This window comes from Leptidea sinapis, chromosome 4, assembly GCF_905404315.1.
Source record: "Leptidea sinapis chromosome 4, ilLepSina1.1, whole genome shotgun sequence".
NCBI classification, from domain to species: Eukaryota; Metazoa; Arthropoda; class Insecta; order Lepidoptera; family Pieridae; genus Leptidea; species Leptidea sinapis.
Genome location: NC_066268.1, coordinates 11,323,500 through 11,395,588, shown reverse-complemented (window position 1 = coordinate 11,395,588; position 72,089 = coordinate 11,323,500). Strand labels below are relative to the sequence as shown.

The following is a 72,089-nucleotide window of genomic DNA, read 5'->3' as shown; positions in this document are numbered from 1 at the left end:
TTTAGGGATATTTTTCGTCAGCAGGGGTTGCGATATTAGGGACTGAATTTTAAATATTGTTATGAATTTCCTGTTGCAAGAAATTGACCAATCTTTCTTTTGGACTTATACGGTCTCGTCTTGTGTCCTGTTTTTGGTGTCTGGAGCCATCCTCGTATACGGCACGTCCGACTTCCTTGCGCTTGTAGTGGTAACTGATTCAGTAACTAAATTTAGGACATTATGATCAGAAGCTCCTAATTTGTAAGTTGGCTCTGAATTTAGACGACTAAATTCAGTGAAGTGTAATAAGCGCTTAAATTTGCGCAGCAGCCTCTACAGAGTGGCTATCCAGTAAGGACTCACGAGCGACCGCAATAATAATCACTATCAGGTCCTATTTGTTTTCTACACTAAGTAGGTTTAGCTATGTCGTGGTCTTCCAGTGCAACACAATGACAAGGCATCACAGCGACAACGAAACAAATAAACAGAACGAAGAGCAACACAATGACAACGAAAGAATATTGATTTAAAATTACGATTACATACATAATCTTAATATATATAAATAACGTGTCACGTTGTTTGTCCGCGATGGACTCCTAAAGTAATGAACGGATTTTACGGAGGTTACTTCATGGAGTGCAGTTTAGTCCAACTTGAGAGATAGGATTGTTTTTATTTTCGATTTGGGGCCCAAAATTATTTTTGTTTCCAATATTTGTTTTGTATGGACATATTTTCTATTCTATGAGAGAATTTATTGATGCACGGTTTGACAGTTCGGCTGTAAACAATTTCACTATAGTTAACAACAGGGAGCAATGACGTTCTATACACAATATCACTAACCTATACAAATACCACTGAACAGGCTGTTCCATATCTTTAACAGCAATTTTTTGTGCCTATTTGAAGCGCCACTCGCGAGCGTCCAGAGAACTAATTTTGACGTATAATGTGCGAAGGAACGATACTCTGAAGTATTTTACATTTTGAATTAATTGTTTTCCGTTTTGTTTATACTTCAAGTATCATCGTAATAAAGTATACATTTTTTTTGTAAATCGTTTCCCACTATGTATGTTGTCCACTAGGTTGTCATAACTAGTTTTAGTACCGCAGACTCTCTCTACGGAGTTCGATTCAGGCAGGCAACGCGAGCACACGTGCCGCGTTATCTGTCCTCCTTCGAATATTTTATTACCTGTGTTATCGCACTATCTGCTCAGGCCACCTGGGCTAGCTATTGTTGTCGCGCGCCATTGTTCGGGACTCTTTGAGTCTCGCACCTGTTACGTTCCTTCGCGGAACGTAGCTTAGTGATTATAAGTGTTAATTACCCGGTTTTACGATCGTGTTAGTTAGCACCTGTGCTGTGTTTCGTGATTCTGCACGCTTATCGTGTGTGTTGTGAGTGTTGCAGATCGTGCCGTGTGTGTCTTCTCCGTGGGGGCCTGCACAGCGTACATCGGGGTTCCGGCCCAGCCAGTCTACATCCAGCAAAGCTAAGTCTTAGGCTTAATTATTATTATTAATTTCTTTTAATTTTTGTATATTTCATTATTATTAATAGTATTTTATTAATGTGCAAGTGTACAACAAAAGTATAGTTGTCCACTTTATCATTATATTCCCCCTCTGCCTGACTCGGGCAGCGGGGGTTGTCACCCGCTTAACTTATAATAACAACCATGGCTTCACCAATGGTTCCCGACGAGGGCTTCTTCAGCGCTCTCTTAGATAGATTATTCACGGAGAAGATCGCTCCGTTAATGAAGGAATCTATAAATGAGACAGTGGATGCCGCTATTAAAGCGAAATCCAAAAAATACAAATCGACAACTGACGTTTCGAGTTCCGACGGGGAATCCGAAATGGAGATAGGCAATGCGTCCGACGCAAGCTCCGTGGCCTCGGTCAAACCGAGGAAAGTGATCACCCGATCAGCCCGTCCGCCTGTCCTTCAGGCGTACTTTGACTCGCAGGCGACCCCTAAGGTCCCCGCGGTCAGTCCTGACCGCACGGTAGCCCCTCAGGCTTCCAGTGCTTCACCGGCCCGGCCGGAAACCGCTCTACCGTCGAGAGCGGAGAGTGTCGCGTCGGATGCTGACGGCTTCATCACCGTCAGTCGCAAGAAGAAGCGCGGTCGTGAATCGCCTTCTCTGGATAGCACACCCGCGAAGAAAGCCGCGGCCACGACTGGCTCCGCTCCTGCGTCCGCGCCCGCGCCCGCTAAAGCCCGCGTACCGCCTCCGACCAAGCGCCCGCCTCCTATTTTTATAGGGGACCGAGGCCGATGGTTAACCGTCAAAAACAGGATCCCGAAGACGCTCTCCTTCCAGGCGAGGGCGTACCAATCTCTAATCAAACTAGAGACCAGAGAGGTAGCGGACCACCGCGCCCTGACATCTCTTCTTAGAGAGCTGAGTGTGGGTTTCCACACGTACGCCCTGCCTGAGGAGAAGCGTCTGAGGGTCGTTATTAGAAACGTCCCCAAAGAGCTAGACGAGGCCGACATTCTGTCGGACCTCAAAGAACAGGGTTACCCTGCACACGAGGTGCACCGTATGCGCGGAACCAACAATAAACAACCATTTAACATGGTTCTCGTAGTCCTCGACCTCACGCAAGAGGGAAAGGAAATCTTCAACATAAAATCGGTTTGTTCCCTTCAGGGCATCCGTACCGAAGCTCCTCGCAACCGCGGGGGGCCCGGTCAGTGCCACAGATGCCAACTATACGGGCACTCGGCACGAAATTGCGAACACACCCCGAGGTGTGTGAAGTGCCTCGGGAAACACGGCACGCCAGAGTGCCCTCGACCAGCGCAATGCGCGGAGCCCCCGGCCTGCGTCTTGTGCGGGGAGAAGGGGCACCCCGCGAGCTATCGCGGGTGTCCCAAGGCACCCAAACACAAGCGTCACCCAGGGCGCCGCCAGCCGCAAGGCAGAGCAGAGAAGGTGGAGTTCACTCCAACCTTCAAACCTGCGCCGCCTCCGAAGGTAAACGCCTGGGCGAGGTCTCCTCCGGCTGCCACAGAGGCCACTCTCGCGGCCCCCGCGCCCCTCCGGCCTCCGCTAGCGTCCCGCCCGGCGGCGTCGGTCCCGCGACCGAGGCCACCGGCGCCCGCGTCCGCGGCAACAGGTAGCAAAGGCGGCAGCACCTTTGCGTTCATGTTCGAACTGTCAGAGATGTTCGACATTGACGAAATAACAGCCCTGGCCAGCAGGCTCGATGCTGTCCGGGAAGACCCGCCGTCGCTCCTGCAAGTTATGGCAGACAACGGCAAAATATTCCGTGCCCTCACCGATATAGGGCTTAAGTATAAAAACAACATTCGCGATGCCTAATTACGTAAGCGGACGGGTAAAACCACATACGCTCCGTATAGCGTATTTTAACGCCCAAGGCCTTAAGCCTCAACTAGACTTGGTGAAGGAGTTCGCTCACGAACATCAATTAGACCTATTCTTAGTGCAAGAGACACTTTTAAAACCACGTATACGCGATCCGCGTATCGCTAATTATAACTTAGTTAGGAATGATCGCACCACCCGTATGGGCGGCACCCTCATTTATTTTAAAAGGTCTCTACACTGTATACCTATAGATCCTCCGGTCCTCACTAACATCGAGGCCTCTGCCATCCGGGTCAGTATGGCGAATCACCAGCCGATCACTGTTATTTCAGCTTATCTTCCGCCGAACAAACAAATATTAGACACAGATATAGAAGCATTACTCGGCCACGGGGCCGCAGTCATAGTGGGCGGCGATCTTAACGCCAAACACTCCAGCTGGAACAGTAGAGCCACAAATAGAAACGGAATTTTATTAGACTCTCTCACAGACACGCGGAACTTTTCAGTAATAGCACCCGACGAACCAACACGTTATCCGGATAACGTCGCGCACCGACCCGACATTCTAGACGTTGCGTTACTCAAAAACGTAACGCTCAATGTAAATTCAATCGAGGTTCTTCACGAATTAGAGTCAGACCACCGGCCCGTCGTCCTAAATCTAGGCCCACCGGTTAACTTTCAACCACCGACGAAAACAGTGATCGACTGGCAACGGCTGGAAAAGGATCTCGAGTCTATCAAGTCCGACGACCTTGACCGTATACCGGACGTCATCGACTCGGTCGACACGGCTCACAGTGCTATCTCTCATGTGACGTCACACATACAGAGTAGGATCAAGGCCTGCTCCAGGCAGGTTCCGACGATGCAACCGCATCGCCTAAACCTGCCTCCAGAGGTCAGGAACTTACTCACACAGAAGCACAGAGCCACTAGACTTTACGACAGGTATCCGTCGGTCGAGAATAGGCGCCACCTCCGCTACCTACAGCGGGTGGTACGGGAACGTATCGCGGAACTCCGCGGCGAACGTTGGGACCGCTTGCTCGGCAACCTTAAGCCATCACATGTGGCTTTCTGGAAGCTGCCTCGCGCGTTCAAACAGGAGCCGCCCACTGTCATGCCTCCTTTGGACAGACCGGGACTGCAGCCGGCGCTCGATGACGATGAGAAGGCTGAATGCCTCGCCGATAGTCTCGAGAGTCAGTGCTCTCCAAATGCAGCAGCCGACCCGACACACGTTGACGAAGTTGATCGTGAAGTTGAACGTCGCTCCGCTCTGAGCCCTTCAGGCGACGTAATAAAACCCACCTCTTACGAAGAGGTGAAACTAATCATTAAGGAGCTTCACTCCAAGAAGGCCCCGGGGCCCGACACTATAAACAATAGGGTTCTTAAAATCCTACCCTCGACTCTTATTACTTTATTGGTTACCATTTTTAATATTCTATTGTCTAATAGCGCGTTCCCCGAACAATGGAAGGATTCCATTGTTATCGGTATCCCAAAACCCAATAAACCTAAAGCTAATCCGAGTAGCTATAGGCCTATTAGTTTAATTAACTCGATCGGGAAACTTTACGAAAGATTAATTCTCGCGCGTCTTAATCATTACATCGCGGAGCTTAACCTGATACCCGACATACAGTTCGGATTCAGAACCGCTCACTCGTGTCCCCAGCAGGCTCACCGACTCACCGAGTACATTCTCATACGGCGTCAATTTCACGCTACCACGGCAGCCGTGTTTTTCGATGTCGCGAAGGCCTTCGACAAGGTATGGCACAACGGCTTAGTATTCAAGCTGTATCAACTGGGAGTGCCAGACAGGCTCGTGCGCATCATTCGAGCCTACCTTACCGATCGCTCCTTCCGATATCGAGTAGAGGGCACCCTATCCTCACCCAGACCCATCAGGTCTGGCGTGCCACAGGGCTCGGTCCTCTCTCCCACTCTTTTCTCGCTCTTCACGAGCGACATTCCCAAGTTTCCGAGTGTCCAGCTCGCTCAGTACGCTGACGACACGGCACTCTACTTCGGCTCCAACCGCTCAACCTTGAGCAAGAACATTAAAGTGCTTCAAGCCGCCGTCGATGAACTAGGCAACTGGTTCAGAAAATGGCGGATTGAAGTGAACCCCACCAAGAGTGCAGCGGTACTCTTCGGTAACGCGAATAGCATCCGCGCTAAAAAACAATCGACTGACGTTATTAAACTGTATGAAACACCCATACCGTGGGTGAAGGATTACAAATACTTAGGAGTCACGTTCAACAGCAATATGAACTTCAAGAAACATATTGATACGGTATGCAATAGAGCCCGATTTGTCCTCAGTCGCCTTTATCCACTTGTGTGTGGGCGAAGCAAACTTCCGCTCAAACACAAAGTGACGCTGTACAAAACCATCGTACGGCCGATACTGTCATACGCAAGCGTCGTTTTCGCGCACACCCGACCGAGCTACTTACGCCGTTTGCAAGTAGTTCAAAATAAATTCACGCGCATGGCAACCGGAGCCCCGTGGTTCATCCGAAACGTTGACCTTCACCGCGACCTAGAGCTTCCGACAATAGCTCAACACTTTAAAGAGATCTCGCGACGCTTCTTTGACAAGGCGCCTAACCATCCCAACATCTTGGTTAGGAAGGCATGCGGGTACACCCCCCTTCACCATAGTCTCAACCCAATAAGACGTCCCAGACACGTAACGGTAGACCCGGATGACGACATCACCATCGCGAACGCGACACCCACACAAACACCGACACAGACACGCACACACCGCCTTCGCAGGCGTAGGCGCGGTCAACCACCGCAAACCACTGGCACTCGTCATTCTGACGATGGCCAGCGGCCCGCACCCTAGATACACCACACATTCTTTTGATACCCGACGAGACGTTAGTCCTCGTCCTGTAATCGCTTCACTACACTCACTCACACACGGAATGACTGACGGACTGACATACTCCACTTACACAATCACAAACACACTCAACAAACAGACACAAACACAAACATACATGCACACAAACATTTACACTACGTACATACATACAAACACACATACTTGCAATCATAAACACATACATACACACTTACATACATTACACAAAACATCACCACACTCGCCGGCGAGTGTGCTCTTATCACCTTTTCATCTTCCATCTTCATTTTCATTCTCTCTCCTTCCCACAAGCACACAGCCGGTCTGAGGTTCGAGTCTCCTTAGGAGACGCCCCGCGACTGTTGTTGCATAGTCTTTGCGGCCTCCACGGCCCACGTCCTACTTCGCTGTGAAAGCCAGAGCTGCTAACAGCACAGAGGAGGTTTTAGTCGGTATGGGGTGTCCGCTTACGCGGACACTCGAGTCCGACATATTACGCCCCGTTCCGGGGCGTAAATACGTAACAGTATTTCCTCCTCTCAAAAAAAAAAAAAAAAAAAAAAAAAAAAAAAAAGACTCTCTCTACATAGACAATAGCACCAAAATGGCGAATATCAAACAGGCACAAATGCACTTTGACAGCCGCCAGTCCAGTGTTATATAGAGGTCAGTGCATAATATAGAACGTCATTGCCAGGGAGCCTTTTTCACAAAATAATTCTTGGTGTTATGAAATATTAGGTACAGCTTTATGTAAATAACACAACCCTAATGTCGTCAGAAGAGGTAAGAGTCACCAGTGGTAATTACAATATTACATTTATAATTATATAAGTTACAAAGTTAATAAGTTACAAAGGTCTTATTACTAAATGCCTTTTAAGGTGACTACCGCATGCTTAAATATGTGTGAAATCTTAATATATATATTTCTTTTGTACGTTTGTTGTAACTGAACTCCTCCTTAACGGCTGGACCGATTTTGATGATTTTTTCGTGTGTTCCAGTGAATTTGAGATTGGTGTGTGTCTTCAGGTGGATTCGAGAATGGTTTAGATTCACAATTGAACTAATTCCTAAACGGCTGGACCGATTTTTCAAATTTAAGACGTGTGTACAGGACAACGTCTGTCGGGTCCACTAGTAGTTATATAGAATAATTATAAATTATAAAACAACTTATAATGTAATGAAATAAGGAAATTAAGAAAATCTACGAAACAAGTCATGATATAGGTACTAAACAAATCAAGAGTATACATTAATTATTTACAATAATGAAGTTAATAGCGCTGTGCGATCTGAATTACACCTTATTGTTTGGCCGCAAGAGCACTATTTCTTTAATTGATATTGCGGAGTGAGACTTCTGTACTTGTACTATTACATATTCTTTGGTTTGGTGAGAAGTGACGAATGTCACTTTAAAATAACAAATAAGTAGTATTTTATATACTAATAATACTTTTCATATTTTTTTCTTTCCACTCGAAATTGGCGAAAAAATTTGCGCCCGACTGGAGCAGCCATAAAATCATTTGTTCAATTCTTGAAGGTCCATAAGTCGTAGTTAGGGTCCGGGAAAACTGTAGCCGGTAATAGATTCCAAACAGATGCTGCGCAAGTTTTTGGGCGCGGTTTTTGAACTTCGAATTTGTTTCATAATTTCGGGTTGTGAAAATCGACTACTGGTGTCGGTAGAAGATGATAGATGCCGTTATAGTACTTTTGCTACTCTTTAGCATCCACGCTGAAGACATCGCGGGCAGCTTATTTATATTCTGGACTCCACTGGGACGAAATGACAAATAAAAAAATATCTGACATTATAATTGGACATAGTTCCTGAAAAACGTTCCAAGCCACAAACATCAGATTTTAAGGAATTCGTGTTTAAAGTTTAATAAATATTGGTGTATTCCATACATGTGGGTTGGGCTACTAAGTCATGATGTCATTTAAAGACAGTAGGGCTGCCATATTTTTTCAGTCCGTTAATATGAATAACGTGACCAGTTTTGTGTACTTAATTCAATTTCGACATGATTGTGGTTCGGAACGTTTTTCTGGAATTACTTCCAATTATTACAATAATTGTTGTAAAGCTTTCTTAATTCTTTGTTGCTCTCCATTGAATTAATTACACTAGCAATTGTTTTGTTGTATGAGATTTCATCGGTCATCGTAATTATTATAGTTATTTTCCTCTACAGTTATCAAAGATCAGCTAAGAAAACTACAGAATATCTAAATTATCATTACAGTATGGGAAACATATAACTTTGATTGCGAAAGCTAAAAAATGAAAGGTTTATTTAATTTATTTTAGGTCCTTGCGTTATTTCTTATCAAACCTTTTATTGGCTCATGTATCATTCAATTTCCAATTACAAGGTGTACTCAACGAAAGCACTGTAGGTACACAGAGTATATGACAATTACATGTTTGGAAGGACATTAAAACACATGCCAAAACTTTAACACGCTGTTTTCGTTGGGTTTTGTTAAATATTTACCCCCTAATTCATAATAGTCTGCTAACTTAAGGCATTGCTAATTCTCACTCTGTCTTCTTCTATTGACCTAAGTCCGAATGAGAAAAAACACTCCTAAGCGGCTGTTTAAAGTTAGCGGACCATTCTGAATAAGGGGGTTAGTTTATGCATGCAACAGGCAACAAAGAGTCTTCATCGGCAAAATATCTTTTGTCCACTTTTAAACTTAACATTCTCTTTCGTACGTTAGTTTTCTTTCGCTCACGTTCATTGTTTATCTTTCTACATTTTTCAAACTCAAATTCAAATATTTGTATTCTGTATATTATAATGTAGCTGGTGTAATAACTGCAATGACACTATACTCTCGAAAAATTCAACTCGGTAACAAATCTATTGGCTGAATGGTTTCGCGGAGACGGCAAAGGCCAACAATATAATATGGTTCGATCTCTCTAGTCGGACTCGGCGTCAGTCGGTTGTAAATTTCAATGGTGTTCGACTGCAGCAAGTAAAAGCAAAATCCTTGCATGTTTCTTAACAATATCAAAGTTTGTCTTGGACATCGTCTTTCCACATCGAAAATCTATTTGGTAGATTAGCCCGCAGTTGTCTCGCGTTTTATAGATTATCCTCGACACCATAGATAATACACTAAATACCAGACTTGACACTGTCAAAGAAAGCGCTACGTACCTGTCACTTTGCGACCTTTCAGTTGTAGTTACAATATGGTATCGAATTTTGGGGACGCGCCGCGGTTTGTGACCAAGTTTGTCGCCTACCATTGCCTACAAGGGCGAAGCGTTCGCATACTGCTGCTACAAGACGTATACCAGCGGAAAAATGTGTCAGGCTTTTCCGTGTCATTAAACATATTGTCTATTTAAGAAAAGAGGCGACATGGCCTAGTCTACCTCTAGTCTAGCTTCAAATTGCCTAAATGTGGTTCCGCATAGCGTGGAAAAAGCTTCTCGCACAATACATGTCCTCAAGAATATAATAAATTTCCGCGATTAAAATTTTAACGCTTTCTAATATAAACTCAGCCCATTCATAGAGCGCTCGTTTTTACTCATATAATGAATATATTGGGATCACCCTATGTTAAGTTATAATCGTTTATGTAATTGTATGACGTGTAAAAGTAATTATGAATAAAAACTTGAACTTTAACTTTCTGCACGGCCATTTAAACTTTTATTTTGCTTATAATCTTTCACATTTTTAATGAGAAGTGACTGAGTATTGCTTGTGGAGAAAAAAGTGTTGGTGATAGAAACTGAAATATCATAAAAAAAACCTTTTTTTTATGGAATAGGAGGACAAACGAGCGTACGGGTCACCTGGTGTTAAGTGATCACCGCCGCCCACATTCTCTTGCAACACCAGAGGAATCACAAGAGCGTTGCCGGCCTTTAAGGAAGGTGTACGCGCTTTTTTTGAAGGTACCCATGTCGTATCGTCCCGGAAACACCGCACAAGGAAGCTCATTCCACAGCTTCGTAGTACGAGGAAGAAAGCTCCTTGAAAACCGCACTGTGGAGGACCGCCACACATCCAGATGGTGGGGATGATATCCTAACTTGTGGCGTGTCGTGCGAAGGTGGAACCTTCTATTAAGTAGGCTTTTTGTATCATTTATTATTAGATTATAGTTAAATTTTGAGTCTTTTTTTACTAATAACATTATTCTCATTGAGATTACTGTATTATTCAAATACAAATTTGAGATTTTTCCAGAAACAATAACTCTTTATTTCTCCATTCTTCTTTTATTCACGGGAACAATAAGCATTTTAATCTTAATATAATTTTTTCATCATCATCATCAGCCGTCCACTGCTGCACAAAGGCCTCCCCCAAAGATCTCAACGGCGATCACTCCTGCGCTGCCCTCATCCAACGTATTCCGGCGATCTTGACCAGATTGTCGGTCCACCTTGTGGGGGACCTACCAAGACTGCGTTATATTTTTTTACTTTAATATTAAAAGAGGCTAATTAACCACAGTCATCTGAATTCCGTTAAGTCATTATTGACTGAGAAGTAGGTTTATAATTGGTAAATATCAATACAGCTTATGGATGTCCCGGTTTCTATAGAAGGCTATAAGAATTGGTATACTGAATAGATTATTATATGAATTTAACAAAGATGTTTTAAGAATTTCAATAAAATTTCTTGGGGTCTGTATATACCTAAAACCACAGTCTACAACAATAGAATGCGCGAGCTTTGCATAGGCTATTTCAATGGTACGTTCAAGAAAGAGGCTCACAATATCTTTACGTACTTTGAATTTAAATGACTTAGTTATAAATATTATAATATAGCCGCCACGAGTAGCATTTTCTGCTAAGGCAATGTACTGTCAATGTTCCAACGCGCTATAAATAACAAAATTTAATCCATTGCTATCAACATCAGTATTTCCGACTCACGATTGATCACATGTCTCCAAACATGTACTGACGGGAATGTGGTGTTAAAAGAAGGAATGTAGCTCACCTTTTGTAATAAAAAAAACATAAACAGAATTATTGAAGTACTGAGCAGGCTATCTCATAAGGCTGCTATAAACATTCCATCTATAGAATCCAGACTGTATCTTATAAATCAAACTTTATTCAATATGTCAATTCTAATTTCCAAATCCATTATTTAGTTATAAAAACGCTCTTCTGTCTTAAGAATTTCAAACTAAAAATATAAATAAGCTATCAATAGACAGATTTAAAAAGAGATCACACATCATTTATAAATACCAAATCCAGAAAATGGATTAATATATCTACTGTCAATTTAGGACCAATTAAATATAAAAACGGCCGATACAAAGAAAATAATATACTCCTTAGTCCATTGATGTCGTGAATAAGGAAGCTGCCTGTGAAATTAGTGGCCTGAAATATTACACCAAGAAAAATAATATACAACGATAACTTGCAATGAGCGATTCTCTCCTAGCACAGATTATCTAAATCTACCATGAGAGTTTCATATGTGATTGTAAATGACTGTGTACAAATGAAGCAATTTTGATTTTAGAGTTTGAATGTAAGCAAGAAAAATAAAAATATCCTTGAATCGAAGCCATCTAAACTTATCCTCCTTAAACACCAATTGGATGCGATTTCGATGCCGCTCAAAATTTTGGAACCAATCATGAATCTGCATTTGAACAACTTTATCTGCTGTTTGTGGAAAATGTTGGGGAGAATACAGTCTTGAAGACGAGGCGTTTCATTATAATACTATTAGAAATTATTTTCAAAATCAAAATCCAAGTGATCAGAAGAATGAATGAAATATGCAAATTTTGTGAAGCTAAAAAATTCAAAGAAGAAACGCCAAGTATATGCTGTTCAAGTGATATAATTAAAGTACCAGAATTAAAACCACTGCCACCAGAATTTCAAGAACTTATGAAAGGAGAAACACAAAATTCTAAAGAATTCTTACAACAATTTAGAAATCACAATGCCTACTTTCAAGTACTTCATTTGGAGCAGCTGCAGAAATAAAAGAAAAAGGATTTAATTCAGTATTTAAATTACAGGGACAAGTATATTACAGAATTGGATCAATAATGTCACTCCCAAATAATACTCAGAAGTTTTTACAAGTTTATTTTGTAGGAAATGAAGAAGACTAACTGGAAGACTTTCAAGTTTTACAGAATTCCGTCGAGATGTATTTCTTCATTTACAGCGCTTTCTACATAAAAATGATGAGTTATTAAAGATAATATTGAAGATTGCAATGGGAAGAATGGCTTCGAGTGGTTATTAAATAATAATTCGAGCAGATCAAAAGGCCATTTGGTGAACATGAACGACGATTTGATGCACCTCAAATAAATGAAATAGCCGTAGTTATATATATATAGTAGACAATGAAAGTTATAGGGATATTGTGGTACAACGAGGAAGTAAAAATTTGGAACAAATCGCTGAAATTGGGAAGACGGAATACACGAGAATGCAAAACTGTAAACGTTGTAACTATACAAGAATGTATTTAATTAAACAAAATGTATAATATCAGTTAATGTAAGATGGTTTAAGATGATTTAAGATGTCTACTTAGTAGTAAGATAGTAAAAATAAGTAAAATCAATAAATTAATAAGAAAAAAGAAAATGTTTCTTTTATAGATAAAATATGTGATGTAAGTTGCTATAGATTATTTACATTAACAAATAACTATTTAATTAAACATGACCCAGCGAAGCATAAGAGTTAGTATATATACATAAATAAACGCGTGTGTCCCTATATTTCACTTTAAAGCCGAAACTGCACTTCTCGGTTGCATAGTTTTTGTATGTCGTAATACGTACAAGGGCGTAGAAGATCATTAATCTGAAATCATTTTGATTATTCTATATTATCTAGAGATTTATATATATCTAGAGACTTCTGGAATTATTTGGAAGGTTTTCAAATGTAAACGTGTATTCTAATCAAATGAAAATGTTTTAGAAAATTTTAGAATGATCTAGATTTATTTATATGAAAATATTGTGAAGTAATTTGTGATAGATTATTAACATTAACGAATAACTATACAATTGAAAATGACCCAGCGAAGCGGGTATTCACTGCTAGTTTTTTATGTATACATAGAACGAGAATGCGTTTTTTAGCATATACCGTGCTAATAAAATTTATAATGATATTAGATAGCAACCTACTGTCCTTACCATAGCAGTAAAGATGTTTTCATTGAACGTAATGTACTATATTATGATGCACTGACGGAGTTAAGGCGGTTAGTAAGTCAATAGCATAGCACGCGTCGTGCAACTGTATATTTATATTATTATTTTGTATTTTTACCGACGACAATGGTCTTTGAACAGTTTCTGAAGTGTGTAGGCGCGTACGTCTTCTGTCTGTATATCATAGATTCAATGTGGAGTGTCGTGGAACTCATTAAATCTTATTTAATGCAGTATTTCAATAGAGGAGATCGTCCTCTGTGGGAGAAGTATGGACAATGGGCTGGTGAGTTTAAGGGTGACTTCTTGTACTACTCTTAGATAAAGAACGTAGATTGCAAAAGAACGGATCGATTTTTTTTATTTAATATTTGATATGGTTATTTTAAAGATGTAATGAAGATGCTTCTTAGTAATAAAATACTAACGTTGTTATTTTGTTACATTTTCAATATAAATTTTATAAATCGATACATAATTATCTGCATTTTCGCCCGGTGGAAGCTGAGTAACCCAAATATAGATGCATTTTATGATTTTTCCCACAAATAATTTTTGTACAAACAACCCGGCTTTTGGAGTAAAATAAAAATGAAAAAACATGTAAAGTACGAAACAAAGCAAATAGGTAGCCATTTTTAACGATCATACCAATGATGTATTTTATATATGGACACGACATACACGAACAATCCCACTGCTCGACATAATATGCTGACGATCTTCAAATATTAAGGCTGACGACATAACTTGAGGATATCAATTTCCATCAACAAGATCCAAAGAGATTGACTGATTGGTGCAAATCGAACAATATGTCTTTGAAATTTAAAGGCATAAAGTCTAAACTCTTTACAATGCAACTCACACGTAATAAAGTGACCACAGTTAATACGTAGGTATACTCAAAAGTCTAAATGCTCATTGCCTATAGAATTTTACTGAATTTAAGGACCTCGCAATATGTTTTGATAAATAATTTAAATTTAAAAAACATTTAGACAACACAGTCAATCAAGCATTCAGAGTACTTGGTTTAATTATTACGAATACCAAATCATTTAAATTCTCCATCGACCAAAATAAAATATCTAAACTCTAACGCTCCATCTTAGAAAACTGCAGTATAGTTTGAAGTCCATAGTTATGATATATTTACTTAGCGTATTGAGAGTGTGCAAAGACGCTTTATGTATCATATTATGTCTTATTGATTTCTTAGCAAAGAGCTCTCAAGCTACAACCACATTACGGTTAGAAAGATAGTATTAGATCTTTTACTTTTACACAATATTTTTAACGGTAACATAGATTCACCATACTTTCTGCCAAAATTCCAAATAAATGTTCCTCTAAAGCTAATAAGAAAAAATGCCATTTCTTTGTCTGTAGTACTTAGTATCTTGGACTAATCTGATTCAAAACGCAAGAATTTCTAGGCTCTCTAGGTCATATAACTCACTGGCCAAATCTCAGAATATTGATTTATATTTGCCGTTTGCTCAGTAAAAAACGTAATTACTAAATTTACACAAGTGATTTAGATACTTTGTTTTCACATTTCATTTTTATTTTTCAATCTTATGTTAAATAATTGTTGATTTTAATTTTTAAATTGCTAAGCTTTCTAAAAACGTAGTTAAAATGTGCATGTAAAGAGTGTACACTAATAAATATTTGGATAATCAATTAATGCACAGAAATACAAGTTCAAGTACAAAGGTAATACGCCAAATCAAATATCAGAAATCTAAAATGAAAAAGGTTATCGGTTGGATGAACGTCATATAAAGGAAGTAAAATAATCATTCATAGTTTTATACTTTAAATTAAAGTCCCCATTTAAAAATTAATTACATGATGCGTAATGTCGTAAAAAACCATAAAAATAAATTACTCTACAATTTTTATCTTTTTTACAATCTTGATGCAATGAGACTTCTGCATACGACTTTTGGTCATTGTCCTCTGCTATTTTGTACTTGTTCTATTTTTTTGTACTATTTTGTTCTTTAGATTCATTCTATCAGTGAGATATTTTTACAAGATGTCGCCAAGCGAACATTATATTGTGTTTTGGTTTGACGTGTGCTGTTGATAGTGAAATTACCAGGCTGATGAGACTCTGAACATCTTGTATCTCCAGGAACTCTCGAACATAAGTTGCCTGCAACTTTGTTAATACCGTCCTCCTATCTCCTGTATTAACCTCCGCTATTTCTTTTTTTGGAGATAGGGTACCAAATTACCACAGTTTTGTTCCATTTCTCGTGTCCCTTATGTCCCCTTAGGTGTGTCCTGTCCATCTCCATTTGTTCTTGCAAATTGTGTATGTGACGTTTTGTTCTTTTTTCTGATAACAGTATTCCGTAGTATATCTGACAAGTCATCATAATGTGCAGCATATTATTATTATTGTTGCGTGTCATCCGTAAAAAAAATACCCTCATGCGCGCAAAAAAGGTTCATTTCTAAAAATAATTCTATTTGATAGTACTACCATAGGTTTTAATGCAGGCGTTCAATCCACACATACACTTTGGCTCAATGTGAAATTTTTTTCTCAAAAATGAAGTTTTGTGAATCCTTGTTACGACATCCCTCACGCAACCATGACTCACACCTTTATGGCCTTTGACTGAGGATGTGTTGGTACCTCTATCTATCTACAGTACGATATATAAACACAAACCTGACTGACGGCTCCATACCCACATTGTGCAAGGCACTCACTGCTATTTTGAGTTGTTTTACACCTTATTCCATTATTGTGATTTAATATAATCCTCGAAAAAAATGTGTGAAATGGCAAGAAATTATCAGTTTCTACACATAAGCTGTGCTTAACTATGAGTTACAATACAATTAATTATTATCGCCTTGTTAATTTAAAAATAAATTGCAAATAGGGCCTGAGGCGCGGAGAATGTACATAGTATCCATCTCCATCTTCGCGTCTTAAGCTTTCCAATGCGGAAATGCAAATAAAATGCAAGTAAAAATAATAAAGTATTTTTAATTTCTTGACTTACATTATAAAAAAATGCAACCTTATAATTTCTTCCTTTACATAAATCTCCATAAACATGAGATGACGAATCAAATTAACGTTGTTGATATGACGGGTCAAGAACGAACAAGTAAGAAGGGCATTAGTATCGCCAGCTGTGCCACAACCTAGACCGAATATCTCATACTTAGTAACATAGTAACATTCATGTTTCATGTTTACATAAATAGAACATTCGTTTTATAGTTTTTATAATCACAATCAAAGCGTATTAATTTTTATATACCTACTGCAGAATTATTCAATACTTACGAACAAGAAGCAGCATGGGCATCTACCACATGCTCTTCTACCCAAAATTTATTCTCGATCTAATAAAGCGAAAGTGCCAAGCAATAAAAGTATGGAATACAAAGTATCCACCAGATAAAACAAAGTTCAACAAGCTCGCCTCACAGCTAAATGGCACTCTTTGGCTCCATAAAAACAATGATATAAAATTATATTAACAATTTCTTGACGCCACACAAACAACAGACTACTCTTTGGAAAGCGACTAATAAGCTAAAAAGACCAATCTCCTTTAAAACATGATAGTAGTAACTGGGCGAAAAGCAACCAAGATAAAAGCGAGACTTTTGCAAAACATTTATCTCAAGTATGTACTGCACATGAAGGCTACAGTCCAACAAGAGAAGAAACAATATCAACACTTCTAAATATACCAACTGGATCTGACTAATAAGAAATTTACAAAAATGGAAGTAATGACGGCTATAAGAAAATTTAAAGTGCATAAAACCCCAGAATATGACCTCATCACGGCAAAAATAGTAAATGAATTACCATCCAAAGGAATAACTTTCTTAACTAAACTATTTAACTCTGTCCTATGAAGAAACTTTGTTCTCCCTCAATAAAAGGCATAAAGGCATTTATTTTCTCAAAATTGATTCCTTTAGAATTCTTTTTGATGTCATTTCTTATACTACTAGATACTACTACCGCTTCGGAAACAAATGGCGCTCTGAGAGAGAAGAAGCGGCGCAAGAAACTCTCCCAGCATTCTTTTTTTTGCGCTCTTTTCAATAAAAATATACAATATTATACAGTCGCTATAAAATAATCACAATCTAGTCCCAGGCTGTCCAATCATTTAGATATTCAGCAGTGGAGTAATAGGATTTACGACAGAGCCATTTTTTTTATAAAACATTTAAATTTATTTATAGATAATGCCTGAACAGTGGCTGGGACTTTATTGTAGAAGTGTATACATTTACCCTTAAAGCTATTATGTATCTTATCAATAGAAGGTATATAGAAATAGAAGATATAGAAATAAAAATAAGAAGAAGTTTATAGAAATGTTTATTTAATCAAAACAAATCTTATAACTATATTTACAATAATGGTAGATGCTCTTGGACGCCACGGGTTATCCTGCCTAAAATCGGCAGGCCGTATCAGTCGTCACGCCAGCATTAATGAAGTCATCCGCAGGGCATTTGCCGCTCTTAATATACCAGCTGTTTTAGAGCCAAATGGTATTACCCGCCGCGATGGCAAGCGTCCTGATGGAATGACGCTGGTGGCTTGGGCACGGGGAAGGGCGCAGGTGTGGGACGCTACTTGCGTCGACACTCTGGCTCCTTCTCATGTCCATGTTACGTCAGTTGGTGCTGGGGCTGCTGCTTCGACTGCCGAAGACAGCAAGCGTCGCAAATATGTTGGTCTCAGTGAGTCATACATCTTTGTGCCGTTTGGTGTCGAGACACTTGGCCCGTGGGGCCCAGAGGCGCGGAGAATGTTCAAAATACTATCTTCGCGCCTCAATAAGGCTACTGGAAACCCAAGCGCTGGCAGCTATTTCGGTCAACGGATCAGCCTTGCTATCCAACGGGGTAATGCTGCCAGTATTCTTGGTACGCTTCCACGTAATGATAGTTTTAATTTTATGTAGTCGTAGTATTGTAAATATAGTTATAAGTTTATAGAAATAGTATACAGAAATAATTCTCTCGAAGCCAGGTAAGGGTCTCACCGACGTACCGTACTCATATCAGTCTTCTACCTCCTCTCTTTTAAATTCTCGAACTCTTTATAAGCTCATGTTAAATTGTCAGAAAACAACTCAATCCCTGAGCACCAGTTTTGATTTAGGCAACGTCATGGTATGATAGAACAAGTAAATAGGATAGTGGAACAAATAAACAACGCTTTAGAACAGAAACTGTATATATCATCAGTGTTTTTGGATATTTCACAAGCCTTTTACAGAGTGTGGCACGATGGACTCCTCTATAAGGTACCTTTAACTTACCCATTAACAATTTTATGTTTCTAAAATCATACATCGAGGAAAAGCATTTCAACGTCAATCATATTGACAGTACCTATTACTAACCTCATTAATATCTAAGCAGGAGTCCTTCAGGGTAGCATCACGGGTCCCATAATATATATGATATAAACATATGATCTTCGGAAAGCAGATAAGTAGATACTCTTCTTAGCAGTCTATGCAACACCCTCTGGAGCGTCTCAAAATTACAAACTATTAGAACAATGATTAATTGTATGTATTTTCTTTCCTATATTATATGTGCGTGTTCTCATTGCAGGATATATATCTAAATGACAAAGTTCGAATTGATTACGCTGTTTACTATAGCCCACAATTAGTATTTTACATTCACAATATAAAGAATCTTTAAAACACAAACACTCTTCATACTCACATGAAACTTACACCTGACCGACCTTACGTAATGGTAATGTACATCCGACTGGTGCGTTGCTCACTCAGCCGGGTCTGGTGCTATTTGCCCGTTCAGCAAATTACAAAAGTGTGGGACACACCGTATCGCCACAGACGCACCTGCATGGCTGAATGGCGAATGAAACGAAGTCCGTGCATGAGACCTTGACACTGAGGCGCGAAAGCTGCCCCAAGGTAGAACATAATCAAGTAAAGATCCCTTAGTCCAATAGTAATTGTAATGGGCAGGGCGTATCAACTACCATCAGCTTAACGTCCTGCTCGTCTCATCCCATCTTATCATAAAAAAAGGTATTTCTAAGTCAAAAAATATAGGTTCTGGTTAAGTAATCAGTTACTTGTTAACCAGTTTTCGCAGTATAACCGAAAGAAAGTAACGGCCGTAATTTTTTAGTATAGATTTTTATGAAATTTAAAATAGATTAAATGAAAAACGGACTTAAAGACGGCAAGAGAAATAGGAGTAGAAGTTAACAGGTCAAAGAACACGCAGCGTGCAGAAGCCTTAATGCTCCACTAAGTATTCGGTTAATAATGGTTATTTTTATCAATCTATAATATATTATATATATAATAAAAATGGTCTTTGTTTGAGGCTCAATCACGCCTAAACCACTGATCGTATCGACATGAAACTACCACCATTCGATGCAAAATTTATCCTACATGGTTTATGGCTACTTATTTTTTTATCGTACCTATTTATAATGAGATGAATAAAATTTAATTTATTTCCTTTTAAAATTCGCCCAGAAAAGCAGGCGGGAACGGCTAGTATACTGTAAATGTGAATGTGAAGTTAAGAAGTTTCTATTGTTAATATTTTCTTTGTATAAAATTTTTGAAAGTCAGCTTTTTCATATATACTATCTTTCTTGTGCTTCATTGATATGGTTTTTTAATAATTCTAAGAATAAACTAACGGTCTCATCATGAGTAAATTACTGTTGCAGTGGTAACGGGGTGCACGGACGGTATCGGCAAGTACTATGCGTTGGAGCTCGCTAAGAAGAACATCAACATTGTGCTGGTCAGCCGGAACCCTGTCAAGCTGCAGCATGTCGCTCAGGAAATTGGTTTGTAAAGATACCCCGTGACATCTCATCTACATTCAAGAAATCAATTGTAACAAAATATGTTATGTCTAATATTTTAATAAATGTAGTCGTAATTTAATTTTAGTCGTAATACAATTTTTTAAAGCTTAAACGTTATTGATTTTTATTAAATCTGTCAATATTAGAGAGAGATGACTCATCAACTGTTTAGCATTTAATTTTGTCGTCTGCTATTTTTACTGTCACTCTGGGTCGTGTTGATTTACTAAAAGAATGTAGACAATTTATGCGTCAGTACAACTTCGTAGGAATCTCAAATGCATCTTGACATTTGGTATTAAAGTTACATTACACATACCCATCCCTTTAGTTAATTGTTAATTGTTGAGATAACGTTGAGATGGTCTCTTGTTACTATTTTTTTGTCTTGAATCAAATCGATACTTATACTTCATACTACTTCTTTTTTTGCCAAGTCTTTGCCGCTAAAACCTTAGACAAAAGCTATAACAACAATGGCAATTGTCAATATCAGATATAACACAATATTCCTTTCGTACATAGTTAGACGCATAAAAATACTTTAGTTACGAATATTAAATAATGTACCCCAAAAAGTGATTATAAACTTTATTTCGAATTAAAATATACAATTATAATAATTATTATTTAAAAATAAAAAAATATTTATGGAGCGAGACGTGCAAGAGGCTCAGAGAGATTATAACAGATACCATTCATGCATGTTTGCACTAGTTCAGTAGACGCAATCCGTAAAATATCAAACTTCGAATATTACCTAAGCGAACGCATGCATCTCTAAAGTAAACAGTCAAGTCTACCATTTCTGATCCTCTAGTCAAATGTTTGATTGTTTGATCATAGAGAGCATTTTGTATCATTTTCTCTATTACTTAAGTGTGACGCCACTAGCATAGTCGACATTAGAGAAAAGTAATTTGAAAATCTCAGCGTTTAATCCGCTTTCAAGACTTGAATAGTCTTAACGAATGCGCCTTCAGCACTCTCTGAAAAACCTATGAAACCTTTCTTTTCAAACTGTTTACTACTTTTCTTTGCATTGTAACTAACTCTTTCTTCCTCCGCACAATCGCGAGGAATAATTATACTGTTATGTAAATTGTTGAACTCACTTTCAAGTAATCATTTATTGATTCATAGTGCAGATCTTCTTTGCTTTGGATTGTCTACTTTGTCTCCATTACGGTCTGGTCTACCTCTGCAAAATGCTTTGGGACGACAACTTAATCAATCTTACAGATCTACTTTACTTTGAATTGTGTACTTTGTCTGCAATATTGATTGGCTCTGCAAAATCCTTAGAAAACGCGACTTAATTTATATAGTAATGTGGAATTCACCACAATCTTAGTATTAATCGATCCATAGAGCAGATCTACTTTGCTTTTTTAAATTACACAAGTACTTAAGTTGTACGTCCAAAATAATTGTTGATATTAGCACAATATAATCATAAATCGTATCATCATAATCACATCCACAGTGCATTTTACTCTCATTGACAAGTAATCATTGAAATGATTTCCTTTCGGGAGGTATTCAACTCGTAATGACAGTTCCTTAAAATCGTGTTTACTCACTCTAAAGCCTTTCTTAATTCCAATATAGAACGTTCAAATCAAATAACTTAAACCAAAAATATTTTAATTCATAGTTTAATTACGCTTCACTTGAAATACGTAATTTTTTCATACAGCTCATTCGGAATGCAGATTGCCTTAGAGAAGAACGAACAAGAAATTCTATGGTTGCTCTTTATTGCCAGCTTCATGGGCACCTTACCTGAGGGCTGCAATTTTAATAATGTCTAATATTTTTCATTAAGCATTTAGTTAATACTTTATCTTGTTTGCGTCTGTTTTGTTGTAAGTGGCTTTAAAATATATCATTAATTCATTCCATTAAAATCATTATAAAGTTAGTAAAATTAGTTTAGTTTAGTCCATTATTCTATCACTACATGAATTAATTATTCGTAGAGAAGCACGGTGTAAAGACAAAGATAATAGTAGCTGACTTCAGCGAAGGTCCTAAGATATACCAGCACATCGAAGAGGAGTTAAAGGGTATCGACGTTGGAATACTAGGTAATATTATATGCTAATATTTTATAAATTAAATCGCTCTAGTTTAGACAAAATATTAAGATTAAATGGAAAATGGGGGATTTTGTATGGACCCCGCTCCCACCCTCCAACAGTCATGTTATGCGTCTGAATTAATTCACTCGCACCCAAAAAGAGTAAAATACCTGTTTTAGTTGCAAAATCAATTTATAATAAAAATAAACTTTTTTTTGGGAAAAATGCGTTTATCCTAAGATAAATTCATGTTTTTTGTAACAAACGATTATAAAATAAATCATATATAATAAAAAATCATGTAGTAAAAATAAGAATATTTTAAGCCCCACCCCTTCCCCGCTTTCACCTCCCCGAGGACCGACGGGTTACCTCTGCTAGTCGTGATGTTACTTAATATATCAATATTTTTATAGTTTCTGGTAAAATAAAGGTTATCTATTTTGAAGACAACAATAGTTTTCCGTATTCTATTTCTCTTTACTGCACACTAAGTAATTGTATATGTAAAAAATATATCTTATAATTGGAAGGCCAGTAACCAGGGAGGCTCCTTTGCACAGGAAGCCGGCTAGATTATGGGTACCACAACGGCGCCTATTTCTGCCGTGAAGCAAACATTAATGTGTAATTAACATGTGTAAACATTACTGTGTTTCGGTCTGAAGGGCGCCGTAGCTAGTGAAATTACTGGGCAAATGAGACTGAACATCTTATGTCTCAAGGTGACGAGCGCAATTGTAGTGCTGCTCAGAATTTTTGGGTTTTTTCAAGTATCCTGAACGGCACTGCATTGTAATGGGTAGGGCGTATTAATTACCATCAGCTGAACGTCCTGCTCGTCTCGTTCCTTATTTTCATAAATATATATATATTAACATAAAAAAAAAAATTAAAGTATATTATAAATCCGAAAATATATTTGGAATGTGGCCCCATAGTAAAAAATAACCTTTTCCGTTTAACCTGGACGTTTCTGATGACACTTGTTTGTGTGTCAATATTATTATTATTATATTAATTTTTAGAGAACAAGATTAGCAACACTGGAATGAAGTGCTGCTCTGTGTTATTTTAAACTCATTACCGTATTCTAGGGAGTACCGCGATTGCTCATGTCACTTCGAGACATAATATATTTTATCTCGTTTATTCTCGGGAGTACTTAAGGGCGCCGTAACTAGTAAAATTACTGGGCCAATGTGACTTCGGTTTAAAGAACTTTAATTTCTCATTAAGACTGTCGTCACTTACATGAGAACTTAACATCTTATGTATTAAAGTGACGAGTGCAAATGCGATAACGAACAGGATTTTTTGCTTCAAACAAGAACCCTGAGCGGAACTGCATTGTTATGGCAAGCGCGTTACACCTACCACCCACATACCAATATTAGGTGAATATATTGCTCGTCTCGTAACTTGCTCTAAAAAACCTATTATAGCTGACATTTTTTTGTATGACAAAATCTGGACTTAAGTGTCATATCCTTGACCAAGCTGCATAAAGTGAATTTGATTTGATTTTGTTCTGATTTTTATTTTGATTTGATTCGTAAAACGGTTTCAGTTAACAACGTGGGAGTTGCTAATGAGTATCCAATGCCGTTGTGCGAGCTGCCACCCAGCAAGGTGTGGGAGATGGTTCACGTGAACGTTTTGGCTGTGTCCAGCATGTGTCGCATGCTGCTCCCGGGAATGGTGGCGCGGGGGAGGGGCGCAGTCGTCAACATGTCATCAGCCTCTGAAATGCAATATATGCCCTTGTTGTCGGTCTACGCAGCTAGTAAGGTAACTCGTGTCACTGGAGTAATACTACGTAGATTATTAAAAGTTACGAGGAGATCATAGCTACTGTATTGACTACTTTCTCGCTCAAGATATATAACGTATAACAGATATAAAGGGATATTTCCATTAGGTAGTTCTATAATAATTTGAACGCGTAACCCGTAACCCGAGAAAAGTAGATTCGAGTCCCGCATTGGCCATAAATTTTGGTACAAATTAAATTTATATAAATAATCCCAGAAGTGAGGGGGATGACTTAAAAATAACAAATTGTAAACACCGTTTTTTTAATTACGTTACATCAGCTCTACTATTAGTTATGCATTGCAGGTGTACACAAGAAGTTTCACACATGCAATCCGCGAAGAATACGCACCACATGGCATTTATGTGCAACACCTGTCACCATTCTTCATATCCACAAATATGATAAGCAACTTCTCCAAGAGACTGATGGAGGGAAATCTCTTTGTTCCTGATGCGGAGAAGTACGCACGCAGTGCTGTCAATTTGCTCGGCAGAGTTCATAACACAACGGGTTTCTGGATACACGGTATAATGGTAAGACTATATTGACAATTTAATAACAGACCTATGATTTGTTTTGGTGATCTCTACATTCGACATTGGATGGTGTAATGGTATTTCAAATCAAATCAAATCAAAATCACTTTATTCATGTAGGCCAAGGAAATGACAATAATAAAACAAAAAGGTTTCGTTTTTCGTCTTTTTTTTATTTATTACCAGATCAGAAAAGGTTGAGCTGTAATGAGAAGAAGTGGCAAGAAACTCATTACCACTATTTTAAATGAACATTTCCAGCTTCTTCACTTAAAACATCATTTCAATTACAATATAATATATACATGAGTAAATCAATGTAAATTATTAAGTTTAAAACACAAAAATGATTGTGTAGAGTTGATAGTATTCTTTAGTTATCTTAGTTTAATATTTATAATAATGTGACAAGCGTGTTCTATATTTATGGAAATAAGGATTTTCTTGAAGAAGATATCTGGATTATGAACAATTTTATCTACACCCATGCTTTAAATCCTCTATTAAACATTCTAAAACAGTTAGCTTATTGGCAACATTAAAACACCCAATAACCATTACATCATCCAAACGAGTGTTGTAATGAAATTCAGTACAACATTACATCATCCTTTTTCATTACAACGCACTTTTTGATGTTATCACTAGGACTGGATTTTTTAATGTTAGCAGTAAGCTAACTGTTTCAGAATCTTTTATAGTTGATTCATATTATCGGTGTAGATAAAGTCTTGTATACAACTGTTTATACTTAGGTATAAAAACACTCATGTGATACTACATACATTATAATAGTATAATAATAGAACAACCCACATTCGTGTTTTAATACCCCAAATTACACAACAGTTGAATAAATATCTATTAACGTAGAGGTCGGGTATTGAAAGAGATTTATAAAATCATTAATATCAAACTGTAATGGCGAGGTATTTGATAACTACTTTATGTGTTTGATAAATCTCGAGAATAAGTATTTATGAAAATAAAAAAATCTAAAATCTTGTATTTCTAGAATAACCTGCACAAAAGTTGTAACGGCTAGAAAATACGACGAAAGTTTTCTAAAAAAGGAAGCTATTTGGAAATGCTTCGTTTCTTGCAAGTTCATTTCGTCTACCGACTACAGACGTAAATAATTTTAATTTAAAGAATTATTTTTTTAAGTCGGTGCGAATATGCAAATCTTAAATTATAAGGAATAGCAAAAAGGATCACTCTGACTCAGAGATGTCTAAATCTACTCAGAGATGTCTCAGACCCAATTTAGATGAAAATGCATATTTAAAGCATCATTTGTGTTTTGGAACATCAATATATCAATAAAACGTTTTAATTGTGAATTAATTATCAATTTTGTTTCTTACAGTATACCATCTGCAAACTTGCTCCGGAGTGGGTCAGGATGCACTTAGGAAATGTATTGACGTATAATTTCAGAAGAGAATATATGATTAATAACGTTACTAAGTTAAAATGATTGTTATAAATTTAATAAATTTTACAATTTAATATTTAAAAAACGATATATTTATGCCTTGAGAAGGACTGAATTTTTTACAAACTATATAAAATGAATGAATCAAAATTCTTTATTGCACTGAAAATAAAGTAACATTGTTTTCTGTTACAATTCCAACATCTTAGATGATCATATTATAAAGGCTCTTGGCCTTTAAAAATTCTCATATAGCCTTAAACATTATTCGGTCGTGTTTATTTGTTCAGAATTTTACATACCTTTAAAATTTAATGCATTTTAAGCAGTGCAGTTGGAGTTTTAAGAAAATATATGGTTTTGAATCCTTATAATTATTAAACTTACAATTGTAGAAGTACTGCTCAATTTACAATAATAAATGAAGGCAACACTCTGCATACCTATAAGTTATATATAAGTGTTAAATATAAGAAATTTTATATTATAATTAGTCATAATATTAATTGTATATAATATATTTGGTAAGCCTTTTTAATAAATAAATAAATTCCTTTTAAGTTAATACCCGTTTTGGAAATTGCCAAATTTCCTTGATGAGATTGATTGTTAAAAATATGAGAACCCTTTTTGAATTATGCATTTACAGATTGTACATGGTCTCAAGCCTCTGCACTGATATGGTTTGGTGGTTTGTGTACTCATAAAGTTTCGGGCCTTGCTTTACCAGCGTTTCTATCTTCAGTTCATAATCCGCAGCCTTAAGTTACTAGAATTGTAAATTGTGTACCAGGTAACAGAGATTGCGTATTTGAACAAAGCCAAAAATGCTTGGATAATATTTTTCCAGACGATTTGAAGTGTCAAAAATCATGAGACGCACTGCTTTGTAGGTCAGCCGTTGATGATCACAACTGAGCGTGTCGAATAGCGTACCCGTACATAATACTCAGAATTACTGAATGATATTTGCTGAAGGTCATTCAGGTTTAAGTTCCGACTTCGACACACTCAGATGAGGAGGTATGTGTCATCTATGAGGACATTACAACAGCCATTCACACTCCTAAGACCCACTTCAACGTTGGCATGGGAGATTTCAACGCAAAACTGGGCAAAGAACGAGACACATAAGACGTTCACCGATGTTCTCGTTTAATCCAAAAATGGTAGTGAACAGGAGCGAAGGAACAACAAATTCGAGCATTCTCGCAAATAGATAATAAATTTGTATTTTGAATACCCCACCCCTTTCAGAGTTGGTGGTAAATTTTATTATTTCTCACAATAATCTTAATACGGAACGAGATGACCTCAAAATAAATTATCATCATAATCAGCCGGAAAACTTCCACTGCTGGACAAAGGCCTCCCCCAAAGATTTCCATGACGATCGGTCCTGCGCTGCCCTCATCCAACGTATTCCGGCGATCTTGACCAGATCATCGGTCCATCTTTTGGGGTCCTACCAACACTGTGTCTTCCGGTACGTGGTCGCCATTCGAGGACTTTTCGGCCCCAACGGCCATCTGCCCGTCGAACTATGTGCCCTGCCCACTTCCACTTCAGTTTCGCAATCATTTGGACTATGTCGGTAACATTGGTTCTCCTGCGGATCATTTCTGATTCGACCTCATTTCCATCTTCAGGCACTGTGGTATTTCGGACGAGAAGATCGCTGCCCATCCGTGTTGGATTTGACGAGTGACTTCTTTCGCGAAATCGTACCTGCCTAACTGGATTGTTTGTCCGAAGTAGACGTACTCGTCGACAATTTCTAGAGTACAGTTCCCAATTGTTACGGGAGTAGGTGCGACATGGACATTTGACATGATCTTTGTCTTTTCCATGTTCATTTTGAGACCTACTCCTTGGGAAGCTATATTGAGGCCATCGAGCATATGGCTTAAGTCTTCCATGGTCTCTGCTATGATTACGATATCATCTGCAAGCCGAAGGTGAGTGATGTATTCGACGATGATGTTGATGCCCAGTCCGTTCCAGTTCAGAAGCTTATAGACATCTTCCAACGCAGCGGTGAACAGCTTGGGCGATATGACATCGCCTTTTCTGACTCCCCGCTGCAGTCGGATTGGCTTCGAGATCTGATCCTGGAGTTAGACTTACATGGTGGCGTTTCTATACAAACACTTCAACGCTTCGATATATCGGTAATCAATGTGGCACCTCCGGAGAGACTGAAGCACCGCCAAGGTATCTTCGATCGAATCAAAGGCTTTCTCATCGTGGCTGGTTATACTCTTCTGTCTTCTGTATAACCTTCCGCAGCGTATGTATGTGGTCTATGGTGCCAAAGCCTTTTCGGAATCCGGCTTGTTCGGCAGGCTGGAAGTCGTCAAGGCTTGGCGCACGAGACGATTCGTGATAATCCTAGAAAACAACTTATATACATGGCTCTGAAGTGATATGGGCCTATAGTTCTTTAAAAGCATTTTATCGCCCTGGATACCTGGGATATCTTCGGTATAGTGTCGGGTTAATTTGGGTCTTGGGCCTTCAGCCCGGTTGGTAACTGGTGTCTGTTCGGTCGTGTTTATACACGCACTTATGTGTCCGTAGAACTTCTTGACTTCCCTCAAAAGTTCGGGTTTAGACGAAACAACCCTGCCGTCACCGGTCTTCAGCTTCGTCAGTTGGCTCTGCCCAATAGACAAATCGCGTGCGAATACTTTTGAGCCTTTGTTACGCTCTATGGCGGCCTTCACACAATCTGTATTGTAGCGGCGTATATCGCGAGTCAATGACTTGGAGATCTGTCTATTTAGCTGCCTGTACTGGGAAGCATCGTCCGGGATTCGACGGGTCACTTGGCGTCTTAAGTCCATCAATTTGAGGGAATAGTCTGAGATTTTTCTGGCTCGTTTTCAACGGCTAGCCTTGAAGAACTTAGACCCAGCCGTTTGTACAGCTGCCACGAACCTGTTATTATACTGGTCCACGTCAACACAGTTACCGAGCCATTCGAAGCGGTATTGCAATTCGAGTTGATAGTTTTCGGGGTTTTGGATCCGAATAGGTGCGGGTCGCAGCATAGACTTCACCAGTTGAGACCGCTCCAGTTTTGGATTTATATTCAATGTGCCTCTTACAATGCGGTGATCACTTCCAGTTTTCACTGAGTTGATCACGGAGACATCATTGAATTCAAATTCAAATATTTTTATTCAAAATAGGATGTGACATCACTTATTGAAAGTCAAAAACTACCACCCATTCCAAATTGAATGCCCTAGACCTGAGAATAACGGGCGCAACAAACTCAGTGGGCTTTTTATTTCATCGAAAAAATATGTTTACAAAGTAATAGTGTACTTTTTATTTAATAGCCTGAGGGTGGTCACTCCATTTCCAATCTGTGGTATCATTTAGAAAGTCATTTATGTTATAGTAACCTTTACCACACAAACGTTTTTTAACAATTCTTTTGAATAACAATTCTTTTGATTTTGAACATTTTCTGGGATCTTGTTGTAAAAGCATATACATCGCCCCACAAAAGACTTACTAACTCGACTTAGCCGAGTAGTAGGCATTAAAACTTTATGTCTGTTCCTGGTGTTAACATTATGGTTATGACAGTTTCTAGCAAATTCACTTATGTGCCTATGAACAAACATTACATTATCAAGAATATATTGAGAAGCAACAGTCAAGATGTTAATTTCTTTGAATTTTGCTCTCAATGCTCTTTAGAACCTAGCGAATAGCCCTCTTCTGCAGCACAAATATTGTATTAATATTGTCTAATCTTTTTAACCGCGTATGCTGCAGAACTAAGTCTGTTCGCCAATCCTTCAATATGGGTGCCCCGTTGTAATTTGGAATCTATAGTTATGCCAAGAAATATAGCAGATTCCACCGGTTCTATGACCTCTCCATTTAACAAAACACTTGTATCTACATTTTTGACATTTGGTACGGTAAATTTAATGTATTTAGTTTTCTTGCTATTTAACAATAGGTTATTAGCGCTAAACCAGTACACAATGTCAGATAGACTATTGTTCACTTCGTCATAGCTTGGTTTCTTTTCACTTTGAAAATCAGTGAATTGTCATCTGCAAAAAATACTACTTTATGTTTTTTCTCTATTAGATTAGGAAGATCATTTATATAGACAACGAAGAGGAACGGTCCAAGAATAGACCCTTGTGGTACCCCCATACTGAGAGGAGTCCCAGGAGATCTCCTGCCATTCACGTCGATCCTTTGAATACTATTGTTTAGATATGAAGTCAGAAGATCGAGCGCAGTTCCTTTTATGCCATAGTGGTGTAGCTTCCTGACCAGCGTAGTATGTTGAACACAATCAAAAGCCTTAGATAAATCACAGAAGATGCTAAGTGCATTATGCAATTCCTCCCAGGCATCAAAAATATTCTTGATTAGCCTAGATTGTTGACACCTGCTTCCGTTGTTGAACGTCCCCTAGCAAAGCCAAATTGTTTCAAATGAAGTAACTTATGAGAGTTAAAGTAATTAGGCATTTGGCATAAAATTATTTTTTCAAAAAAAATTCTAAGTGTCGGCAAGACCGACACAGGACGATAGTTATTCGGGTCAGAAGAGCATCCCGACTTAAATATTGGTGTAATTTTACTATGTTTCAGAAGATCAGGAAACACCCCACGATTAATACAATTATTAAAGACTATTGCAAGATATGGTGCTATGACATCAATTATTGAACTTATTATTTTAACAGAAATGCCCCATATATCAGCAGTTTTTTTCATGTCGAGAGACTTAAAAGTTTTAATTATTTCTCCAGGGCTAACAAAACTAAAATTGAAAGTTTGTTGGCATTCTTTAACATTTTCCAGAAGAAGTGACTCAGCAACACTGGTGGAGGAGACAAGAGTGCTTGTGATAGAAACTGGAATGTCAGAAAAAAAAATCTCAAAAGCAGAAGCAACTTCCTGCTGAGATTGAATTATAGTATTGTTTATTGATAAATTGTATTCAATGTTGCGGTCTTTCACTCTTCCAGATTCCCATTTAATCACATTCCAAGTCATCTTTATTTTATTCGGTGCATTTTTAATTATCTGTCTGATATGCAGACTTTGCAATAGAACACACACATTTTTAAATAATTTAGAGTATTTTTTAACATACTCGAGAAAAGATGCATCATGATTATAATATATTGATCTCTCACTATATAGTTTATATAGCCTTTGTCTGCTCCTATGAATGCCACCTGTTGCCCAATCATTAAATATAAGTATTTTCGACATAATGAAGTTTTCTATATCGAAGATTTCGAAATGCTTCGTTTCTTGCAAGTAATTTCGTCTACCGACTACAGTCGTTTAAATAATTTTAATGTATAGAATGATTTTTTAAGCTTGTGTGAATATGCAAATCTATAATTAACTAATTGTGTTTAAATCTTTGACTACATAATATGTATATGACATGTATATTTTGTGTAGATGCAAATATAATGTAACAATGAAATATTATGTACTGTAAGCTAAGAATTTTATTATTATACCTACGCATAATGACGTGGAGCAAATGTAATTTGCATTCCCTTTTCGCAAATGTTTTGATTTGTATAGGATTTTTTTGTTATCTTCTATACACACATTATGCAAATAAAGAATTATTATTATTATAAGGAATAGCAAAAAGGATCTACTCAGAGATGTCTCAGGCCCAATTTAGATGAAAATGCATATTTAATCATTTGGGTTTTGGAACATCAATATATCAATAAAACGTTTTATATGTGAATTAATTATCAATTTTGTTTCTTACAGCATACCATCTGCAAACTTGCTCCGGAGTGGGTCAGGATGCTCTTAGGAAATGTATGGACACATAATTTCAGAAGAGAATATTTGATTAAAAACGTTACTAAGTTAAAATGATTGTCATAAAAAATTTTTTTTTACAATTTAATATTAAAAAAACGATATATTTATGCCTTGAGAAGAACTAAATTTTTTACAAACTCTATAAAATGAATGCATCATAATAATTCTTTATTGCACTGAAAATAATTCAAAAAGATGACCATATTACAAAAGCTTGGCCTTTAAAAATAATAAAAAATGTTAATTGTATATATATACTTATTTGGTAAGCCTTTTTAATAAATAAATAAATTCCTCGTAAGTTATGGAAATTTCCAAATTTACTTGATGAGATTGATAGTTCACTTGAAAATATTAGAACCCTTTTTGAAATGTGCGTTTACAGATCATGCATGGTCTCAACGCCTCTGCACTGATACGGTTTGGTGGTTTGGGTACTAATAAGGTTTCAAGTCTTGCTTTACCAGCGTATCTTCAGATCATAGTGCGCAGCCTTTGGTTAGGTTAGGTTAGGTTAGAATTGTAAATTATATACCAGGTAACAGAGATTGCGAAGTAGAACGAAGCCAACAATGCTTGTATAAAATTGTTCCAGACGATTTTAAGTGTCAAAAATCATGGGACGCACTTCTTTGTAGGTCAGCCATTGATTATCAGAACTGAGGTGTGGAGCGTTTCGATTAGGGTAGCGTACCCGTACATAATACTCAGAATTACTGAATGGTATTCTCTGAAGGTCATTCAGGTTTACGTTCCGACTTCGACACACTCAGACGAGTAGCTATGTGCCATGTTTGAGGACATCTCAACAGCCATTCACACTCCTAAGACCCACTTCAACGTAATGGGAGACTTCAACGCAAAACTGGGCAAACGTACGGCGATGAGTTGAGAGTGGGGAAACTTCAATCCCAAACCAGGAATGTGTTTTTATGAAATTCTATACTTTAACCCAGGGGTGCTCAATATTAAACTGCTGGCGATCTACCTCAAAATTGTTAGACTACGATCGATCGGCTCTGAGAGGCTTCAAGTATGTGTGATGAAGAATTGTCGTCTAGGTAGAGTGTCACGATAACATAGATTGCGCAAAATATGCATTTTTTTGTCGAGGTAGGTCTGCTCTTAAATGTCAATGAAAAATCTCATAATTATTATACAAAATTGCGAGTTTATTGGTGTCACACATATACATCCTAATTTATCAAATTTATATATTTTCTGTGTACTCCTTGTTCATATAGTGAATCCCAAAGATATTTATGTTTGATTGAGTCAAACGCTTTACTATAATCAACGAAACCTATATAATATGATTGATTGTACTCATTACATTTTTCAATGATTTGTCTGATTACCAGTATGTGGTCTACGGTAGAGAAATTATTACGAAAGCCTGCCTGTTCTCGAGGTTGAGACTCGTCTTATATTTTCGTTATTCTATTTAAAATTATTTTTGTGAAGATTTTATAAAGATTTGGCAATAAACTTATTGGTCTGTAATTTTCAATCATTTTCGTGTCCCCCTTTTTATAAAGCAGTATTATTGTGGTTTGTTTCCATTGATTGGGCATATTTTCACTTTCAACGATTTCATTAAAAAGTTTTGTTAAGATCGGTATAGTTTCAGACATTGTTCCTTTGAAAAGTTCGTTACATATTTTATCCTCTCCCGGTGCTTTATCGTCTTTCTGTGTTTTAACCGCTCTCTCAACTTCACTCTGCAAAATATATGGTATTTGTTCGTTTCTCGTGTATGATGTATTGGGTTTATATTTTGTTCTTATCCTTTTGAATTGTCTTCGTATAGATTTCTATAAAAATTCGTAGTGACCTCTAGAATATCAGTACGTTTTATGTCAAAAGTTACATAAAATAATCATGTTTAAATATATTCAAAGTTCAACGCTAGAAATTGTACAATTTAATAAAATTAAATACTACAACTGATAAGTAAGTAGCACATTAAATTCTATTGTGTGGTTTTTTGCACTCGCCAAAACTTTTGGCATTATTTAATAATCTATTACGAATAAATAGTAATTATGAATAAAGACTTGAACTTTAACTTTCTGCAAGGATAACAAAACTGAAGTTGAAATTTTTTCTACAATCTTTAAGATTCTTAAAGAGAATCTACTGAGCAACGCTCATGGAAGAGACAATAATGTTTTGATAGAAACTGTAATGTCAGAAAAAAATAAATTTAACACTAAAGGTCTTACAAATAAACTTAACATTTTTAATGAGAAGTGACTGAGCAACGCTCGTGGAGGAGACAATAATGTTTTTGATAGAAACTATAATGTCAGAAAAAAAAATTAACTCTAACGGCCTCACAAATAAACTTAACTTAACATTTTTAATGAGAAGTGATTGAGCAACGCTCATGGAGGAGACAATATTTTGATAGAAACTGTAATGTCAGAAAAAAAAAGCGTGTGTGTCAGCTCCGACGCACGACTGGAGTTTACTCCTCAAGAACCATTGTCTTTGAACAGGTACTAAACAAAATCAAGTCCAATGGAGTCGGTTACAAACAGACATACAGCAGAAGCCAATAAAAGCGTAGTAATAAAAAAATATAGATATTAATAGATATTAAAAAAATAAAACAACTTCATAGTTAATAGTGATTTTTCTTATGGTCATGCGCCATCTATCGAAAACTGTTATTTATTTATTTTGAATAAATCGGTTACAACATCAATTACATTAATCAAGTACATTATACTATTGCTAGTCGCTATAATGCGAGGACTCACAAAATTGAAGCAGCAACTGCACCAACACCTCAAGTCTATTAGTAAATAGATCACAATCAGGGCGGGCTTCTACGAGTGATTAAACAATTTCACGACTCGCGGTACGGGCGCCGCAGTGCGTGCTACCGTGCGACACGCGAGTACCGCCAGCAGACGTGATGATTTCTACTACGAATATAATTGTTAGGTGTATACAATCGAAGCAGCTTATAATGAATATCAGGGGCATTAAATTAATAGTAAACCCCGGCTCATTTTAAGCAAGGTCAAGCTAATTTGCCTGGTCGAGAGCCCGCCTGGTTTCCAGAGTGTTGTATCCAAGGCAACCGACGAGATACGCAGTCGGGTACAAGTAACCCAGTTTCCGCTCATACAGGAAACGCAAAAATGCTTTTTGTACTTTTTCCAGCATAAGGGAATAGGTTACTTCGTAGGCTCGAGCTACGCACGAGCTCGCTTCAAGCTTACTACGCACAAGGGTAAAGCAGTTGTATTATATCGACGTTGTGGAAATCGCGCGCATTCCTTAATATGGACTCGTGAGTGACTTGTGACATAAAGGAATCTTGAGTGGCTTTTATTATATCGTGTTCGTGAGCTTTTGGTCAAATGTCACACCCAGATCTTTCATTGAATTTCGTCTACATATGATTACTTACCAATAATGCGGTACTGAAAAGTGATTGGTTTTCGCATTCGGCAAAAAGTGACAATATAGCATTTAGTGAGATTAAATTCCATTTTATAATAAAATCACAAATAAAAGCACACCCCAATTATAAACAGCATCTATGTCAGCCTGAATAGCCTCATAGTGTGCCACATTTGTTGGATGCCTATAGCACAAAGTATAAAGGATGTCATTATTAGCCCTGTCGAAGGCCTTACGAAAATCAAAGTAAAGCACATCTCCTTGTAATCGTGTTGATATGAATTCTGTTAATGTTAACAAATTTGAATTTACTGTCCTCCTGCATCTAAAACCATGCTGAGCATTATTAAGAAGTTTAGCTACCTGTAAATAAATTAGTCTGTGGAGAACATTTTCAAATATTTTAGCTGGTGAAGATAGAATTGCTATGGGTCGATAACTTTCAACATCGGATTTATTAATCTAACCATTTAGGGACGTCAAGCAGAAATAGAAGCTTCATATTTAGAATACAATCACAGCCTCACAAATAAATCTGGTATCAAGTTATACCTGAGAATAAACCAAGGATAAGCAAAATGTTAATAATCGCTGATAACACTGCTAATACAATGATAAATCTGAAGTTTACCAAATATCGTTTACACCAAGATGCAAGTTGAATACTAGTTTTTAACAAAACTTGTAGAATACTAGCCAAAACTAATTATTTGTTCTAAGCATGTATTGCAATTTTCAGAAATATACTTTAGTTCATACTGTGTTGCCAACAATTTTTTTTTTTTTTATTTATTACAGCTTTGACATAACAATAACTAAAATGATGCCCCCAAAAAACCGTCTTGATGGTTTGTCTGTCTGATCGGCGCAGTCATAACCTTAAGTTACTTAATATGTAAATAGATAACAATAACTAAAATGATGCCCCCAAAAAACCGTCTTGATGGTTTGTCTGTCTGATCGGCGCAGTCATAACCTTAAGTTACTTAATATGTAAATAGATGTAAAGTTATGGAGTTTTTTTTTAAACGTGGAAGTGAGTTACTTAGCACTGTTATTATGTAACCGCTAATATAATGTGTATAGATTTTCAACATAACATATATTTAAACATTATTTTATAAGGTTCGTGCTTTGTATCTGCTGGTAAACTATTTATAACTGGGATTCTCTTTTTAAATGTTCTTTCTCCGTAATAATTCTTAACTCTAGGTACTTTATATTTACCATCAGATATAGACTTTGTATGGTGAGCATGACATACCAGGGTTGGACTATACAAGATGTTTATACAAGTATAAAACACATATCTGCGTTTACATATAGGTCTATGAGTCTATGACATGTTTGATCCAGTCCTATACATTGACAGCGCTCAAAGCAAAGTATTGTTCATTTTTAACCGACTTCAAAAAAGGAGATATGTTATTTTTAGGGTTGCTAGATCTGACAATGGCATCCATGTAAAAAACATAAAAGTCGTTACTAGAATTACTTGAATTTTTATACTTTTAGTGCATATTATATCCAGTATTTTGGAATAGTGTAGTTGAATATAACTTATTTAAAACAAGTTTCATACTTTATCCATGCATAATGGATAAAGTTGTAAACTTTAGTTTTAGTATTAGTCCAGTGACCAATCCATTTTTTTTAATGCCAATATCTTATACAATATTGAGGTCTTGAGGGGCTTTTCTCTTTAGTCTGTTGAAACAACTTTAACTCATCAAATTGCAGGCGAGTGCGTTTGGGTGGGCTTGAATACGTTTTGCATAAGACTTGAGTTTATTAAGAATCTCGTGTTTGACCATTGGTACTTTCAGGTCGCGGTGAAGTTGGATGTTGGTGATATACCAAGGTGAATTTGTTATGATCCGCAGCATTTTAGACTGAAAGCATTGGAGTATTTCCAGGTTTGAATTTGATGCAGTTCCCCACAACTCAATTCCGTAGGACCACATAGGCTTTAATATACTTTTATATAGGAGTAATTTATTACAGAGAGACAATTTTGAGTTCCGTGACATTAGCCAGTACATCATTCTGAGTTGTATGCCAAGTGCTTTTCTTTTATTGAAAATATGTTTTTTCCATGTCAGTCTTCTGTCCATGAGTATACCCAAATATCGCACTTCCTCGCATTGGGGTATTTCAATGTTATTCAATTTTACTAGAGGGCATGAGCCATGTCTAAGTGTGAAGGTCATATGAGCAGATTTGGACTCATTCGCTTTGATGCGCCAGTCGCGCAGCCACACGGATATCTCATCAAGACTTCGTTGTAGCATATTGGATGCAATTTCCCGATCTTCATGGGTAGATAACACTGCTGTATCATCAGCGAAGGTGCATTTACAAGTACATTTTTTGTTAATGGTAGGTCAAAAGTATATAAAAGGTATAAGACTGGACCCATAACACTTCCTTGTGGGACTCCCGCCTTAATGTCATATAAGTCAGATTTTTCTTCACCAAGCTTGACACAAAAGTGACGTCGAGTAAGATAAGATTTTAAAAATAGATAGAAGTTTGGAGGAAGGATTTTCAATATCTTGAATAGCAGGCCTTGGTGCCAAACTCGGTCAAAAGCTTGCGAGATATCGGGGAAGGCTGCCGAGCAGTACTTTCTTTTTTCAAAAGCGGAATTGATCTCATTGACTAGTCGATGAACCTGTTCAACGGTTCCATGAGCCTCGCGAAATCCAAATTGGTGCGAAGGGATTATATTTGATTTATTGATTTCTGGTAGAAGTCTTTTCATGACGAGGGTTTCCAGCAGTTTAGAAGCTATTGGCAGTAGGCTAATGGGGCGATATGATGTAACTTTATCTGGTTCCTTTCCAGGCTTAAGGATAAGGATTATTTCAGCTGTTTTCCATTGTTCAGGAATGAATGCGCGTTTTAAAATAGCATTGTATATTTGTGTCAATAATATAATGCCTATGTCAGGTAATTATTTTAATGTTTTTGCTGTTATGAGATCATAGCCGGGTGCCTTTTTTGAGTCTAGTTTACGAATGGCATGGTATACTTCAGTTTTGGAAAAACATTTGATCGGAAGAGACAGCTGATGGGTCAAGGACATGCTTTCCCTAACCTCGTCTATTTTACTTGATCCTAAGTCGGGATTAGAAGTAAAAACGCAAGACAAATGTTCACCGAATAATTTGCTCTTTCTGCATCAGTTCTTGCCCAGCTTCCATCTTCTTTACGTAAGGGTGATTGGAAAGTGATAGGTCTTTTAACACTTTTCATGACTTTCCATAGTGAATAATCAGTTACAGATGTGGCGTCAAGGTTATGCAAAAAGTTTTCAAAATTTTCGTTTCTAACTTTACTTAGCGTATTTTTAAGTTTTCTGACCAGTCTGTTATATATTCGTTTATGTTCTGGAGATCTTGATTCTCGATACGTTTTCCTAGCTTGTCTCTTTTTTTATACCAGGTCCACTACAATTTGAGGATAAGTCGGTATGTAGTCATTATCGCTATGAACTGTAGGAGTAGCTGCCCACGCCGCTGATTGGACACACTTATTAAATATCTCTACAGCATTAGTTATGTCACAGTCAGATTTTAATGGGATTTGAGAAGTCATAGTATCGTTTAATCGTTGTCTGAATCTAATCCAATCCGTGTTTTTACTGTGGAGTTTACAGGGTCTCTTTATTAGCACTGGTTTATTGCGTAGTTCGGCTATGATTGCAGTATGATCAGAAGATAAATCTAAGCTGGATGTACAGCACAAGGATGAAGCCGGAATGCCTTTAGTGACAAAGAAGTCAACCAGATCAGGTTTCTTATTGATATCACTGGGCCAGTACGTTGGTTCGCCGGTAGATGATACTTGGAGATTGAGCTGGTGTATTGTTTTACTGAGTTCACGTCCCTTGGGAGTTATAATCCGTGATCCCCAGTCAATATGTTTCGCATTATAATCACCTCCTGCAATGAATTTGTTGCCCAGCGTTTGAAAGAACGAAGTGTAGCTGTCATTTTTAAGGTTGTGCCTAGGGGGCATGTAAAGGGCTGAAATTGTTAGCGGACCTCTAGAGGAATCAATTACAATATTAGTAGCTTGAATTTCGTTACTACAGTACGAATTTGTCACATAGTGTTTTATATTTTCTTTAATTAGTATGGCTGAGCCTGCATGAGCGGAGCCGTCAGGATGGTTTGTATTGTACATTTTGTATCTAGGCACTTTAAAGAAACTTTTATTCGTAAAACGGGTCTCGGATATAAGCATTATGTCTATATTGTTGGTATTTAAGAACATTATAACTTCGAGAGTATGATTTGACAGCCCATTGGCATTCCACATAGCAATTTTTAATGGTCTGAATGTGAATGCAGTAGGGACATGATATTCATAAGTAGGTTTGTCATAGTTGTCATTTACTGCATCATTTCTTTGAACATTGTCATTATCTGTTTGGAGTCAATAGAGTTATCTTTTGGTTCGTTTGTCTCTTCGTCTGAAGTCTGTCTATTTTGGCTATATTTAAATGGATTCATTTTCGGTTTTTCCCGTTCATGTCTAACTGTTTCAGCATATGTTTTGGTTTTGTCAATCAGTTGTGTTGGCAGAATTTTACTATAAGTTGTTTTGGCCTTGGTGGTTCGAACTTAACACGGAAATTAAGGATTCCCTTGATATTATATATATCTTTGTTATTCGTTTTTGGCTGTAGTTCGATAACAGACATATCTAGTGGCTTCTTGGTATACATTTTCTTTAAATTCCATATATTAGTAACTGTATGATCAAGGGCTGCGAGTGCTTCTCTGATGTCTTCAGTGTCTGTTGACGAGTGCATATGTTTGAGTATAACTTTGAAATTCCGTTCTTGTTTCGGTTTATAAGTAGAGTACTCTGTATTTTTATCGTCCAATTCCTTTGTTATAATTTTGAATGCTTCACTTGATTGGGGCTGTATTTTTACTTTTTTGTTCTGTAAGACTTTCAATATGTACAGTCCTTCTACTTTTGTATTCAGTAATTGAATTAGCGGTCGTATGTTTGCAACAAACAATGGTGGTGGTTTGGGTTCGGTTTGTGGAGTTTGGCTTGGATCATCCTGTACATGTTCCAATACAGAAAAAGAGTTAGATTTAGGCACAGAATCGCTAAGCCAGTATCTATTCAGTTTTGACTGCTTTAGAGCTCTGTCATTGATAGGACTATCACGTTGCCTTTTTTTGTTTTTATTAGGGACGCTAGTCCAGGATCCATCTAAGTCATTTTGGGGTGACAATAATTCTGTTATTCCAGCTTTCTTATTAGCATTATTATTGGTTTGGTTAATTTCAGAGATGGAGTGCGACCTGGGTCTGTTAAATATACCAGGATGAATTATTTGCTGAGTTACCTTATTTTTTGTTTTATCTTGTGTAGTTGAAATTGTGTTAATTGAGTCTTTGTTCATTTTTGTGCCCACGAGTGAGGTCGATAAACAGGTCACACACGGGGTTACGCCTATTCCCATGTGAAGGCACAATACTTCAAAGTGAGCCAGGTCCAATGAAGATGGCGTTTGAGGCTGATCTTACCATCAGTCATGCATCCTCTCGGCACGTGTCTTTGAACTATTTCTGAAGTGTGTGCTAATTTCTGTGCTTAGTAACAATTGAAAGAGAGAAAAAAACACAGTATAAAGAGAGTTAATTCAATATGATGTGTTGTTTATTTTTATAATTTTTGTGGTGGTCTCAGCGACAGTCTGCTTGGCTTTTATATATTATTTTATATACCTGGGTAACACTGAAAATGTTTAGAACTGGCAAGTTAGAAACATTGCTAATGAAAACATTTTTTTGAATTTCAATTTTATAACTCTTTGGTAACCTATTGTAGTATATTGCATTCATTTGTCATTTGTTTTTGTGAATTGGCGGCAATTCTAAGACTCTTGTTACACGTGAAAGTGAACTAACTATCTAACGCGAGAAAACTTTCGGTCAATAATTTATTATGGCTTTCGTTGTGGGTTGTCTCTACAACAAAGCTATGATAGGCTGGGATTAGAATTTATTATGTAAGTTATTTGTTATGTATTTTTAGTTCTTCTGTTGCAGTGGTTACGCCTATTCCCATGTGAAGGCACAATACTTCAAAGTGAGCCAGGTCCAATGAAGATGGCGTTTGAGGCTGATCTTCCCATCAGTCATGCATCCTCTCGGCACGTGTCCCACCTTAGGATTTGGGGATTTTTTTATTGAGGTTATCATCCTCTTAGCCCGGGCGATTAAGCCAAGACTACCGATTTCGCGAAACATGACCACGAGGTAGCGGGTGGTGCAGGTCATTTACTACCCACACAGATAAGTCTTGTTAGGACTTATTAAATCGGTCTGGTTATTTACTGCCGCCTGACACTCGGCATTGTTACTTATTTAGCACCACCCGGAGGACACGTGTAGGGTAGGTCTAGGAAAAGATGGTATCTCCTACGGACGCGAGTAACATTGCCCTCCAAAATTTTCACTAGTTAAAAAGAAAAAGATAAATGGAGGAACAGGTAGTAGGATCCAGTTTATTAGCAATGATATCAAAAAGAATTCTAAAGGATACAATTTTGAGAAAATAAATGGCTTTTATGGGATAAATTCATTTAATATGGAACTTAGTTAACTTAGTTAACTTATAGTTCTTATTTATTATTTTTTATTCTATTCTATTCTATTCTGTTCTGTTCTGTTCTGTTCTGTTCTGTTCTGTTCTGTCCCGCCTCACATGTTTTCCCTCGAATCTAAATGATTTATGGGTAAAATATAAAAACAGCGTGTGTGATATTTTGCATCGTATGCGCTGTATTACTGCAAATAATTGAAGAAATTTTGAATGAGGCACTAATTATGATAGAAGACATGTGTTGAATGATCTCAAATAAAGTGCTATTGTGTTTAGGCATGACACCGCCCCATCGTCCTATGTATGATACACATAATCATGAGTTGCAAATAGAACGCCAATATGATGCTCAAGCACTAGCTGAAGTAGTTGGCACAAATGTTCCAAAATTGAATCGACAACAGAATATTGCCTTTGATAGAAGCTGTGAGCAATGGAACTGGTGGAATTTATTTCTTAGATTCTCCTGGAGGAACTGGCCATACTTTTATGATATCACTGCTTTTGGCAGATGGCAGAAGAACATTGCCATAGCATTGGCAACATCTGGAATAGCAGCAACTTTGTTGGAAGGGGAAAGAACCGCACATTCTGCGTTGAAATTATTGTTGCAAACAGACGCGACACCAAATTACAACGTAATAACCAAATTTTTTTGAAAATTTATTGAAGTAGGCGTGTTACGCATAGCTAACCCTAGCGAACCGACGCATAAGCATAAACGTTGCACACGCACGCAAGCGCAGCAGAAACGTGACTTAGGTGACATCATGACGGCGTTTACCCGATCGTGGGAAATATAATTGTGTTCATTACTTGATCTAGCATCGATCAGTAGACATTAGGATAATTAATAGTAATTAGTTATAACTTTCTTTTAATAAATAAGTTGAAGTAAATTTGCATTTTTGTGTATCTCCTAGCTGCAACCAACGTAATTGGCGTTACTTTGCAGAAATCCATAATTACCCAAATGTTTTGAGTTTTCTTTCGTGTTAATTACGCCAAAACAATTTAAACAATTCGACACGTGTTTCTCCTCTACAAGAGGACATGTTGACTTGTCAAAATCTGGCACGAGAGTCAGTCTCGAAACGGAAAAAAAAACTCGAAACATTTGGACAAAATATTTTTGGTGGAGCTATGATTCTGTTGTCCGGTGATTTCCATCAGACTCTTACGGTTCACGTTCAACTGCAGCTGATGATCTAAACGAGTGAAATCGATTTGTGGCGATGTGTAAAGACACTTAGATTGACAGATTATATCCGTATACTTTTACAACAAGATCAAAGTGCAGGTGCGTTTTCAAAACAGTTATTAGATATTGGTATCCCGATGATTCCGACAGACTTGCCGTTCGTGTTCCCTGTGCGTCTTGCTTTTGCAATGACCATAAAGAAATCGCAAGGCCAATCATTGGATGTTTGCAAAATTAATTTAAAATTTCCGTGTTTTTCGCATGGTCAACTGTGTGTGGCATGCTCGCGTGTAGGGAAACCATCTGCTCTATTTATTTATGCTCCAAAAACGAAATCTAAATTATACTTAACAAAAATGCTTTAAATTAAATAGATTATAAATATTTTTCTATAACTAAAACAAATTAAATATTTTAAATGAATGTAGATTTTTATTTCAATACATAAAACACTCGAATTTTTTGAATTTTTTTTAATCATGAACCAGTTTCAGTAAATAACTAAACATTTTCAACGTACATAGTGCAACCAGTCATCACGAAACAAAAGTTCTTAATAACGACATAGGTGATACGAAGTTCACCGGGTCAGTTAGTGTTCAATTAAATGATGAATAACGGAGTTTAGTTACCGGCTTGTAAGTCAATAGCGTAACACGCTTCGTGCAACTATATATTTATATTATTATTTTGTATATTTACCGACGACAATGGTCTTTGAACTATTTCTGAAGTGTGTAGGCGCGTACGTCTTCTGTCTGTATATCATAGATTCAATGTGGAGTGTCGTGGAACTCATTAAATCTTATTTAATGCCGTATTTCAATCGAGGAGATGGTCCTTTGTGGGAGAAATATGGACAATGGGCTGGTGAGTTTAAGGTGACTCGTTGTCCTACTCTTAGATAAAAAACGTAGATTACAAAAGAATGGATCGATATTGTTGGTTTAATTTAAATGATTTAATTAATTTTATTGTTATGTTATGTAGCACAAAATAAGCCTTATGGTGAAGCCTTTCTTATGATAAATATACAGGTTATTTTTTTCTGATGTAGCGGGTTTAATTCCCGTTTCAACCAGGCAATTTAAAAAATCTATGAATGCAGTTTAAATTGTTTTTTATCCCTTTCTTCCGTAACAAGTTACATCTACAATATTCAAGGTACTTTCCCTTATTTATTTACTTTATAAGGACCAATAAACAGTAACACAATATCATTTAACTATAACTTATACATATAAACCTGTGACTAATGTAATTGTTAAAACAAATACATTAGTCACAGATAAATTATATGAGAGAGAGATTAACACGTACATCTATATAAACAATAAAGTAAAAATTCTGTGCTTAGTAACAATTGAAAGAGAGAAGAAAACACAATATAAAGAGAGCTAATTCAATATGATGTGTTGTTTATTTTTATATTTTTTATGGTGGTCTCAGCGACAGTCTGCTTGGCTTTTATATATTATGTTATATACCTGGGTAACACTCAAAATGTTTAGAACTGGCAAGTTAGAAACATTGCTAATGAAAACATTTTTTTGAATTTCAATTTTATAACTCTTTGGTAACCTATTGTAGTATATTGCATTCATTTCTCATTTGTTTTTGTGAATTGGCGGCAAATCTAAAACTCTTGTTACACGTGAAAGTGAACCGAACGCGAGAAAACTTTCGGTCAATAAGTTATTATGGCTTTCGTTGTGGGCTTACTCTACAACAAAGCTGTGATAGGCTGGGATTAGAATTTATTATGTAAGTTATTTGTTATGTATTTTTAGTTCTTCTGTTGCAGTGGTAACGGGGTGTACGGATGGTATCGGCAAGTACTATGCGTTGGAGCTCGCTAAGAAGAACATCAACATTGTGCTGGTCAGCCGGAACCCTGACAAGCTGCAGCATGTCGCTCGGGAAATTGGTTTGTACTAGACAATAATAAATTTGGAAATATGGGAGCCGGAAATGACGGGAGCGGCGACAATTCCGGAGCACATGACCGCATCACTATCGGTGGAAACCTATCGGTCCCTTTCGACTTATTAAGGCCTAGCACGCACTGCGAATAAAAATCCGCGCGGATATTTCTTGCGGATATAAATCCGCGTACTGAATCTCACCTAGCACGCACTGCAGTATAAATTTCGCGCGATTTTATTCAATTTGTACTCAATTCTCAGCCGCAACGCACGTATGGATAATAGAACAAAAGCCTTGATTTACCTTTTATTACGCCTTAAAAGGCGTATGAAATGGTGTAACCAATACTGGTTTCGTCCTATGACGTTGGGAGTGGGAGGCTCCTTTGCATAGGAAGTCGGCTAGATTATGGGTACCACAAAGGCGCTTATTTCTGCCGTGAAGCAGTAATGTGCAAACGTGTTTTTCGGGTTTTTCAAGCATACTGAGCGGCACTGCATTGTAATGGGAAGGGCGTATCAATTACCTTTTTTTTTGGAATAGGTGGACAAACGAGCGTACGGGTCGCCTGGTGTTAAGTGATCACCGCCGCCCACAACCTCTTGCAACATCAGAGGATTCACAGGAGCGTTGCCGGCCTTTAAATCTATATAATATAATAATTTAACCATCTGAACGTCCTGCTCGTCTCCACCCTTATTTTCATAAACAAAAAGCGTTAAGACCGATCAAAGGATTTTTCTATGTTAAATATAAGGCTTTGCGAGAGCACCAAAAAATATTTTTTGTGTATTTTAGAATGACGTTAAATACTTTCGATAATTTACTACGAATAGTTGGTCCTGTTATACATTACCATGAAACAACATGGAGAAATTAATCTATCGTGGTATTTCACATCAAATTTGTCCCACAAGGGATGTATTATATAAATTACAGTTATTAATTCTTCAACATCAAAATCATTTTCTGGCTCTATCGATATTGACGCAGAAGACGAAGAGCACGACATCTATGTTTCAAAAGCGTTAAGCAACTAAACGGTCACGCCCGGCGCTTTGTGGTTTTTTTACCGCAATGCGGTCGGCTACATACAACTCCAAAGTCCACAGAATATTCACGCGGAAAAAAATTCCACACCGCAACTCCGGATTGTTTGCGGTAAAATATTCGCGCGGATTTTTTTCCGCAAGTGCGTGCAGCTTCATAGAATGTCATATGTCACAGAATGTCGCGGTAAAAATCGCAGTGCGTGATAGAACTAATGCCCGGCATTTAATGAAGTGGGGCAGGGTGGCATAGCCTGTTCATCTGTGGCATTATTTCTGGTGGATCTTATTAGTTCAGATCTAGGCCACCAAAACAATAGCCCGTGTTACGTTTGATCTAATCATAGTTACATACGTTTAGCCATTTTGGGAGACAGCTCCCATTTCTTGGCAATGATCTGTTTATTTTACTTGAGTTGTAAGAGTTTGCTATTTGCAAAATTTCTTTAAAATCTGTTGGAACCCTATAGGTTTTCAATAATCTTCAGTGCTCAAATAGGCATTTAGGTATCTATTTAGGCTTTCCTACTAGATATATATTTTACCATGTACGAATAAGATAAACATTTTCAAGTTTTACTATTTGTATATCTATTTAAGGTACACACAACGTTACTAAACTAAAAAAACTAATGCTAAAAACAACTTAGAATAATAATGAATTTCCTACTAATTACTTATTCATTAATTAATTACTTTTTACTAATCTACGTTTAATTATAGTGAACACTACGGTGAGATCACCAAACAGTTACCCTCTATTGATAAGCATTGCTTTAGGACACTGTTGCAGCGTTTGACTTGAGGTCAGCCATTGCATTTTTTCGCTTACGGTTATCGTTAAGAATCCACTATTCATCGCATGTCATAATTCGATCCAATATTACTTCATTTTTGTATCGATTCAACAAGGCAACACGCGTTTCCTTCTGCAGATTATCAAATCAGGAGGCACCCATAATATTTCATATTGCTTTATTTCATTGATTTGTCGCAAATGAGTCAATATTATTGGTAAAGTAAAGTTAAAGCATGCCGCTAATTCCTGGGTAGTTTGGCTCGGATCGGCTTCCACCATCTCTTTCAATTCACTGTTGGCGGTCTTCTACGTGGTTCGTTCTTCAAATCAAAGTTTCCTTCACGAAAGTGGTTTAACCAAAACGCATGGTGCGTTCATTAGCAGTCCCAAACCCAACATTGATATTGCGAGCTATTTCTACCGCGTTAGGTCCGCGTCGGAACTCGTATTAAATAATCACTGTAATTTTCGAAGTATCCATCTTTCTTGTCTAAGCTATAATAAAAAAAACATCTGAAAGTCGATAATCGAATGTTGCACATTTTTTAAAACAGCAATGTCATAATTTAACCCCTATTATTAAGTGAACAAGGAAGCCAGTATAAAACAGCTTCGATATTTACAATCGAGGAAGAGAAAGCAGTTGTTCAATATGTTGTAACTTTGTGCAAAATGAAATATTATAATAACCAAACAAGTTGTTATGAAGCTGGCATATGAATATACCTCGCGGAAGGAAATTGTTCCAAAGATTAGTTGTCAGTAAGGATAAATACGCGTTTTGCCTCTTTGACAACTATTCTTGGAATGACTTGAATGACACCAGAACTTTGATAAATCGCGTTTATTCACTCTAAGGGCTTTTCTTAATTCTAATAAAGAACATTTGCCAGCTTCATGGGCACCTACCAAATATTAATGATAGTTATGAGTTGCATATTACCAGTGGGAGGCAAAGGAGCACAGGATGCCGGCTATATTATGGGTTACCACAACGGCGCCTATTTCTGCCGTGAAGCAGTTATGTGTAAGCATTGTTGTGTTTCGGTCTGAGGGCGCCGTACTTAGTGAAATTACTGGGAAAATGAGACTTAACATCTTATGTGTTAAAGGTGACGAGCGCAGTTTAGTGCCGCTCAGAATTTTGGGTTTTTCAAGAATCCTGAGCCGTGAGCGGCACTGCATTGTAATGTTCTGCATTGCATGGCGTATCAATTACCATCAGCTGAACGTCCTGCTCTTCTCGTTTTTCGTCGTCGTCTCTTACATAACTAAAAGCATGTAGTAAGTATTGCATATTATGTACTATACGCTACTTGTGGTAGTTGTATGATCTTGTTACCGAGAGGTCTACTTCATGTTTTTTTATTTCTTTAATTTAATTATTTTAAAATGAAAGTAATTATATATTTCATTTTAATAAAAGGCTCGCATAATGCCTTTCTTTATTTACGGTATGTGTGGATTGATGCATCTACTGTACTCAATAATACTTTTGTTTTTAATTATTAATTTACTTTTTTTTGACTTTCTTGTAAGAAATTTAGTTTTTGACGATTGAGTATTTTTGTTGCATCACTTTGCATATATTGTAATTTAAATGATTTGTAAATTGCATTAAAAAGAACTTGTAACACCTAATCTGTTTTGAAAAGAGCAACCTTAGAGTGTCTTGCCAATTCTTCTCATAGGAAATCTGCTTTCCGAATGAGTTGTATGAAAAAAAGTACATATTTCAAGTGTAACATGATTTGCCTATGAAATAGAATATTTTTGATTAAGTCATTGATTGACCTTACCTTCGGGTTTTGATCTTAACAACGTCAAATAATTTTCATTAAGCATTGAGTTAATTAGTTAATTCTATATTTTGTTTGCGTCTCTTTTGTTGACGTACATCTAAAATATATTATTAATTAATTCCATTATATTCATTATAAAGTCATTAAAACTAGTTTAGTTTTGTCCATTATTCTATCACTACATTAATTAATTATTTGTAGAGAAGCACGGTGTTAAGACAAAGATAATAGTAGCTGACTTCAGCGAAGGTCCTGACATATACCAGCACATCGAAGAGGAGTTAAAGGGTATCGACGTTGGAATACTAGGTAATATTATAAACTTATATTTTATAAATTAAAACGCTCTTATTTTGACAAAAGAAGATTTAAAATTGTTGATTTTGATTGTGTTTGATGAAAGATTTTAGGCGTTACTTTGCGGAAACCAATTATATCGCCAAAATCTGGCACGAGACTTTGAACTTTTGAATTTCGTGCCAGATTTTGGCGAGTCTCACGTCCTGAGGATGCAACAGTGCAGTGTAGAGGCAACACACGTGTCGAATTGTTTAAAGACAAATATTGGCGGAATTAACACTAAAGAAAACTCAAATCATTTTGAAAGATTAAATATTGAGATTTTGTAGGTATAGGTTCTTTTTAGAACACCGTATTTTTTATAGTAAGTACGAGATCAGCAACACTAGAATGAAGTGCTGCTTTTTATTATTACAAACTCATATTCATATTCTAAGGAGCACCGCGACTTCTCATGTCACTTTGACGGCCTTACAAAAAAACCTTGTACAAAGTTATACTTAAGTATAAAACAAGAATATGCAAAATCCTTACAAATAAACTGAAAATAGTGTTTAACCGACTATGACTATATATGACTATATAATATGACTATGAGTAAAAAAAACGTACAGAGACTAAGCTTCATACAACCACGATAAACGGTTGCACTTCTACAATAATCCAGGGCATGTGTGATTGTCCACTGGCCGCTTGTTCTTGTTGCGTACGCGGCAATACTGGTTATAACCGGTTGACGATCGCACAGACAGTTGACAACAGTTAGCGCGATACACGCATTGTTCTATTAATTGCAAGCTTGAATATTTTAACATAGAAAGTGATATTAGAATATTATTGTTGATATTGTTGATTACTGTATTGTATGCATAAATAATACGAGAAAAAAAAATATATCATATTATGTTGACTATTTCATGGTCTATAATAGGTAAGTAAATATTTGATAATATTCATATTTGTATGATCCTTTTGCGTATGGGAAGAGATTGAATTGCGTTTTTGACCATTTCATTATTATTGAAAGGTTTTACTTAACACTTGTGTATCGGTTAGTTGGTATATAACTATGTAAGTATTTGTATCAATTCAGACTCTGAAAGAAACTTTTATAACACTTCCCGATATCTAATTGAACTAAAATTTTGTACACCTACATAACTTCGATGAGAATGCAATAATATGATATTATACATAATCTGACCTTGCAGCCTGGATTATCTCTTCAATAGGGAACTTTTCAACAGTTAGTAGCACGATCACGAAATTTTGTATATAAGTTTAGTTTTGATATATAATATTACATACAGATTCGTATCTCCGCAATTTAAGAATAGTTTCCTAATTACCACAGCCGGTATTGTCATACTGGGCCTCGTTTGAGTGACGTTCAGTTTCGTGGTCACTTGGAAAGGAAGGCTTGAAAAAAGCCTGCTGTGCTCAGTTAGGCGAGACAGCACTGGTGATGCCGTATACACGGGCCATGCAGGTCTCTCTCGGCAAATCGTTGACCAGTGCCGGGAGAAACTTGTGTCTTCTATCGAGTCCTCTCTTGAGAAGGTCGCGGAATGGGGTAAATTGAAACTTGTCCAATGTAACCCTCAGAAGACTCAATTTTGCGAGTTAATTACTAAAAAAAACCCATTTGCCGTATCACCGCTCTTCGACAAGACATCCCTTAAGCGATTGCCAATTCCGTGGTCATCTGTAGGGAAAGCTAAATTGGCTTCGAAGAACCTGGAGCGTCATAAATAGAGCACGGCAATAACTCAAGCAATATAATCAGCTCCATCGATTTGACTGCGTGCAACGCAGATCGGCTCGTATTGTCGGGGACCAAGTGCTCCGTGAACGGTTGGATCACTTGGCGCTGCGTAGAGACGTCGATTCATTGTGTGTTTTCTACCGCATTTATGTCGGGGAGTGTTCCGAAGAGCTGTTTCACCTGATTCCTGCCGTCTAATTCCACCTTCGCACGACACGCCACAAATTTGAATATCTTCCCCACCAACCGGTGGGAGGCTCCTTTACGCAGAATTTTTGGGGCTTTTCAAGAATACAACTGCGTTGTATTGGGCTGGGCGTATCACTTACCATCAGCTGAACGTCCTGCTCATCTCGTCCCTTATTTTCATTAAAAAAAACTGGATGTGTGGCGACCCTCCACAGTGCGGTTTTCCAGGAGCTTTCTTCCACATACCACAAAGCTGTTTAATGAGCTTTCTTGTGCGGTTATTCTACGATACGACATGGGCACCTTTAAAAAAAGCCCGTTCACCTTCCTTAAAGGCCTGCAACGCTCCTGTGATTTCTCTGATGTTGCAAGAGAATGTTGGTGGCGGATCACTTAGCACCAAGTGACCCCTTACGCTCGTTTGTCCTCCTATTCCATAAAAAATTTCTTAGACACAAACTCATGTATCACTGGCAGTACTTAGAGGAGTTGTTCAAGTTAATACCAGTAGCAGATACCGCCGGAAATTACACAAAAATGCGAAATTCCACTCCCAGCACGATTCACTAGATATATTTACCTCGCAAAGCCACTTTGTGGAATAGTGCTGTGCCGCGTGGTGTATTTCTGAACCAAACCTCAAATGTCTAAAATGTAAACATACATTGTTACCACAAAGTTACAGCAAAAAATTTATTATATTTATTTCCATTAGCATAATATAGGAAATACAGACAGAAATAATTATTAAATGCAGAATTTGTGTCTGACTATCATGTATCATACATAATACTGTTTAATTAATCTGTTTCTTACAAATATGTTACAAGTTTTATTTCTGTTAAATATCGTTAAATAAAAATAACATAAAATACTTTTTATAGAATATTATAAATGATAACAATCAGTCGTCGTCGACGTCATGACGTCATACTGCGCTGTTGCCAAACCGAATATCTTGACAAAAACGGAAGAATAGTTATATCGGAGTGATTCTGCGTTTATTTGTCACGAAATATTCTTGTATTAATCTCAATTTATACAGAATATAACTATACTTTGTATTATTGTAGAATAAATGTGTAAGCAAGGCCGCACACCCGACATAAACTTGTGTTAAGCTAACTATGGCACCATATTTAAGGCGTGCCACATTTAGCAGTCTGATATTTAAAAGTATAGATAGGTTACGTAGACAACATTCGGTGTTTGAAAATGATACATTTACGCACACATGAATAATTTAACATTGAAATAGCACACTACATTACAATTACACGTCAAAGAAGGATAGTTAATGCAATTATCGCAAGCGAAAAAGAGATAACTCTAATTTGCTAATTGCTTCATATTTGTATAGAGAAAATACAGTTAATTCATCAGATATGATTTTTTACCGTACACCGTTTTATGCCTAAATTACGATTCATTCATGAGTTCATGTAGTAAAAGTAAAAGCTATAAAGTAGTAAAACTGCATTGAAATTAGGTAGATAATATGTCATTGAATTTATAAAAAAAAATATTGATTATAATATATAGCCACATTGATGATATTAATTATTTATATATAAAATAATAAAAAAACATACAGACACCAAAACAAAACCCATAGGTGAATCTACATCTACATCTACAGTAAGGTAATTTTTACAATTTTACTAACAACGGCTCCTAAAAAGTTTTAAGATTACAATTATTATTTTTTGTATCTTATATTATTTATGAATGTCTTTTTGTTAAGGGTTTATTACAATAAGGTAATGGGAGAAGAAGAAAATGATCCATTGATTCTTCTGCAGTTAGCAAGGGATATACTGAAAAATCTCCTGCGTAAACAAATAAAACTCACTGTCTACATCCGCTACTTACCCTAAAACTTGTTTTAGTAGTTTGATAGTTCAGCTACCTATATACGCACTGGTTTATTAAAAATTATGACATTCAGTGCATCAATGACTTTTTTACATCATTTCCTAAAATATTCTACTCTATGATCGGCTTGGCGGGGATCGGTGTTGTCATGTCAATATATTTATTTTGTTAGATAAATAATGAAATCAAATAAAATGTTAAAATTCATGATTTCTTAACTGTGGTATGTAATTCTATGATTTTTTTTACTTTCGTAATTAGTGCATCTTCCCATAACACAAGACGGCATTTTAATGTTGTACCTATATCAAATTGTAAGCAATTCTGTCAACAACAAACGCGTGTGTATCGTTTTCGTATCGAGAGAGCGACTACGACAAAAGGGACCAATTGACTCAATTTAGGCGATTGATTTTCGGCGCGCTAGTCCTGTTTTTTAAATACAAATATTTTTATAAATCACTGATTAATAATAATTATAAGAACATATTGTTATTATCGTCATTATAATGCAAATTGTATGGATCCAACATTGATATATAGATGAAATAATTTTCGAGTTAAGCTAGCTATAGGCGAGCTTAAGGATTGAACAAGATCCGTCGACTACTACCTAAATGCTGCGCCCAGTAGAGAAGTTGGTGTACCTCATCTCCCTTGCTTTCAATAGCCGTCACCCTACCATGTGTAAGGTATACAAAATATCGCCAGCCGTTCAACAAAGCCTTACTAAAAACATAGGTATACCAGGAGCTTGTGTTTTAGAATGGTCTCCTAAATTTTGACTAACATGTAAATAAGCCTTTAGTTAGTTGGTTTCGAGCTGTCACCTTTTTTAGGGATCGGATGGACAATGGCTGAATTCCATATTTCTGTGGCTATGCCTTTTAAGTACTGAGATAAACACGTTAAAATTCTATTCGATTTTTTTATATTCATATTGTACTTACTAGATACAAATAATATAGTTAATGAAAAATCCCTATCCTAAACTTTGGTTTCGTTTGTAAAGTCATTCATGTTTTACTTGGTACTTTTACCACATATGTAAACGTATTTAAGTATTTTTTCTGCACATATATATATAATATCTGAGGCGTAACAGATACACGGATATAAGTATTTGAGAGCAGTTTTTGGTAGGGCAACAGTCTCACTATTTATAGGCCCACATGGGTTACAAAATGAAATATCATATAGATTTTTTTTTATTGTACTATTTCGTCATATCGTCTTGAATTTCACGCAAAAACTTCCATTAATTATATTATTTTCACCAAACGGGTAATATACTCGTATTATAACATCTTTTTTCCTCATTATTACAAATCGTATCTATAACGTCTGACGATGATTTGTATTGGTGGATTACACAATAGCACACTTTTACATGAAGGCGTTATATATATATAAACTAGCGGACCCGACAGACGTTGTTCTGTTAAAAAAAACTCTCGCCGATGGAATTTCGTAAAATTTGTTCTTAATTGCCCTCTACTCGACGAAAGGAATATTCCTACCAAATTTCAAGTCTCTACGCCTTATGGTTCCAGAGATATAGTGATGAGTGGCTATGTACGTGGAAATCTCTTATATAGATATAGATTGACCATGGAAAATGGATTTTCTAGATTCAGACCACAAACTTTCAAGAATTGGCCTTGAGATTTGTTAGTGGTCATGGCGAATGCAAGACGGATCGGAAATTAAAGATTTGCAGGCTAACTCGACATGCAAAATGTTCATGAAGTAGTTCCTGTAGATCATGAAGAATTGCTGTGTCGTGTGTGTGTGCTGATCAATGTGAATGCTAGTATGCAAGCGGAAATCAGTAGTGCAATCATATCGAAACGCTGCTCGATTCAAATCAGTACTTCATAGATTTCTTCTTGTGCGTCGAAAATTATCTAGTTGTAGACCTCTGAGGTTTACTGGCTGCCTCGCTTTGCTCTTTTGATTCAGAAACGCAACGTCGAGCCCATACTAACGCGATGCTTTTTACCTGCAATTTCTTGTTCTTTGTCAGTCCAATTCGCAATGTTTCGAATCCTAGTTGCATTACGTCTATGTCGGGATAGATAGCACAATAAGCTAATAGAAACTCGAAACAAACACACCCACCCAATGACATTCTATACATAAAAACGTCATTTCACCCACCAGTCAACTTGAATAACATGACGTGCACTGTCAGTTGTATTTTATTACTCATGTAGCGTGAAACTAACAAAAAACTTCATTGAATTCTTTCTATTCTCGAGATGTCATGAAAATGTCAATCCATACAAAATGTATGAGAAAATAAATGTTTTTATAATATTTTTCTGTGATTTTTTTGATATTTTATTACTTATTATCCTATTCCAGACTTCTTAGTCTAAACCCAAAACATCAAACAACAGAAAAAATGGTCTAGCCGTTCTTGAGTTATAAATGGTGTAACTAAAACGACTTTGTTTTATATATATAGATATATATAAAACATTGCTTGCGTGTAGCGTATTACTTTGGTGTGCGGCCTGTCTTATAGAACGAATTCGAAAAGTGAAGTATCAGTAAGTCAAATTGAAATATATACGCAGAGCAGACAAAGATACATTTTTGTGTCTTCTCTTTGGTTGCGCTGTTGCCGAATCGTGCATTTTGACATGTTTTTCACCGTATTTTGACTTAACAGAAGAGAGAAGGCAAAATTTGATTTAATTGTCAACAACTTTCTAATACTATTTTCATATTAAACCAAGCATAACCATACTCAGTATAAAGGTGCAATAGAGTTGTTGTAACACATTTTTATTTGTAAGGCCGAAAATGTTTAGTCTCAGGAGTACCTAAGGGCGCCGTAACCAGTGAAATTACTGGGCTAATGAGTCTGTAAGTACTTATGTCGGGATTTATTGGTTCAATCAAGAATTCTGAGTGGCACTGTCTTATAACAGGAAGCGCGTTACACCTTCCATCAGCTGAGTGTATTGCTCGTCTCGTAACTTCCTCTAAAAAAAAGGGTTGCACTCATGCATTTTTAAAAACAGGAGGACCACAGATCTGAAGGCATTGTTTTCACGTGCTACTTGAACGCTGTCACTGCCTCTTCGGAATTGGTAAAATTGAAACATCTCATCAAATCTTGGATTTTGGGGAAAATACAGAAATCACAGGGTGCTAGGTCGGGGCTATGTGCGGGATGTGTGACGAGTTGAACTTTTTCGGAAGCTAAAAATGACTTAGTTATTGTCCCGCTTAACAGTAGCTACATTATTTTCGTTGATAGCAGTTGAAGGCCGCCCTTCACGAAATTCGTCATGTAAAGAAACCCAACCTCTCTCAAATTCAGCAAACCATCGCCTCACGGTGCTCACGCAAGGTGCTTCTATCCCAAAAGCATTTTGAAGACGAGCGGCATAGTCTTGTGGAGACAGGGAACTTTTAAAATCATAAAAAAATCATCGCTCTAAAATCTTTTCTACTTAATTCCATTTTCGTTGCGTTTCTACGTACGTACTTTGATGTCTGATAAAAAACAATTGACAAATGATTTCCCGCCAATTGTTTTTTTATTAAGAAATACTTACAATACTTTTTATTACTAAGAAGATTGCAACGTTTTAAAAAAATATAACATTCGAATAGTTACGATAAGCTAGAAGTGCAGAGTACGGACAAGTAAAAAAAGAAGGACTCCGCGCCGTGATATTAGCAAGTACCTTTATGCTAGTGTGTGTGCGGTTACGGGGGATACACAATTTTTTCTCCCTTTAATAATCATATATGGCCACAAATACTTATATAGTATCGTTTTTACACATTTTCAAAATGAACGACGACATTTTTTAAATATTTTATTGAGACGCAAACTGATCTGTCACCGACGATGACAATTCTCATAATGGCCGCCTATCAGCCTGTAGTAGTGTATGTGTGTGCTTGTCTTGGTGCTACACTGTTATATAAGGTGACACGTAGTCCTTAATATTCCGTAGTGTGCCCCATGTTTTTTGAATATTTTGGAATGGTTAGGGAATAATATCGCATGGATTACTTTATTTATCAGTATTAAAGTACTAGCATCTATGTGGTGATACGCTTAATAAAATAATTTTCATTAATTGCGTTATCTTACGTAAATATGACAATTTATATTACATAAAAACTTTAAAACTTCAGAACTAATACAATTAATTTAAATTACAAAGTTTATCCCTCAGAAAAATCAACTTTCATCCATTATTTCAACGACTGTCTTACGAATTTCCGATCAGGTCACGTGTCCTGACTAGAGTTTAACATTTTATACCCATCTCAAGAAAAGAGCTCAACACCACTAAAGAAGTTTTCACTCCAAATATATTATTTTTCGCACAAACACGTATCAACACACGTATAAAGCTGACCAAGAAAACTCCCACTGTACGAAGCAGAGCATAAAAAGAACCAAGAAGACCAACGAACAACACGATGGGTCAGCACTTGCATAATAGTTTTAAGATATTCATTATGTATAAACCTCTAAACTGCATATGATGACCTGGTACATGTTGCTAGCATGACAATGATTTCAACTGCTATGGAATTACTATCCCCGCTGCCTTATTTATGTTCTCCTGGTGTCGTCAGAATATAATAAGTAATATAATAATACTCGCGTCATAAATAAGACAATCTCTTCTTCAACTATGATCACCTGATCCCAAAACACTGCATAAAATTAATTTTAACGATTTAAACCGCTATGAAAGACATTACTATCACCGCTACCTTATTTATATTCTCCTGGTATCTATGTAATTTAAAGTGCTCAACGCCGATAAAGAATTTTTCATTTCAAAAAATAACTGATATTTTTTGCATGGCAATATCTGAACTGAAGAGGTGGAAATTTGTAAAATTGCGTTTGATTGTATGCAAAACGTTTTCAGTTAACAACGTGGGAGTTCTTTATGAGTATCCAGTGCCGTTGTGCGAGATGCCACCCAGCAAGGTGTGGGAGATGGTTCACGTGAACGTTTTGGCTGTGTCCAGCATGTGTCGCATGCTGCTCCCGGGAATGGTGACGCGGGGGAGGGGCGCAGTGGTCAACATGTCATCAGCCTCCGAAATGCAATCTATGCCCTTTTGGTCGGTCTATGCAGCTAGTAAGGTAACTCGCCCCACTATAGGAGTATAGCACGTAGATGATAGATGGTAACGAGGAGATGATAAGGAGAGTTGAGGTGGCAGATCATACTGACTGCCTTCTACTATTTGTTGTGTGTTCTACGCTATATCATCAGGCAGTTATGTAGCCGATAACAAAACTGTAATTCCATTCGAAATAGGATTTTAAACCAAACAACTCGAAACGCGGATTTGAACCCCGAATCGTCAATAAATTTTGTTACAAATTAATCCTAGCCAATCCCAGAAGTGAGAGAGGTCTCATAAATATAACAAATTGTTAACACCGTTTTATAATAACGTCGCACCAACAGCAGCTCTGCTATAAGTTATGCATTGCAGGTGTACACAAGAAGTTTCACGCACGCAATCCGTGAAGAATACGCACCACATGGCATTTATGTGCAACACTTGTCACCATTCTTCATATCCACAAATATGGCAAGGAACTACCCCAAGAGACTGATGGAACGAAGTCGCTTGTTTCCTGATGCGAAAACGTACGCCCACAGTGCTGTCAATTTCCTCGGCAGAGTTCATAACACAACGGGTTTCTGGATACACGGTATAATGGTATAAAACTATTTTGACATAATAACCAATCTATGATTTCTTTTCGTGATCTTCTTTTTGACTTTCGATTTATGGCGTACTGGTATTTCAGATCAAATCAAAATCACTTTAGTCATGTAGGTCAAGGAAATGACACTTAAGAATATCAAAAGTTTCTTTTTTTTATTAACCACCACATCAGAAAAATGAGAAGTGGCAAAAAACTCATTGTCACTGTTTTAAATCAATATTTACAGCTTCATCGCTTTACAAATCATTTCAATCAGTTTGCACTCCGGGAGTGCCGGTCGAAGTGAAAACTTGAACATTAACGTTGTGCATTTTTGAATAAAATTCAAAATATTATTTTGGAATGGTTAGAGAATAACTTCACACGAATTGCTATAAAAGTACTAGCATTTATGTGGTTAAATACAATATTTATGTATTGCGCTGTTATTATGTCTTGCGCACCCCAGTATTAGCTTGATCCATTTGACCGCGTGCAATGCAGAGCAGCTTGTATTATCGGGGATCCCGTGTTCTGTGAAGGGCTGGATCACTTGGCGTTGCGTAGAGATGTCGCTACATTGTGTGCCTTCTACCGCATTTGTCACGGTGAGTATTCTGAAGAGCTGTTCTAATTCCTGCCGCCGAATTACTAATATACTAAACAAGAACGATGAATGAAGGCATTTTGTGCAAATTTAGAGCGTGTAGTATGTAAGTTAAATAAATATTTAATTCGCGAAGATTGTCTTGGACATCGGAAGTGAAGGCAAATGAATAAGAGGTGGAGAGTCAATAATGTTATGAAGTAATTTTAGCAGAAATGTTTTGATCTTTTACCTTACGACGTTTTTCCAAAGAGAGTTAGGAACAAATTGATCCATAGGAGAACACCTAAATAGTTGTATGGAATAGGAGGACAATCGAGCGTACGGGTCACCTGGTGTTAAGTGATCACCGCCGCCTACATTCTCTTGCAACACCAGAGGAATCACAATAGCGTTGCCGGCCTTTAAGGAAGGTGTACGCGCTTTTTTTGAAGGTACCCATGTCGTGACGTCCCGGAAACATCGCACAAGGAAGCTCATTCCACAGCTTTGTAGTACGAGGAAGAAAGCTCCTTGAAAACCGCACTGTGGAGGACCGGCACACATCCAGATTGTGGTGATATCCTAACTTGTGGCGTGTCGTGCGAAGGTGGAATTCGGCGGCAGGAATCAGGTTAAACAGCTCCTCGGAACACTCCCCGTGACAAATGCGGTAGAAGACACACAATGAAGCGACGTCTCTGCGCAATGCCAAGTGATCCAGCCGTTCACAGAGCACTGGGTCCCTGACAATTCGAGCTGCTCTGCGTTGCACGCGGTCAAATGGATCGAGCTGATACTGGGGTGCGCCAGACCAGATATGATAGCAATACTCCATGTGTTGCCGGACCTGCGCTTTGTAGAGCGCTATTTCTTGAATATGGACTTTGTAATGAAGATTCCAAATAACCAAGTCGAATTCAAGTATAGCACGAACAAATGCATTAAATAGAAGAATCAGGGTAATAATATTATGTTTAAAGTCTTTACAACTCCATCGAGTCTGTGGCACACAAAAAGTCTGCATTGCACGCAAAATGTCTTTGGCAGATATTTCACAGACTCAACGCACACGACGTACACTATCGCTCATTTTGTAGGCAGAACTGTATGGATGTACACGCAATGGAAGTACAGAGATTGCAGTGTATTATTTCGTATTTGAGATATAAAGAAGAAGAAGAAATAGAGAATTTTGGGTTCATCCTAATCATTCAGAATGATTATTAAACGGACTATTTCATATTAAACATTCAGTTCTAAAACTATATCCAAATAAATTTGAACACTTCATCCCACAATTTTCATTTTAAATTTTTGTCATGATACTCTGCCTGAGATGTTTACAGTGATACTGTGCTGGTCTGTTTCCTATGTCTTGAATCAACATCGATACATCGATGTCTAGCGCCATGATACACGTCCATCACTAGCAAGTGCAGACGACAGACTAATGCAAAGAGTGTAATAATATATAGGGAAAAGAGAGCCCTCTCTACGCATTATGAGCTGTCTATTTGAAAACTAGCGCCATCTGGAGATTGGCCCCGAAAATAATTACTATATATATGCTCGAAATTATAAAATTCATTTTTAATGTTGTGACGCAATTAAATAACTAACTCTACTTTTTAATGTAGGTATTGCAATTTTTTACCATGTTGAAATTGCGCGTAGAGTTAGTTATTTAATTTTGTCACAACATAGAACATAAAGGATAGATTTAGTAGTGTAAATATGCAAAATGGATCAAGAGAGCTACATACATGCGCAAACGCTAGAAGTAGCCGCCATTTTATGACCAGTGGGCAGTGACACAACTACAGAAAAGTTGAAAGGTTTCAAAGCGAGTGACAGCTGACAAAGCTTTCATTTTCGGGCCAACTAACAGATGGCACTACAGTCTTCTGAAAACGTCACTTTAAGTCCCCCTGGTCTAATGTGAGCGTCGTGAATAGTGACTCGTGACTTCGTGAGTCGTCTGCGTTAGCGCGTGTTAACGCGAACGTCTTATGTTTTGGCGCACTTTTTGTACGGCGCGGTGCGGCACGGTCTGTCAGATCCACGAGGATATTTTGTGTGTCAGACTTTTTGCGAGTCGTTTGCGGTACTGCATATAATTCTATATGTTTTATTATCACAGACTAAGAAGTGCGTCACGGATAGTCTGTCATCTGCGATAGGCCTAAGTACAAAACCAAGCATGCGATAGGCTTTTGCAGTCACATATCTCAGTGATGAGTAGAGGATAACGAGGAGTCGATGATTTTTCTGGTGTTGCAAGAGAATGTGGGCGGCGGTGATCACTTAACACCAAGTGGGTCAATTGGTGTACGCTCGTTTGTCCTCTTTTTCAAAAAAAAATCTAAAACGATAAGAAATTACGAAAAGTACCTAATCGTAGGAGTCTCGGGCCCTCTAATTTAGATGAAAACCTAGCCAGGACTCAAGCGGAATTACACAATTACCTACATAATATGATAATAAAATAAAAAGTTTTAATTGTGAATTAATTATCAATTTTGTTTTTTACAGTATACCATCGCCAAACTTGCACCGGAGTGGGTCAGGATGCACTTTGCAAATCTAATGTTACATAATTTCCGAAGTGTATATATGAATAATAACATTGCTACGTTAAAATGACTGTCATTGATATTTTTCACCATATTATGTTTAAAAATAAACGAATTCTATATGCCGTGAGAAAAACTGAAGTTTTAATGTGTTTTCAAACAAATCTTTTCTTTAGATACAGAGGGACTTTCATGTCGAAAAGAATGCAATACAGGAGAGGATAAATATGAGGGTACGGGTGAAATTCTTGTCCGAAACTCAAATACTTATATTATCATATTTGCTTAATCCAAATATGAAACACATGTACTGCATATAAGATTCATCTATTTATCCAAGGTCCAACAACACAGAATACACGTGTCAATTCATAAAATTGTAACACAGAGTCAAAAATCGTGTTCCTTCAATTACAGGTGAACACACCATGCACAATAACATACAAACAATTTAGTTCATAATTATATAAAAGTAAATTGAAGTCCTATACGCTACATGTCAAAACTATTGAAAACAATATAAAAAGAGAAATTTATTCCACAAATCATTACAAGCTACAACATCTATAGGTCGCTTGTTTGAAATTATAGTGTTGTATTGTCGCAACCTTAGAATAATAACGCCCAGAACGATAGTTTCATTCAAAGTTCCTGTCAATATAGAAGTAACATTATAATAATTAATGTGTGCGTGAGCGTCACGTACTTACATTCGCCAACACGCACACAGACAGCCAAATAATGTTGCAAGTGAATAGACATTTCCCTAAATCAGTAAATTGTAAGAAATACTAGATTATATGTAATAAAAAAATATAAATTAAGAATTTAATAAAACAGTTGCAACAATTTTTGAATTGTAAGTAAAGAAGTTCTTTAGAATCGTTGTTTTTGAAACTCGATGAAACGAAAAAGCGAGGCGATAGAGGCGCCGTTCCCAGCTATATCCGAAGTTTTCTAGGGTGCAGAGAGCAATTTGGGATAGTTTTAGAAATCCAAGATAGCCGCCGTGCAAAATTATGATTTCAACAATATGGATATCGTATCCGAGGTTCTCCAGGGTGCAGAGAACAAATGACACGTAACCGTTACTCGTGACGATTTGCTATAAAATTTCTCTCATACGTCGACAGAAAAGTTTCACTTCAAAAACATACCGACGAATTGAAAACCTCCTCCTTTTTTGAAGTCAGTTCAAAAGAGTGGCTGTTAATGTTCTCACGAGCTCAACTTTTTCCAAACATATGGTAAGTTCAGTAATTTAAAAGAAATATTTATAGTGACTATTCAAAGCGCTTAGTTTCAGCCTAATTGAATTAAGATTATTTGACTTTGTATACTTATAACATCATGTGGAGTCGTACATTATAGCCTCCTATCAATATCTACCAATACACACAAAATCTTTCCCAGCGGAGGAACTCGGGGTATATAGTACATTCATAGCTGGCAACATAGTTTTAATGGCGTCCGTTTTGTTTACAAAATATTTTACTGCTTTGACGAATGTATTAGCTTAAATAAAAAGTTGTGAAATAGTATTTAGGTGTGAAATGTGATTTTCTTGTCATAATTTTTATTATAAGACGCTTTGTGACACCCTTTCACTGCACAGTAAGTCATTTTTTAATTAAATTTCGCGCACTGATTGTCCTGGAAGTTAACAGAATGACACTGAGGCGGCAGGAAACGTATGTGGTCATAAACGACAGCCGACCTACGGCCAATCTAACATACCATTAATGATTTTATACAATACAATATTAATTCTTAAGTTTGATGAGACTAACAGGAGCATTATCATACGTACATAATATTTTATTTATGACTAGACTATTTATTATGACTGACTAGATATTTCCGCCTCAGGCACAAGCGACCAGTCCAAACTGAGAGCGTCATCTTAGAGTAGATCAGATACTAATAATCTTTATGCCACTGCTTGTGGCAGCGTCGTGGGGCGGGTCGTTCCCTTCCCTAAAATATGGTCGAGGGAAGCGATGGCAGGTCTATGCGTCATGTTCGTGAACGGGCGCTGCTTGTGGTGGCCGGATGATCCTATTTTCTATTTCTTTTATATTTTCTATATTTTTTTAATCAAAGTATATTTTTTTTATATAATAGCTAATAAAATGCTTGCATAATGCCTTTATTTTATTTGCGACATGTGTGGATTGATGCTTCTACTGTATATTGTACTTTAAGTATGTTTACCAGTGGGAGGCTCCTTGGCACAGAATACCGGCTAGATTATGGGTACCACAACGGCGCCTATTTCTGCCGTGAAGCAGTAATGTGTAAGCATTACTGTGTTTTGGTCTGAAGGGCGCCGTAGCTAGTGTAATTACTGGGCAAATGAGACTTAACATCTTATGTCTCAAGGTGACGAGCGAAATTGTAGTGCCGCTCAGAATGTTTGGGGATTTTCAAGAATCCTGAGCGGCACTGCATTGTAATGGGCAGGGCGCATCAATTACCATCAGCTGAACGTGCTGCTCGTCTCGTCCCTTATTTTCATTAAAAAAGAAATGTACTCAAAATAACTAACTATGTTTTTACTTATTCATTTACTTATTTTTTTCCTTACTCGTGTAAGACATTTAGTAATTGACGTTTATTGTATTTTGTTGCATCACTTTGCATATATTGTACTTGAAATGATTTGTAAAAATAAAAATATTTTTGTTTGTTTGTTTGTTTAAATAAATACCCTACATATATCATGTTCGAACTGTCAGAGCTGTTCGACATTGATGAAATCACAGCCATGGCCAGCAGGCTCGATGCTGTCCGGGACGACCCGCCGTCGCTCCTGCAAGTTATGGCAGACAACGGCAAAATATTCCGTGCCCTCACCGATATAGGGCGAAAGTATAAAAACATTCGCGATGCCTAATTACGTAAGCGGACGGGTTAAACCACATACGCTCCGTATAGCGTATTTTAACGCCCAAGGCCTTAAGCCTCAACTAGACTTGGTGAAGGAGTTCGCTCACGAACATCAATTAGACCTATTCTTAGTGCAAGAGACATTTCTAAAACCACGTATACGCGATCCGCGTATCGCTAATTATAACTTAGTCAGGAATGATCGCACCACCCGTATGGGCGGCACCCTCATTTATTTTAAAAGGTCTCTACACTGTATACCTATAGATCCTCCGGTCCTCACTAACATCGAGGCCTCTGCCATCCGGGTCAGTATGGCGAATCACCAGCCGATCACTGTTATTTCAGCTTATCTTCCGCCCAACAAAAAAGTATTATACACAGATATAGAAGCATTACTCGGCCACGGGGCTGCAGTCATAGTGGGTGGCGATCTTAACGCCAAACACTCCAGCTGGAACAGTAGAGCCACAAATAGAAACGGAATCTTATTAGATTCGCTGACAGACACGCTGAACGTTTCAGTAATAGCACCCGACGAACCAACACATTATCCGGATAACGTCGCGCACCGACCCGACATACTAGACGTTGCGTTACTTAAGAACGTAACGCTCAATGTAAATTCAATCGAGGTTTTTCACGAATTAAAGTCAGACCACCGGCCCGTCGTCCTAAATCTAGGCCCACCGGTTAACTTTCAACCACCGACGAAAACAGTGATCGACTGGCAACGGCTGGAAAAGGATCTCGAGTCTATCAAGTCCGACGACCTTGACCTTATACCGGACGTCATCGACTCGGTCGACACGGCTCACAGTGATCAAGGCCTGCTCCAGGCAGGTTCCGACGATGCAACTGCATCGCCTAAACCTGCCTCCAGAGGTCAGGAACTTACTCACACAGAAGCACAGAGCCACTAGACTTTACGACAGGTATCCGTCGGTCGAGAATAGGCGCCACCTCCGCTACCTACAGCGGGTGGTACGGGAACGTATCGCGGAACTCCGCGGCGAACGTTGGGAACGCTTGCTCGGCAACCTTAAGCCATCACATGTGGCTTTCTGGAAGCTGCCTCGCGCGTTCAAACAGGAGCCGCCCACTGTCATGCCTCCTTTGGACAGACCGGGACTGCAGCCGGCGCTCGATGACGATGAGAAGGCTGAATGCCTCGCCGATAGTCTCGAGAGTCAGTGCTCTCCAAATACAGCAGCCGACCCGACACACGTTGACGAAGTTGATCGTGAAGTTGAACGTCGCTCCGCTCTGAGCCCTTCAGGCAATGTAATAAAACCCACCTCTTACGAAGAGGTGAAGCTAATCATTAAGGAGCTTCACTCCAAGAAGGCCCCGGGGCCCGACACTATAAACAATAGGGTTCTTAAAATCCTACCCTCGACTCTTATTACTTTATTGGTTACCATTTTTAATATTCTATTGTCTAATAGCGCGTTCCCCGAACAATGGAAAGATTCCATTGTTATCGGTATCCCAAAACCCAATAAACCTAAAGCTAATCCGAGTAGCTATAGGCCTATTAGCTTAATTGACTCGATCGGGAAACTTTACGAAAGATTAATTCTCGCGCGTCTTAATCATTACATCGCGGAGCTCAACCTGATACCCGACATACAGTTCGGATTCAGAACCGCTCACTCGTGTCCCCAGCAGGCTCACCGACTCACCGAGTACATTCTCGTACGGCGTCAACTTCACGCTACCACGGCAGCCGTGTTTTTCGATGTCGCGAAGGCATTCGACAAGGTATGGCACAACGGCTTAGTATTCAAGCTGTATCAACTGGGAGTGCCAGACAGGCTCGTGCGCATCATACGAGCCTACCTTACTGATCGCTCCTTCCGATATCGAGTAGAGGGCACCCTATCCTCACCCAGACCCATCAGGTCTGGCGTGCCACAGGGTTCAGTCCTCTCTCCCACTCTTTTCTCGCTCTTCACGAGCGACATTCCCAAGTTTCCGAGTGTCCAGCTCGCTCAGTACGCTGACGATACGGCACTCTACTTTGGCTCCGCTCTATTGAACCGCTCAACCTTGAGCAGGAACATTAAAGTACTTCAAGCCGCCGTCGATGAACTAGGCAACTGGTTCAGAAAATGGCGGATTGAAGTGAACCCCACCAAGAGTGCAGCGGTACTCTTCGGTAACGCGAATAGCATCCGCGCTAAAAAACGACCGACCGACGTCATTAAATTGTATGAAACACCCATACCGTGGGTGAAGGATTACAAATACTTAGGAGTCACGTTCAACAGCAATATGAACTTCAAGAAACATATTGATACGGTATGCAATAGAGCCCGATTTGTCCTCAGTCGCCTTTATCCACTTGTGTGTGGGCGAAGCAAACTTCCGCTCAAACACAAAGTGACGCTGTACAAAACCATCGTACGGCCCATACTGTCATACGCAAGCGTCGTTTTCGCGCACACCCGACCGTGCTACTTACGTCGTTTGCAAGTAGTTCAAAATAAATTCACGCGCATGGCAACCGGAGCCCCGTGGTTCATTCGAAACGTTCAAGGATTCACCGCGACCTAGAGCTTCCGACGATAGCTCAACACTTTAAAGAGATCTCGCGACGCTTCTTTGACAAGGCGCCTAACCATCCCAACATCTTGGTTAGGAAGGCATGCGGGTGCACACCCCTTCACCATAGTCTCAACCCAATAAGACGTCCCAGACACGTAACGGTAGACCCGGATGACGACATCACCATCGCGAACGCGACACCCACACAAACACCGATACAGACACGCACACACCGCCTTCGCAGGCGTAGGCGCGGTCAACCACCGCAAACCACTGGCACTCGTCGCTCTGACGATGGCCAGCGGCCCGCACCCTAGATACACCACACATTGTTTTGATACCCGACGAGACGTTAGTCCTCGTCCTGTAACCGCTTCACTACACTCACTCACACACGGACTGACTGACGGACTGACATACACCACTTACACAATCACAAACACACTCCACAAACAGACACAAACATGCATGCACACAAACATTTACACTACGTACATACATACAAACACACATACATACAATCATAAACACATACATACACACTTACATACATTACACAAAACATCACCACACTCGCCGGCGAGTGTGTCCTTATCACCTTTTCATATTTCATCTTCATTTCATCTTCATTTTCATTCTCTCTCCTTCCCACAAGCACACAGCCGGTCTGAGGTTCGAGTCTCCTTAGGAGACGCCCCGCGACTGTTGTTGCGTAGTCTTTGCGGCCTCCACGGCCCACGTCCTACTTCGCTGTGAAAGCCAGGGCTGCTAACAGCACAGAGGAGGTTTTAGTCGGTATGGGGTGTCCGCTTACGCGGACACTCGAGTCCGACATATTACGCCCCGTTCCGGGGCGTAAATACGTAATCGTATTTCCTCCTCTCAAAAAAACAAAACCCTACATATAATACCTAATATATACAATAAATTGGTTATCACGAAATTCAGGGGAAGTTAGTGTAGGAGATGATGTGTGGTGTAAACGAACTCTCTTCCACGTCCAAACAAGCTGTGAGCTTCCTTGTGTGGCTGTGTGCAGGACGAAACGATACGAGTACCTTCAAAAAAGGGCGTACACCTTTGGAAAAGGCACACAATGACCTTGTGATTCCTCTGGTGTTGTAACAATATGTGATGTATTTACGTACGCATTGTACGGCGGTGATCACTTAATAAAAAATTAATGCCATCATGTGTAGATTTGTAGCAATGTGTAATGATGATACAAATATTAGATCAATTAATTATGGCGTGCAGTTAGGAGCAGTGTGGGTTATATTGCAAGGGAAGGTATGAAGGTAACATGGTTATGGTTTCTAAAGTGGCTTTGATCCAGTTCATTTCAGCCCTGTTACACTGCGACCAATGTGTTCTATTGTGATAGCCACTGTTAACTATAGCTCACTGCAAACATTGATTCTTTTCATGAATCTTATTTTGTCTTTTGCAGTGAGCTGGCGTATCTCAAATGGTTGAAGAATTGGACTTCCCAAAGAGATGCTACGTTTACGCATTAAAGGACGACATTCAGAGAGAATGTGTAGCGGGGTTTCATCTGCACTATTACAGAATCTACACGCTCTGCAATCTCTGAGACCTAAGATTGAGAGGTGTTTGTTTAATCTGCAGTGCCCCGTTAATGTCCTGGTTAATATGCGTAAGTTTTCTCTACTTACCCCTAGTGCCTCATTCGCAGCCTTTTTTTGAAGGCTTGGATTAAGGTCTTGGAATGGGTTAAGCCCAGAGTGTTGTTCCAGAGTTTAATGCACTCTTGTGAACATGACGTATCAAGGGTTGATTTAACAAGACTCCTTGGGACACCACAGAAGGGTTCAGGGCCAAATTGAGTGCTTTTAGCACCAATTCTTGCAAATTCGTCGGCGTATTCATTGCCTTCGATCCCTGCATGTCCTGGAACCCATCGAAGTGTAACTCTGTTTATTCCTCCCAGAGTATTCAGTATAGTCCGGAAGTAGTCTACAAGCTTTGAGACTGTTCTGTTGCAGTCTATAGCGGACAGAGCCGCCTGACTATCTGTGTGGATATACATACACTTCCCGACGTAGCTTTTATTTAGGATGGATTCCGCACATTCTAGAGGCAAGATTTCCCAAGTTGACGGATTTGCCAAATTTGGGGCACTCTCCGAAGATTCCACAGCCAACGTCAGAACCCGACTTGGATCCATAAGTATACCATTAAAGGATCTCTTTTTTCCAAGTAATTCGATTGTTTAACCAGTCCTCTCTTGTGGGGAATTCAATACTAAAGTTGCTGATGAAGTCAAATTTCGGCAGCATGGCGTCACTCACATGTCTAATACAGGACTTCTCAGTAAGGATTGCTCAAATAACCGCAGCGAGTTTGAGAGATAGTTAGTCCGGATATGGGTCATAACTCTATGCATGCTGTCCCTCGCCTCCTTTTGTAGATATAGGTTTAGGGGCGGCAGGTTCAGAAGTGCATTTAGGGCTGCTCCCGGCGTGGACGTCATGGCTCCTGTTTTTATCGCGCATGCAGTTCTTTGAAGGCTTCCTAATTTGGCAATAACGGTCTTTTGGGCAATTTTTCTGCACCAGACCACAGAGCCATATGATATCAGTGGTCTTACAATGGCTGTGTACAGCCAAAGGGCCATGTTGGGCTTTAGACCCCATTTTTGGCCGACAAGACGAATACAACTACTTAAGGCAAATTTTGCCTTTTGCACAATACCGTCCACTTGACTATTCCAGGTAAGTTTCTGGTCTAAAGTAAGTCCCAGATATTTTACCTTGTTGGAAAACGGTATAGATCTATTATTCAGTCGCGGAGATATGAGGCCTTCCAACTTCCGCTTCCTTGTGAAAGGAACCAGGACAGTTTTGTCAGCATTAACCGCCAGTTCATTTTCTTGGACATCCTTTTGTGGTCATTACATCAAGAGAGACTCCATGTAGCCTCAATCTAACAATCCTACTTGAGAGCATCGACTCAACCCATTTGACAGTGGTACAGTAGGCCATTTTATCGGCTAAAGCATTAACTAAGGCCTGTATGGATGTTTTATCAAAAGCTACTTCAGTGTCTAGGAAGGCGCAAAGTGCAATTTGTTTGTCCTCAAGTGCCCTTTCTACCCTGTCTACGAGTTGTAATAGGGTGGCTTCAGTAGATCTACCTCTACAATAGGCATGTTGAGTACGGTGGGTGGGGTTATTAGATAAAACCTTATCTGATGTACCTGTCTATCATCTTCTCCATACCTTTCAATAAGGATGAGTCTATACTATCTCGTACCTTATACAGAAAGCGCTTAATATAGCGCAAAATATCCAAATGGTGCCAAGAAAATGAACTGGCGGTTAATGCTGACAAAACTGTCCTGGTTCCTTTCACAAGGAAGCGAAAGTTGGAAGGCCTCATATCTCCGCGACTGAATAATAGATCTATACCGTTTTCCGACAAGGTAAAATATCTGGGACATACTTTAGACCAGAAACTTACCTGGAATAGTCATGTGGACGGTATTGTGCAAAAGGCAAAATTTGCCTTAAGTAGTTGTATTCGTCTTGTCGGCCAAAAATGGGGTCTAAAGCCCAACATGGCCCTTTGGCTGTACACAGCCATTGTAAGACCACTGATATCATATAGCTCTGTGGTCTGGTGCAGAAAAATTGCCCAAAAGACCGTTATTGCCAAATTAGGATGCCTTCAAAGAACTGCATGCGCGATAAAAACAGGAGCCATGACGTCCACGCCGGGAGCAGCCCTTAATGCACTTCTGAACCTGCCGCCCCTAAACCTATATCTACAAAAGGAGGTGAGGGATAGCATGCATAGAGTAATGACCCATATCCGGACTAACTATCTCTCAAACTCGCTGCGGTTATTTGAGCAATCCTTACTGAGAAGTCCTGTATTAGACATGTGAGTGACGCCATGCTGCCGAAATTTGACTTCATCAGCAACTTTAGTATTGAATTCCCCACAAGAGAGGACTGGTTAAACAATCGAATTACTTGGAAAAAAGGGAGCCTTTAATGGTATACCTATGGATCCAAGTCGGGTTCTGACGTTGGCTGTGGAATCTTCGGAGAGTGCCCCAAATTTGGCAAATCCGTCAACTTGGGAAATCTTGCCTCTAGAATGTGCGGAATCCATCCTAAATAAAAGCTACGTCGGCAAGTGTATTTATATCCACACAGATAGTCAGGCGGCTCTGTCCGCTATAGACTGCAACAGAACAGTCTCAAAGCTTGTAGACTACTTCCGGACTATACTGAATACTCTGGGAGGAATAAACAGAGTTACACTTCGATGGGTTCCAGGACATGCAGGGATCGAAGGCAATGAATACGCCGACGAATTTGCAAGAATTGGTGCTAAAAGCACTCAATTTGGCCCTGAACCCTTCTGTGGTGTCCCAAGGAGTCTTGTTAAATCAACCCTTGATACATCATGTTCACAAGAGTGCATTAAGCTCTGGAGCAACACTCCGGGCTTAACCCATTCCAAGACCCTAATCCAAGCCTTCAAAAAAAGGCTGCGAATGAGGCACTAGGGGTAAGTAGAAAAAACTTACGCATATTAACCAGGACATTAACGGGGTACTGCAGATTAAACAAACACCTCTCAATCTTAGGTCTCAGAGATTGCAGAGCGTGTAGATTCTGTAATAGTGCAGATGAAACCCCGCTACACATTCTCTCTGAATGTGGTCCTTTAATGCGTAAACGTAGCATCTCTTTGGGAAGTCCAATT

The 72,089-nt window shown here is 38.0% G+C and overlaps 2 protein-coding genes across 2 annotated transcripts; both read left to right on the top strand.

Annotated features, from left to right (window-relative positions):
• The first annotated feature begins 13,534 nt into the window (after window positions 1-13,534).
• LOC126980065 (hydroxysteroid dehydrogenase-like protein 1) lies at window positions 13,535-32,127 on the top strand. The gene is made up of 6 exons (XM_050829685.1): window positions 13,535-13,747; window positions 20,207-20,329; window positions 22,333-22,440; window positions 24,005-24,225; window positions 24,556-24,786; window positions 32,017-32,127. The coding sequence occupies exons 1-6, from the start codon at window positions 13,588-13,590 to the stop codon at window positions 32,125-32,127; spliced, it is 954 nt and encodes a 317-aa protein (XP_050685642.1). The 5' UTR covers window positions 13,535-13,587.
• An 11,850-nt stretch (window positions 32,128-43,977) lies between these two features.
• LOC126980038 (inactive hydroxysteroid dehydrogenase-like protein 1) lies at window positions 43,978-62,046 on the top strand. The gene is made up of 6 exons (XM_050829667.1): window positions 43,978-44,197; window positions 45,132-45,254; window positions 49,105-49,212; window positions 57,949-58,169; window positions 58,529-58,759; window positions 61,870-62,046. Exons 1-6 carry the CDS (start codon window positions 44,038-44,040, stop codon window positions 61,978-61,980), a joined length of 954 nt encoding a protein of 317 aa, XP_050685624.1. The 5' UTR covers window positions 43,978-44,037; the 3' UTR covers window positions 61,981-62,046.
• Window positions 62,047-72,089: the final 10,043 nt, after the last annotated feature.

What these genes read in the sequence shown, in the direction of transcription:
- LOC126980038 (XM_050829667.1), top strand. Translation starts at nt 44,038, where the DNA reads ATGGTCTTTGAACTATTTCTGAAGTGTGTAGGCGCGTACGTCTTCTGT. An exon ending in GAAATATGGACAATGGGCTG is followed by an intron (nt 44,198 to 45,131) that starts GTGAGTTTAAGG and finishes CTTCTGTTGCAG; the next exon opens with TGGTAACGGGGTGTACGGAT. An exon ending in TATCGACGTTGGAATACTAG is followed by an intron (nt 49,213 to 57,948) that starts GTAATATTATAA and finishes AAACGTTTTCAG; the next exon opens with TTAACAACGTGGGAGTTCTT.
- LOC126980065 (XM_050829685.1), top strand. Translation starts at nt 13,588, where the DNA reads ATGGTCTTTGAACAGTTTCTGAAGTGTGTAGGCGCGTACGTCTTCTGT. An exon ending in GAAGTATGGACAATGGGCTG is followed by an intron (nt 13,748 to 20,206) that starts GTGAGTTTAAGG and finishes TTACTGTTGCAG; the next exon opens with TGGTAACGGGGTGCACGGAC. An exon ending in CGGTCTACGCAGCTAGTAAG is followed by an intron (nt 24,226 to 24,555) that starts GTAACTCGTGTC and finishes TATGCATTGCAG; the next exon opens with GTGTACACAAGAAGTTTCAC.